General features: G+C 50.1%; 1 protein-coding gene across 1 annotated transcript; it reads left to right on the forward strand.

The window, feature by feature from the left end:
• The first annotated feature begins 5,876 nt into the window (after nt 1-5,876).
• On the forward strand, nt 5,877-51,406 carry MOB3C (MOB kinase activator 3C). The gene is made up of 4 exons (XM_054038689.1): nt 5,877-6,046; nt 21,863-22,372; nt 39,500-39,702; nt 51,281-51,406. Exons 2-4 carry the CDS (start codon nt 21,955-21,957, stop codon nt 51,308-51,310), a joined length of 651 nt encoding a protein of 216 aa, XP_053894664.1. The 5' UTR covers nt 5,877-6,046; nt 21,863-21,954; the 3' UTR covers nt 51,311-51,406.
• Nucleotides 51,407-71,117: the final 19,711 nt, after the last annotated feature.

Genomic DNA, 71,117 nt, shown 5'->3' on the forward strand with positions numbered 1-71,117 from the left:
AGTCCCAGGCAGACTGCAAAGGCTACAAAAGGATCTCACAAAATTGGGTGACAGGACAACAAAATGGCAGAGGAAATTCATTGTTGATAAATGCAAAGTAATGCACACTGGAAAACATAATCCCAACTATACATATACAATGATGGGGTCTAAATTAGCTGGTACCACTCAAGAAAGATCTTGGAGTCATTATGGATAATTTTCTGAAAACATCCGCTCAATGTGCAGCGGCAGTCAAAAAAGCAAACAGAATGTTGGGAATCCTTAACAAAGGGATAGATAATAAGACAGAAAATATCATATGGCCTCTATATAAATCCATGGTACGCCCACACCTTGAATACTGCATGCAGATGTGGTCGCCCCATCTCAAAAAAGATATATTGGACTTGGAAAAGGTTCTAACAAAAATGAGTAGGTGTATGGAGTGGCTGCTGTATGAGGAGAGATGAATAAGACTGGGACTTTTCAGCTTGGAAAAGAGACGACTAAGGGGGGATATGATAGAGGTCTATACAATCACGACTGGTGTGGAAAAAGTAAATAAGGAAGTGTTATTTACTCCTTCTCATAACACAAGAACTAGGGGTCACCAAATGAAATTAATAGGCAGCAGGTTTAAAACAAACAAAAGGAAGGATCTTTTCACACAACACACAGTCAGTCTGTGGAACTCCTTGCCAGAGGATGTTGTGAAGGCCAAAACTATAACAGGGTTCAAAAAAGAACTAGATGAATTCCTGAAGGATAGGTCCATCAATGGCTATTAGCCAGGATGGGCAGGGATGGTGTCTATTTGCCAGAAGCTGGGAATGGGTGACAGGGGATGGATCACTGGATGATGACCTGTTCTGTTCATTCCCTCTGGGGCACCTGGCATTGGCCACTTCAGTAGACAGGATACTGGGCTAGATGGACCTTTGGTCTGACCCAGAATGGCCATTTTTATATTCCTCTCTTTTTTTCCCTCTCCTCTGAAAGGTTTTTACTGGTGCTGCTGGATCCAGACAAACCCTCTGGGTCTCTCTAGCTCCCACACGAAACCTACCCTCTGCTGCCAGCCTATGGTGTTACAGGGGTGTTTGGATCAGAATATTTTCCTCTGCCTTGCTTAGCTACCAGAGCGATGTGAAATTTTTGTATTGTTAGAGGTGGAGACCCATTTCAGTCTGATTTGAGCATCCCTGAACTTAGGGGAGGATAGTCCTTCTTGTATCAGAAACAAGGGCACAATCCCAATTTAAAAAAAAAAAAAAATCTGTTGCAGGCCCCTTTAAGAGTTAAAGGGACCAGGATTCTGGATCTCTGTCTCTCTGCTGGCTGTTTGCTTTGGGAGGCTGTGAGTGAAACAAACCTGAGCTGATTAGAGCTGGTTAGAAGAATCTTGCCACCCCTGGGTTACAGTATTATTACTGTTGTCAGTAGGGTGACCAGACAGCAAGTATGAAAAATCGGGACAGAGTATGGGGGGGTAATAGGTGCCCATATAAGAAAAAACCTCAAATATCGGGACTGTCCCTATAAAATCAGGACATCTGGTCACCTGAGTTGTCAGTGACTGTCCCTGTAATTGGTAGCAAAAGGAACAAGATTCAACATCATCTGAAGTGGAGTCCATACTTGGGGGACTAGGGCCCGGTCGTGCTAAGACTTATGGAGGTGACTCGCAGAACTTTAGTGTGTACGGCTCTGCAGGGTTGGGTCCTCTGTGTGGAAGGTGAAATGTACATCAGACACGCTTAGGTCAGACATTTGCTGTCCTGGTGCCACATGTAAACGTCAAGCCATCTGCAAAGGACCAAAGCAAAATGTGAAAAACATCTGTGCCTCCAAACCTCCCAGCTAATGCGAAAAATTAACCGCCCCCGCCCCCGGCCTTGTGGCTGACAGCAGCAGAAGGGAAATCCCAGAGAGGTTGGAGACGGAGACTCACGATTTAATGTAAGTACAAAATGACTGTGGACTGAGGTCCAGATGCTCAGCGAGTGGGAATTGACGTGGCTGCGTTGATTTCAGTGGCGCTAAGCTGACTTGCACTTGTTTAGGATCTGGCCTAGAGGCCGATGGCCCGGAAAGGGAACAGATTGGGGGGAGCTTGTCTTCTTGTTTCCCATTTGTTTCCTTTTCTTGAGGCACAGTTTAGAATTCAGAGCTGCAGGGGGAGGGAGGGAGGGTGGGTCTGTGATTTTTGCAAGCTGATGGGTCTGTGGCTTCCTGCCTCCTGGATGACTCATGTTCACTCAACTCGATTCTGAAGTGTGATAAAAAGGGAAAGGCAGATCTAACCGTTCCTCCTGTCTTGCTCAGCCAGTGGCTAAGATGGCAGGTGAGGAGCACTCTGCACCAGGAATGGAATGTGACATGGACGGGGCAATGACACGGCCGCACCTGCTGTTGCAATTACTAGCCATAAGCTCTGATCCACAGCCCGTTGATGTCAGTGGAGGGTCTATTAACTTCAATGGGCATCGGACCAGGCCCACAGTGCTGAGAAGGGGCAACACTTGTGATGCAGGCAGGCTGGGGAGTAGTGGGAGGCAGTGTCCCCGACTAAGCAAAATCTTTGGCGGCTGATCTGAATCTCTCACAGTGGTGTCACTCCGGAGACTTCAGCGGAGTTACTCCTGGTGTGAACCAGTGGAAGTAAGATCAGAGTTTCCTCTGTCTTGCTTTACTGCCGGAGCTGTGTGAAATTTTAATATTGTTAGGGGTGGATTTAAAGCAAGACCCCACCCAGATCCGAGCATCCCTGAATTTTGGGGAGGAGCCAGATTTCAGTGAGTGTAACTATACATTTTCTTGCAGTGTATTATTCAGCGGCTAGGTCACCCTGTGTGCTGTACAGAGTTCCAGGCAGAGTGCGACTATGCTAGTAAACCAAGGAGACAAAGTTGGGAGTCAAGCTACATGGAAGCCTGTTTGTTTTTGTCTTTAGCTGTGGTTTCTTGAATAAATGCCTCCTGTTCAAGAATGACTATGCTTCTATAAACCATGATAGCAAGGAGGTGACCTGACAGAGGTATATAAAATAATGAACGGTCTTGAGAAGGCCAGTTGGCAACATCTTCCGCACAAGGGGCATCTGATGAGATGAAAAGTTACTATCCTAAAATTGGTGAAAGGAAGTACATTGGGAACAATTAACCTGTGGAACTCACTGCTACAGGATATCATTTTAGAGAAAAAGATGGATCTAAAGTAAAGTTTGGGCAATTATATGGGTAATAACTAGTGTCTGGATGTATACTAACCAGGATAAAAGCATATGAACTATACCTACCATCATGCTGCATGATAAAGGGCTGCCACTGGGAGATGCATATATAAGCCGGTTGTTGCAAAACTCTAACTCTGAAGCATCTTTGGTGCTGATCCCTGTCAGAGGAAAGTTATTGGCACTGTGGACCTTTGGTCTAAGCCTGCATGGTCCTAAACATTAAACTGGCCAGTCTAGCTTCATTGCCCAAGCAGAGGGAGAGAAAAGTAAAGTAACTTAGGATGCACTCTGGCTGAATTCCCATTGACTCTATCTAAGAAGGCATGTGTCCCCTGACTGCTCAACGAGGCCCATAAATAGTGGGAAATAAATGAGACCTTTCATATGCTTTAATTTGAGTAACTGAAGCTGCCATTAGTAGCAGAGGGATTTGATTACATATATGTTGATGGTCCCCTTTAAGAAAATCAGGGTATTGTTAGTAGCTACAAGCCAATCTTGGGGGGCCGGGGGAGGATCGTTATGTAGCTTATGTAGCCAATAGTTAATGGACAATGTGGGCAGACTTGGCCCTAAATCTCCCTTATATAGAATGAGGGTTTACCGAAGCTAAGAACAATAGAAATGTTGCCATGGTGTTTCTCCCCCCCGCCCAATATAAACCCCTTTTGCAAACATTCTCCAGCAATGTTTGCTACCCAAACGCTGTAGCTTTGTGCCAATACAAGGCAATCTGATGGCGAAACTGATTATAAGCAAAGGCTAAGCTGCTGAGCTGAGAGAGAGAGGCAGAAAGCAAACCTACAGGGCAAACAGTGAAGGAAATTGGATGTGCAAAAGCCTTTGTCATAGAAATTGAAGGTGTTGTTAATTACACAAGTACAGAAACTTGCTGTGTAGAACTCGCGGGGGGCTTGATTCTCGATTCCTCACACCCCTAAAATGTCCATAGGATTTAGAGGCAGCTTTGGGGGCCACCAGGATTGCAGGTTTATACCGGGAGTTTTGGTCCCCTTAAGGAACTTTATCATATACAAATGTAAAGACCCAATCTTGCTCATAGAAACAGGCTCAGTTACACCAAACTGCAGGATCAGAGCTCTGTTTTGAATGTGACATTTAAAGGAAGCAACTTTAAAGCCAATTCGCTCAAGAGAACCTCTCTTTTTCTGAACACTGGTGAGGGTTATGCTAGCACTGAAGGCTAAATCCACCAGCTGATTTTCAGTGGCAGAGGGAAAGCGAATAGTAAATGTTTCTCTCCCCCTTCTCTCTCCTCCGGTCCCACCCCTCAATTAACTTTTTCATTTGGAGAGCTACTGCCACATGTAACATTCCTTTGTAAATCTGTGGGCTGGAGCCAACTAGGAGAAGCCCAATGAAAGACCCACAGCCAAAGGAGATATTGCAGCATCAAAGCATGATGTGTGCTTTACACTTTCCCAGGGAACATGCTACACAGCAAAAACCTCCACAGAGTGGAGAGACAAGGAGGGTGAGGTAATCTCCTTTATTGGACCAACTTCTGTTGGTGAGAGAGACAAGCTTTCGAGCTACACAGAGCTCTTCTTCAGGGCTGGGAAAAGGACTCCCAGCATCACAGCTAAATACAAGGTAGAACAGATTGTTTAGCACAGGTAGTTAGCCGCACATATTCTAAGGGATCATTCAGGCCTATTAACACCCCTCCAGTCATTGTGGGTGGGGGTTTAAAGGGTTACAGATTGTTGTAAAAAGCAATAAATCCAGTGTGTCTATTTGGTCCATGATTTTTAGCATCTAACAGTCTCATTTTTTGAAGGAATTGTGCAGGTCTCCTTGAGGACGAGGACTGAGAGGTCAACTGTAGAGCGATCGCTTGGTGACAAGTGCTCACCCACAGGTGAGATGAGGTTTTTTGTTTATCATTTTTCTGTGTGAGTTCATTCAAGAGCGTGGTGATTGTCTGTCTGTTTTACCCACATGGTTGTTATAGGGGCATTTAGCGCACTGGATAAGATACGCCACACGTTGTGATAGGCATGTGTGGGACCTATGGATCATGAAAGGTGTGTTGTGGGGGGTGTTGATCATCATAACAGACCCGCACATGACATAGCTAGGAGCTTAAATTCATAACTCTGCTAGATGCTAGAACCCATGGACTGAATACAGACACTGGATTTATGGCTTATTACAACAACCTGTAACACACTAAATTCCCCCCTCCACAGCTTTCCTGCCCCCCAGGACTGGAGGGGTGATAACAGACAACTTCACCTGAAATGATCCCTTGAAATATATGTTAACTACTAATGCGAAACAACCTGTTCCACCTTGTATTTAGCTGTGACTCACTGAGTGATTTCCCACACCTGAAGGAGAGCTCTGGGTAAACTCCAAAGCTTCTCTCTCTCCCCAACAGAAATTGGTCCAATAAAAGTTACTCCCTCACCCTGTTTGTCTGTCTAATATCCTGAGACCCACATGACTACAACTACGCTGCATACCACAGAGTGGAAGCAGGAGACAGAGAGATTGAGGCGTAGGGGGCAGGGCAAGCGACGGGTTCTTTCTTTCTTTTTTGTCAGTTATTGCTAAGGCAGCTGTACTCTGGACACACTCAGGATATGACATCACTGGGAGGGGGGGTGGGAAAGATCAGGCAGAGTTTCTTTAATGAAAACCCCAGCAAGGGTTGGTGTGTGTGTGTGTGAGGTTTTTCCCTGACCCCGGGATCTCACAGCTAAACCGAGGGAGCCCAGAAGGAATCCGGAGGATCTAGCTAGTTGACCTTTCCATACACTCGGGAGGGATTCGGTCTCTAATTCAGATCAGTTCTGGAGTTAGGTGAGTGTTTGTTTTTTGTTTTGTTTTAAACTTTCCTTAAGAAGTTTCTGGCTTGCTCTGAGAATAACTGTCTCCCAGCAAAGCCCCTTCCAGCTACAACCTCCCACTTTCCCTGCTAGCCTATTGTGTGTCACAGTCCCACTGGGAACAAGAGCAAACGCAGCCAAGAGGATTGATTTCCCCCAACTTCAGAGCCCCGCCATGAAGTTGCAGATGGTACATTTTAGGGGGAGGGGGCATTTCAGGAGTTGGATGCTGCAAACTAGGGTCCGCTCAGCTGGTGCGCTTGTAAATATTTAGTGACCCCGTGTTTTGTGACATCCGGGGCGAGCGTGAGGGGCTAGCCACAGCAGAGGGGGAATGAATGTGGCTTTCAGAGCCGATGAGTGGAGTAAATGCCACTTCCTGGAGTAGAAGAGGATCGAAAACAGCCGAAGTTTGGAAGCAGTATTCTGTGCTTAGCAGAGTTTGGACAGGGGCCAGTTGCCACTGGAAGGCTACGCTGGGGTCTGGGAGCAGAAATGTACTTTGTATGGTTATAGTGTTTTGCAGTTAAATGGCCCATAGCTAGTGGCTTGAGTGAGGCAATTGCATGTCCTGGAAGCTGGTCCATACATGTTGGCGTGAGCGCATGGAGTTCGGGAGGAGCTTGGGTTTGCCCAGAAGATGAGTTGTAGAGGGTTGGTGCGTCGTGTTTTTTGGTATCATGTCTGACCCTCACATGGGGGCTGCGCGGCTCACGTGCTCCGAACAGGCAGCAGGAGCCCCTGAGCCCAGGCCTTTTGGGGTTGTGCCTCTGTAGCAACTGTTACTAAGGACTGGACCTGGTCCCTCCAGTGCTAGGAGCATGAGCCTTTACTGATTTACATGGCTGTTAGATCAGACCCCAAATCCCTTAGCTGGCAGCGGTGGAAGATCCATGTCCTCTGCGGATCAGGCCCAGAGTGGGACGTGTAACACACACTGGCCAGGGAGCTACACCTCCCTTCTGCTTTCCAAGTAAGAGGATCGGTCTAGTGAGAGGAAGGTTGGCCCGGTGGTGAAGACATTCGACTCTGACCTGGGGTCAATTCCCCCTCTGCCACAGACTCGCCATGTGACCTTGGGCCAGTCACTTAGCCTCCCTGTGCCTCCGTTCCCGGATAACAGCACCACCCTACCTCACAGAGGTGTGGGGAGGAAAAAGACATGGTGGGAGCAGGTGATGGGGGCCAGATAGACCGAAGCTGTGTCCTGGTCCCTTGGGGAACAAACACTACAAGGAGGCGTGATCAGAGGCGAATTCTAAGAGGGTGTTGGAGGAGCAGCAGCCGAGGTGCGTGATGCCAAGCACTCAGTGGGCTAGCACTGGGCAGAGTGATGGGCCAGCCGGTAACACCAGCTTGGGGCAGGGAAATCGTGGGGCAGGCGGAGGTGACAGTGGAGGGAGCCGCAGGCAGGCTGGGTGATACCAGGCAGTGGGCGTGGAGGCAGCAGATGGGGACTGCCTGGCAGTGGGCGGGGTGAAGAAGGAGTGAACAAAACCAGGCAGGGGGCAAGGGTCTGGAAGCAGACATCTGCTTGGCACAGTTGTAGTGTTTCGCACTTGGGGACAGAAGGGGGTTTCCAAGTCCTGAGCGATCTGGTGGGAAATCGCCACAGGGGTAACCTGGGCTCCGCTCTCCTGGCTGCAACTTCTCAGGCTGTCCCCTGATTGCAGCAACCAGAAGGGTGATGCCCTACGTGGGTCTTGGTGCCTAGTTTCTGTGGTGGTTGGTGCTGCCTCTGAACAGTGAGACTGTGCGGGAAGTTCCCTTCCTGGGACCCACAGACAGATTCCCATGACATCTAGCAGGTAAATGTTGTTCTGCGCTTCTTGGAGATCATCATCTCTCGACTGGGGCTCCTCTTCCGATCTTCCTCTCCCAGGCTAGTTCGCTTTGGCCTCTCCCCCAGCCCTTCACGCCCCAGCCAGCAAGCCCCCCCAGTAATTTCCTTGGAACGTCTCCTGGAATTTTCCATCCTTTGTGACGGCATTTGGGATCTGCGGCCAATAACCCCGTTCCTCCAAGGCAGTGCAGCCCGGGGTCTGGCTTCAGCAGGAAGCCAAGAGAAACCAGCCCTGTTTGGGGAACATTGAGGTCAAGTGATCATTTAAAAAACATAATCCTGTCATGTCCCCTTCGATTAGTTAAACTCAAAGGCTGTACAAGGACAGGGCGCAGATGGTTGACTTGGGCATAACGCTGCTGGTCTGTTTCCAAACATACGGCTCTTTGTATCAGGGTTTCATGACAACAATAACGAGACTCCAAACCTATAAATGCTTATGCGCATGCTTAACTGTGTCAAGTGTCAGAGGGGTAGCCGTGTTAGTCTGAATCTGTAAAAAGCAGCAGAGGGTCCTGTGGCACCTTTAAGACTAACAGAAGTACTGGGAGCATAAGCTTTCGTGGGTAAGAACCTCACTTCTTCAGATGCAAGAAGTGAGGCCTAGCGTCTGAAGAAGTGAGGTTCTTACCCACAGAAGCTTATGCTCCCAATACTTCTGTTAGTCTTAAAGGTGCCACAGGACCCTCTGTTGATGCTTAACTGTGAGCATCCTTGTCCCATTGACTGCAGAGGCATGTGTGTACCTGAATGCAGGATCAGAGCCCAGCTAAGACTAGTTAAGTATCAGAGGGGTAGCCGTGTTAGTCTGGATCTATAAAAAGCGACAAGGAGTCCTGTGGCACCTTCTAGACTAACAGGTTAGTCTATAAGGTGCTGTTAGTCTAGAAGGTGCCACAGGACTCCTTGTCGCTTCTTAAGACTAGTTAATACAGTTGCAGGTGCCTGATGGGACAGCTGGCTGGAGAGGTTAATTAGGGTTACCATTCGTCCGGATTTACCCGGACATGTCCTCCTTTTGTGTGCTAAAAATAGCGTCCGGGGGGAATTTGTAAAGCACTCACAATGTCCAGGATTTCCCCCTCCCCCGGCAGAGCGAGCGGCTGGGAGGGCTGCAGGAAAGTCCCGGGCTGGACTCCTGAGCAGCTTCCTCCTCCCACCCCTCCCTGCATTCTGAGCCGGCCGGCAGCTCCTCCTCCTGCAGCCCGCTCCGGCAGCCCTGTGCAGGGCCAGGGACCGGGTTTTGTGTTGTGCAGGGGAGCTCAGCCATGTGTCCGGCTGGCACAGAGCCCAACACCCTGTTCTGAGCAGCAGGGTAAGGGGGCCAGGGAGGTTCTGGAGGGGGCAGTCAAGAAACGGGGGGGGCTTTTTGGGGGGAGTGGAGAAAGTTTTGGGCAGTCAGGGTACAGGTAGGGGGTAGGGTCCTGGGGGGCAGTTGGGGGGGGTCTTAGGAGGGGGCAGTTAGGGGACAAGGAACAGGGAGTCTTAGGTAGGGGGTGGGGTTCTGGAGGGCAGTTAGGAGCAGGGGTCCCAGGAGGGGGCAGTCAGGGACAAGGAGCGGGGGGCTGGGGGTTTGGGAGTTCTGGGGGGGAGCTGTCAGGGGGCAGGAGTGGGGAGAGGGATCGGAGCAGTCAGGGGACAGGGAGCAGAGGGGTTTAGATGGGTTGGGAGTTCTGGGGGGGGCTGTCGGGGTGGGGAGTGGTTGGATGGGGCGTGGGAGTCCCAGGGGTCTGTCTGGGGGTGGGGGTGTGGATAAGGGTTGGGGCAGTCAGGGGACAAGAGGCAAGGAGGCTTAGATAGGGAGTGGAGTCCCGGGGGGCAGTTAGGGGCAGGGGTCCCAGGTGGGGGCAGTCAGGGGACAAGGAACGGGGGGAGGGTTGGAGGTTCTGGGGGGGCGGGAAGTGGGAGGGGCAGGGGCGGGGCTAGGGCGGGGTTCCTCCCGTCCTCTTTTTTGCTTGTTGAAATATGGTAACCCTAGGTTAATATCCAATCGAAATATCTCGCTATTATCCTTTTAAAACTTCAGCTAGCAGCTTCCTCGCTGACTTCTCCAATGCTCGTCTGCTATCGAAGTAATGTGTCAGCAGGGGACTTTCCTCTTTTGCTGTTGAGAGCAGAGAGGAATTCCCTCAAACTTCAGAGGCGCCGAAGTCGGCCACTGAGATGGCTAGGAGTAGGACTACAGGCCTCTTTATTTTGTCACGCAGAGTCTGCCTAGCTGGAGTCCGCAGCGCACGGCCACTTCGGGTATGCCCGCATGGCAGAAAAACCAAAACCCACCGCAGTGAGTCTCAGAGCCCAGGTCAACTGACTCAGGCTCGCAGGTCTCGTGCTACGGGGCTCCAAATAGCAGTGTAGATGTTCTTGCTTGGGCTGGAGTCACAGGCACTGACCTTTCTTATTCCCTCTGGGTGCTCCACCCTCGCTCTGCCCCGAGGCCCTGCTCTCGCTCCCCCCCCGCCCCGAAGCCCTTCCCGCCCGCCCACTGCTTGCTCCTCTCCATCCCCCATCATCCAAATGCCTCCCGTCAGCCGCTCGCTGATGGGTGGCTAGTCCCGGGGCCCCGCCAAACAGCTGTGGATGGTGAGTGTTGAGGACCCCCTATCTTTTTTCCATGGGTGCTTGAGCTGTGGAGCACCCATGGAGTCGGCGCCTAGGGCTGGAGCCTGGGCTCTGAAACTCGAGTGGGAGTGTCTGCATTGCTATTTCTAGCCCCGTCGGACGAGCTGCAAACCCAAGTCAGTTGACTCAGGCTCTGAGGCATTGCCATGTTTGGGTGTTTTTGCAGATACACAGGCCCCCAGGTCACCCACAAACCACATGCATGTGGCATGAGAGAGGAAATTTGTAACTGTCAACTCCCAAAACCCAAGAGTCAGTGAACTAAAAGGGTAACTCTTAACTAGGCTGGTAGAGAGATCTGGTACACTCACGAGCAGGGCAGGGGTGTAGAGTTGGGAAAGGGGTAGGACCAAGTCTGTCCACTAGAGAGCAGCGTTGCAGGGGCATGCAGACCAGTTTGTTGTAGATTCAGGCTCTGCGCAGATTCAGGCAGCCTCCAACAGACAGGTTGATCCACGCCTGGATGTTTCGAGGGACACTCACATTTTACAGAGAGGCCCCCAAAAGTTGGTTGCTTGCCTTCCCACCTCCGGGTTCAAAAATGCAAGAGGGCATGGGGCCCTTTGCTTCAAACTGGGGCCTTGCGTTTCCTAAAGATGGATTTTTACCCCCACCGGAAATTCACGCATGGATTTGAGAGCCTGCGATCTGTGACCCGCCCCTGGCTGAGCATCTCCTTAGGAGCTGGTGGCATGTCAGATGGTGTTAGGGTGTTAAATGCCTCGCTCCGTCCCAGCATGAGAGCAGCTGTTCCGCTGCTTTAAAATTTGGATCGTGCTGCTCAGTGGCTGTTTGAGGTTATCGGAGCCAGATGCTTGTGTGAGTCTTTGACCACCGGCATGTGAGAAGGGATTTAATTCATTAAAGGTTTCAAACAGCCTCCCAGCACTGCATTTAATTGTAGATCAAGTACCAAGCTGTGTTCTCAGCCGATGAGCAGATGGATACATTTTCCTGGCTGATCTTTTAGTTTTGGTCACCCAGTGCTGCTCAGTTTGCTTTCTCATGGTTTATTAATAATACTTACTTATTCATTCTTTCTGGTAGCAGCCACAATGCAGGAAGGCCCAGATCTTAAACGAGATTTACGTGGCTAGCTTCCAGGCACCTGGGCAAGTCACAACCTCCCTGCCTCAGTGTCCCCATTTCTAGAACTACAGTATATTTGAGGATCTGGGCCTAAACGCTTTTTAACGGACAAGGAAGCCCAGTCCTTGCCTTGAGGAGCTTTCAAGCTAAACACAGCAAAACTGAGCAAGGAGAGGGGTGCACCATATATACCCTCGTTCTAAAAATAGGGAAACTGAGGCAGGGAGTGACTTGCCCAGATGCCTGAGAAAATCAGAATCAGCGCTGGGATTCTGTTCTGTTCTCATACTGTGCCCATCACCTTGGTATCTGGGCACTTGGATTAGAACTCAGGAGCTCCCCGCTGCCCAGTCTATCTCTTGCCACAGCCCTCAGTTTATCACTTTCCCCATTCGTGCAACTTTCCTTTCCTCTTTTGTGTGTACCTGTGTAACAAAGTGGAGATGACGCTCGAGAACCTGTTTGATTACCCCTGTGCCCTGCATCTTACACCCTACGCTGGCTGAACTTCTCATGTTTAAAGGTTGCTGTGCATATTGGGAGGTCTCTGAAGCTGGACTGATGACTAGGGGAACTGAAACTTAGCCAAATGTGCTGTGGGTGCCGTTTTAGTTTGTGGCTTCCTTCTGCATCTGACCCTGTTAGTCTCTAAGGTGCCACAAGGACTCCACGTTGTTTTTGCTGCTACAGACTAACACGGCTACTGCTCTGAAACCTATCACCCTGGATGAATATTCATTTTGTATTTGGCTGTGGCAGTGTGGTCTAGTGAGTAGTGGGAGTCAGGAGAGAGCTGGGTTTTATTCCGAGGTAAATCAGTCAGGACCCCATTGTGTTGGGTGCTGTACATACACCTAGTAAGAGAGAGTCTGTGCCTCAGAGTTTACAATCTAAATAAACAAGACAGACAAAGAATGGGAGAGGAAACTGGCATCAAGAGGTTCAGTGACTGCTCTGGGTCACACAAAAACACAGCCAGGAACACCCATCCAGGCCCTCCTGACTCCCAGTGCCGCCGCTGAGCTGCTGTGTGACTTTGGACAACTCACGGAACTCCACCCGTGCTTCAGTTTCCCCATCTGTGCAATGGAGCTGACGGGACTGGCCCAGAGCTTTGGCATTCTGCGTCTGAAAAACGCTAACCCTTGCACCAGTAACGCCTGTCCTTTTGAGGCACAGAGGAACCTGTTCTTGGAAAACTATTAAGAGAAGCCTTGCGTTTCTTCAGTGTTGTATGCATATAACTATATTGGACAGGGGCATGATTATTTTAACCGAGATAGTTATTCCAGTACAACCCCTAGTGTGGACACCGTTATACCGCTATAAAGGTGCTTCTGCTAGCGTGGCTTATTCCCCTTTCCGAACAGGCAGGGCTATACCAGTGTAAACCACTTTTTTCCCAGTATAATTCCCTCTTTAACTTGCTAATGGAGACAGGCTGTAAGTTACAGCTCTGCATATGGACACCTATTTTGGCTTAGCCGTGGCTTGAGCATTGGCTTAGGTGGTAAATTTACAGGCACAGACTAGACCAATTAAACCAGTTTTAAACCGATCTGGATTTTCCCTGATTGAATTAAACCAGTTTAAGCTAAACTGGTGCCTCCTCTCAGTGTAGACAAGGCCATGTGCCTAGAGGAAGGAGCACAGTGCAGCTGGCGCTGAAATTGGCAGCCAAGTCAATGCTGGAGCTTATATTCGTGCCTGACCCAGCAGATACAGGAACAGGGCTTCCCCTTCCTTCCTTCGTCTACACTACTGAGGCCTTTCTCCTGCAGCTCCCTGGCAAAGGAATCTGGGACCCTGGCTGGTGAATGGAGCACTGTGGGGAGGGGGAGGGAGCCATCGCTCTCCAACTTCCTGCCTCCCCGGGCAATTGTGAGATGCGGCTGCTGGGACAGGAAGGGCCCCGCTCACAATGGGGGCAGCGCAGCAGGAAAGGTAGCCGGGGCTCCGGCCGGGACAGCCACCTGTCGGCATTCCACATCTGCTTCCGTCCATCCTGACGCTGGAGCGAGGATGCTGCTCGCTGAGGGGCTGGGAAACTGGACGGAGCTGGTGCTATGAATGCCTGGGAGACTGCAGGACAGGCTGATTGGCTCAGGCACAGGGTTGGGAGTCAGTTCAATTCCTGGCTTTACCATGGGCCTGCTGGGTGACCTCAGACAAGTCACGTCCCTGCCTCGTGCCTCAGTTTCCCCTCCTGTCTGTTGGCTATATAGATTGTAAGCTTTCTGGAGGCAGGGACACTCTCTCTTACTATATGTCTGTACGGTGCCTGGTAAAATGGGGCCTCTAGATGCTATTGCAGTGTTAGTTCTAATTCACGAAATTCCCTGCAATCCAGTTAGCAACGGGCCCAAAACCGGGGGTGCGAGTGTCCCCGGTCTCTGCAGGAGGGAGGATGATGTTCTCCTGAAGTTTAGGTTCTCAGGGTTGATTTGAGGGGCTCTGTGGCTTTTTGGTGCCTCTAGTGGACTGATTTCCATGAAATGAAACAACCATTGGAACATGGAACCCGGCTAAGCCACTCAACAAAAAATGGGTGGTTTCTCCCAACCCCTCAGCAAGGAACTAATAGCAAATGCTGTAGTAAGGTCTCACCAGCGGAAGGAATACTCGGGGTGATCGAACCCTCTGAGTACCAGAAGCCACGAGTGGATCACTCCATAATTGCCCTTTCTGTACACTCCCCGTGAAGCGCCGGTAGAGGCCGCTGTCAGCGACTGGCTACTGGGCTAGATGGACCATGGTCTGACGCAGTACGACACTTCTTCTGTACGGAGGGGCAGGACTGTGCAGGGGCCAGTCTCCTGGTTGGCCACAGACTTCTTGGGCAACTCACTTAGACACGCTGTGCCTCAGTTTTCCATCCATAAAATGGGGATCATGCACTTACTTACTGCACCGGCGTGTGGCGAGGGTAAATGCATTACAGATCATGAGATGCTCCGATACTATGGTAACAGGGGCCACATAAGTACCTTAGATCGGACAAATCCCTATGTGGACTGGCTACATTGTATTTAGCACCGGTAGGAACCCGCTGCGGTTTCAAGCAAGGGGAAGCTTGTTTGGGACAAACAGCAGCTCTGTCCGTCCGCACTCTGGGTTGCATTGGTTCTGCGTTGCCGGTGGCTGTAACTAGGCCAAAGGTTGAAGGGTTATTGATCTACTCCAGCGCACGTCCTGGCATGCCCGGAAGTATCACCAGTGATTAAACAACAGCTGAGAAAGAACCGATGCGTGATTCAGCAGCTTTGTTTTGCAATGGGTCTCCTGGTCACTAGGACAACTTAGCGAAAGGCTGGGGTTTCTGATCAGGTCCCCGTTCGCTCCATGATTCAACCCCTGGGTGGCATCACAGAGATCCCATGTGCAATCGTCAGGGCTGACGTTGCTCAGCAGGGATGAGTTCTGGGCCTCCCAGAGAAATATTTAAGCAAATTCTTATCAAGAAAATAATACTTGTATAGTGCTTTTCACCTGCCGGTCTACAGATCTGTGACGGCGTGTGTTAGCCCTTTGCAGTTCCCTGCTGGGAGCCCCGAGGTCCTACTACATGATTCCCCAAGAAGCCGTGAGCTGAGAAGAAAAGAGCAGCAAAGGTGGGTCCTCCAGGCTTGCCTAGAGAGGACTCTCTGAAGCAGTCACTTTGGAAAACCACAGAGACCTGGTCCTTCCAGGGCTAGAGGGGCTGGCAACAGCCAATCAGGGCCCTGCTGACTCGGATAAAAGGAGCTGCCTGGTGGTTAGTGGAGCAGTCCCTGGCTAGGACTGGAGGAGAGAAGGAGGGAGTCTCTCTCTGGGCAATACACCGAGTTCATGGCTGGCTGAACCTGCACAACAGGGATTGCAGAGAGAGTAACCTGGGGATACCGGCCCTGAGCTAAGGCTGGAGATAAAGGGCCTGGTTGGAAGAAGCCCAAGGAAGCAGCAGTGACGGATTGGAGAGGGCAGTATGTGGCTACTGTGCATAGGGTCCCTGGACTGGAACCCAGAGCAGTGAGTGAGCCAGGTTCTGCCACCAGCCACTGGTGTAAACCCCACAAAGGGGATGGGGCTTATCTGGGACTCTGAACAAACGGCCAAATTTAAAGGGCCCAGAGCTGCAGCGGAAGATCCTAGCGAGGGCAAATAGACTGTTTATTTACTAGACTCTTTAATACCCTGGAAGGGTCATTCAGACTTCGTGATTCGGCTGGAGAGCCAAGCCACGGAAGGCCTTGAGGGTGGCCAGCAGGGTGCAGGCGGCACCAGGGGTGAGAAAAGGAAGGCAGTACTGCACCCTGCCACTTGGAGGCGCTCAAGAGGTGAGTGCCCCTATCCAGGATAGCAGATCAGTGGTGCCTCACAAAGCACCCTGGTCAGATAGAGAAGAATTAAACGAAGGCAGGCAGAGTGACGTCCCCAAAAGCAGCAGCAAATCGGGAATAGAAAGCAAGAGACTGACCCCAAGTCCCCTTCCCTGTAGGCCTGTGGTTTAGACGTCCAGAGGCTTGGATTTATTTCAGCTGTATCCTTGGTGGGGTTTGGAGGCGCCTGCTATAATGGAATAGACTGCAGCTGCTGCTTGTTTAAATCCCCCTGCGGATTTGATGCTTTGGGAAGGAGTTTGTTTTGTAATGTGAAAATTAAAAGCAAAAATGTGCTCTTCTAGGCCACTGTTACTCCAGGATGCATTCAGTGAAGAGGTGGGCGAGATCGGGGCAGTGTGTCTAATGGTGTGAGGCGGCTGGCTGAGAAGCAGCCGCTGCAGTATATACTGATACTTGGAGGACAGACTCTTCCTCCCTGAGCCCTCCTAGAATGGCCCGAGACTTGGCCATCTTCCTACTGTTTATATGGAGCACATGGGCACGGCTGGAACATCAGCAGCCCCACTGTGTGTGTTTGCTCTCTGTAAATAAGGTTGGGTGCCCAAAACCAGAGACTACTATGGGGTCGGGGGGGAGGGATTTGGTCCTGCACTTTTAACTGCAGGTTTCCTTCCCTCAGAGTCTGTCGAAGTCAATGCAATCGATTTCTAGGCCTTTGGGCGAAACCATCGCTGAGAGCAATGAATAATACTTTGTACTTGTATAGCAGCGTCCACTACAAGCGCGCCTAACGCCCCTGTGAGGTAGAAAAGGATGATCGTCTCCATTCTGCAACCGGGGAAACTGAGGCACAGCGGGGCAAAGTGACTTGCCCAAGGTCATGCAAGGAGTCTGTGTCAGAGCCAGGAATTAAAGTCCCATTTCAGTGCCTTAACCACAAAAACCAAAGCGGCGATTAGACTGCAAGGCTGCAATCCCTGGCCTCGTTACTGTGGAGGGCAAAACTCCCTGGGCTCTGAGCTTTTGCTTTACCCTCCCCATCCAAGATTCGTGCTGATACTAAACCGGCCCCTCTTGAGGGAGATCGAGAAGTGACCTGGCTTCTTTGTAGGTTTGTGGCTCTACAATCTGACTTTGCTTTGAAGGGAAACGTTCTGCTTCTACTTTTTCTGAAGGTCTGTTTTCTTCCAAATTCCTGTAAGGATTTACAAGGCCTGTGCAGCTTGGCAGCAGTGCTGACAGCGGGTCACTAAGCAAAACCACGGCAAACAGCTCCAATGCCGTGGTGACGTGTGTGACAGGATAAAACTCTAAGGGCACGTCTTCACTACCTGCCGGATTGGCAGGTAGCAATCGACCTATTGGGGATCAACTTATCGCATCTAGTGAAGACGCGATAAATCGATCCCCGATGGCTCTGCCGTCGACTCCGGAAATCCACCGCGGCAAGAGGCGGAAGCGGAGTCGACAGCAGCGGTCGACTCGCTGCCGTCCTCACAGCCAGGTAAGTCGACCTAAAATACGCAACTTCAGCTACACTATTCACGTAGCTGAAGTTGCGTATCTTAAGTCAACCCTTCCCCCGCCCCCCGTAGTGTAGACCTAGCCTAAGACAGATAAAATAGGTCCGTGGGTGACATTTTCTGGGCTGTGTTCTACAAGAAGTCAGGCTAGAGCAGTAGTTTTCAACCTGTGGTCCACAGCCTATGCCTAAGATTTCCAAAGGGGTCTGCACCTCCACTTGAAATTTTTCAGGAGTCCGCAAATGAAAAAAGGTGGAAAACCGCTGGACTAGCTGATCTTCACGATCCCTTCTGGCCTTAAACTCTGAGTATCCTACTTTAGTGGAGAGATGCTAATTTAGCCAAGCTGAGGCTCTGACCCAAGGTGATATGCAATGGTGACTGAGCTCCACATATGGATGCATGTTTAGGGTTACCATACGTCCGGATTTTCCCGGACATGTCCGGCTTTTGGGGGCTCAAATCCCCGTCCGGGGGGAAATCCCCAAAAGCCGGGCATGTCCGGGAAAATTGGGAGGGCTGGGTGGTGCTGGGCCGGCGGTGCGGGGCCGGTGGCATGGTGCCGGGCCGGGAACTAGGGGCGCAGTGCCGGGCGCGGGGCCGGACGGGGAGCCGGGAGCGCGGTGCCGGGCCGGGGTCCGGGCGGGGAGCCGGGGAGCCGGGCCGGCGGGGAGCCGGGGAGCCGGGCCGGCGGGGAGCCGGTCAGCCGGGCCGGCGGGGAGCCGGGCCGGCGGGGAGCCGGTCAGCCGGGCCGGCGGGGAGCCGGGCCGGCGGGGAGCCGGTCAGCCGGGCCGGCGGGGAGCCGGGCCGGCGGGGAGCCGGTCAGCCGGGCCGGCGGGGAGCCGGTCAGCCGGGCCGGCGGGGAGCCGGGCCGGCGGGGAGCCGGTCAGCCGGGCCGGCGGGGAGCCGGCAGTGCTGGGCGGGCCGGGGGTGGTTGGCCGGGGCCGGCACCCCAGGGCCCGAGCCGACCCAGGCTGGAGCCGCCGGGGGGCCAGCCTGGGCCGCGCCTCCTCCCCCCCACACCCCCCTTACCTGCTTCAGGCTTCCCGCGAATCAAATGTTCGCGGGAAGCAGGGGAGGGGGCGGAGACTTTGGGGAGGGGGCGGGGTTGGGGCGGGGGGTATGGGCGGGGCTGGGGGCGGGGCCGTGGGCCGTGGAGTGTCCTCCATTTGGAGGCACAGAATATGGTAACCCTATGCATGTTCTATAGCATGAGGGACTTTTAGTCCTATTTTAAGTGCAAATCTCAATGTGACCTTAACTACAGAGTCACTACTAATGCCCGAATGTTATGTGTGTATCAATTATATTTATGGCACTGATCTAGTGAAAGTATTAACTTTAAGCATGTGACTAGCTCTGAAGTCAATAGGAGTCCAGTAGGCCTCAAGTTAAGTGCTTGCTTCAGCACTTTGCTGGATTGGGGGGGGGGCACCCAGGAAGTCTATTTTAGAAGTAGATGTAACCTCAACATCCAGAAAACTTGCAGTCATGGAAAGCTTATCGGTATCAGCAGGGTGCGCCTTGAAAATGTGACAGCCATGCAGGAAAGTACAAGATAACGCTCATTCTTTATCCGGCACTAGTTTCAGGCTCAGTAACTGGGTGGATGCTTTGGGTTACAAACCACCAGCCTCCCTCTCAGGCCATTCTGTGCTGCTAGGCAGGAAGCCGCGATGCTGCTGGAGTGTTTTGGAGCTGTAGCCAACAAGAGGGCCTGCTACCAGTCCCAGATGCCCCCGCTTCCCCCCCCCCCCAGCACTGCCATAGAGTGGCACTGAATACTGCCTCAGAGGGCTTGAACCCTGTTTCCAAAGCAGTCCAAGTTAGGGTTACCATATTCTGTGCCTCCAAATAGAGGACACTCCACGGCCCCCGGCCCCGCCCCCAGCCCCGCCCATACCCCCGCCCCAACCCCGCCCCCTCCCCAAAGTCTCCGCCCCCTCCCCTGCTTCCCGCGAACATTTGATTCGCGGGAAGCCTGAAGCAGGTAAGGGGGGTGTGGGGGGGAGGAGGCGCGGCCCAGGCTGGCCCCCCGGCGGCTCCAGCCTGGGTCGGCTCGGGCCCTGGGGTGCCGGCCCCGGCCGACCACCCCCGGCCCGCCCAGCACTGCCGGCCCCCGGCGGCCCGGCGCACCCCCGGGCTCCCCGCGGGCCCGCCGGCCCGGCTGACCGGCTCCCCGCCGGCCCGGCTCCCCGCGGGCCCGGCTGACCGGCTCCCCGCCGGCCCGGCTCCCCGCCGGCCCGGCTCCCCGCGGGCCCGGCTGACCGGCTCCCCGCCGGCCCGGCTCCCCGCGGGCCCGGCTGACCGGCTCCCCGCGGGCCCGGCTGACCGGCTCCCAGCCCGGACCCCGGCCCGGCACCGCGCTCCCGGCTCCCCGTCTGGCCCCGCGCCCGGCACTGCGCCCCTAGTTCCCGGCCCGGCACCATGCCACCGGCCCCGCACCGCCGGCCCAGCACCACCCAGCCCTCCCGATTTTCCCGGACATGCCCGGCTTTTGGGGATTTCCCCCCGGACGGGGATTTGAGCCCCCAAAAGCCGGACATGTCCGGGAAAATCCGGACGTATGGTAACCCTAGTCCAAGTGTTTACCCCTTTCTCCAGATCATTTATGAATAAGTTGAATAGGATCGGTCCCTCCCCCTCCCCTGTCCAAGCATCGCTAAATGGCTCAGTGTTGATTTCCTTTTTGGTCACACGGGAAGTTCCCCCCCAGGAGTTTCCCAGCTCATAAAAGTGCTCCTCGTGACCTGCCCCTGCAGCCAGCCTGGTAATTCCCCCAGGGCTCTGAAGTGAGTACGGCTAGCCGGCCAGGCACGCCGCTCTATTATTTAGCGGAAATGGAGTTTGTCTTCTGTTTCTTTAAAGCCCCTTAGGCCCAAATCCCATGTACAATTGTGTCCCAAGGGAAGTACCGTTAGAGTGTAACAATGTGATATAAAAGGAGAGACTCCCCTACCCATACAGCCGTAACACAATGCAAACTAGTCACACACAGTCTACCTCCTCCTGCCACGTTGCTGGATTGCATCGGCCGCCATCTGCACCTTGCTTTAAAATAACAAAGCTGTGTCAGGTCGGTCACTGGCTTTGGCAGCTAGTTCTGCACCTTTGCATCAGTAGAAGCAGGTACTCCCAGATGGGATGGCCAGGGGGTTAGCTGGAGGTCACCCTGAACACTACCTGAATTGTGGGACTACTTGCCATTTAATCAGCTGCCCCTAGGTGCCTTCCTGAATTTACTACCATGGAAGCAGAGGGTCTGTGTTTCTCCTGGACTCGGACTATGAACTGAAATCTGTGCGTCGTTTTCAAAGGGCTCGCCAAAGATCACCGAGCAGCTAAAATACATTTTGCATCGTCCTACAGTTCCCAGCATTAATACTATTAAGCACATGAGATCGAAGCTCCATTGTGCCAGGCGCTGCACGTCCTTACCCTGAAAAGCTTGCCAACTACTTTGATAAGTCACAGCAAGGGTGGGAGAGGAACAAGGGGCACAGAAAGGGGAAGGAACTTGCCCAAGGTCTCAAGCAGAAGGGACGAGAGCCCAGGCCACCTGAGCTCCAACCCAGGACTCGGTTCACCTGTCACAATAATAACGGTCACAGATATACACACGGGTCCTTCCATCCCAAAGGATCCTATAAGGTGCTTTGCAGACTCAATTACAACATATACTGGAATCACTTCAGCCACTAGAGAAGAGCAAATGCCTCTTGGGTGGAACGCCGCAGGTACTTAAGAGCACACTGCAGCAACAGACAGAGGACTGACCCTTGGGGAACACCACTAGTTACCCCTCTCCATTCTGAGAATTTACCATTAATTCCTACCCTTTGTTCCCTGTCTTTTAACCAGTTCTCAATCCATGAAAGGACCTTCCCTTTTATCCCATGGCAGCTTAATTTACATAAGAGCCTTCCCCCCCCCGAAGCCCCGCCCTCGCACCGCCTCTTCCCCCAACATAAGGTGCCCCGATCTTTCGCCCGCAAGGCTTCCCACCAGGCCAGCCGTGGTAGCACCAGCAAAAGATTTATTGCCATTTGCATTATGGCAGCATCGAGATGCCTCAGGGTCCCCCGTTGCCCTAGGTGCTATAAATACATCCCTGCCTCCAAGACTGCACCATCTAAATAGACAAGACAATAATCCTTCCTTTATCTCGGTTTTGCAGATAGAGAAACTGAGGTCATGGACACACAAGGAGTCTAGGTAGAGCCAGGAATCGAACCCAGATTCCCTCAGTTGACCTCTAGTACCTTAGTTACAAGACCATCTTAGTCTCTTGAATGTGCCAACAATTCGTCATGAGCAGCTTCAGTAAGGGAGAGCCAGTTACAGTTGGCTTCATAAATAATGGGTTCACTATTTCTCTATTTTCCTTTCAGAAACCCACGATGTCCACCCTGAAGCTCCCCGGCTAGGAATCTGCCTTGGGACACACCGCTGCCCCTTTTAAACCTGGCTGCCCCAGCCCAGAATGGCTTTGTGCCTCAGCCAAGTTTTCAACAAAGACAAAACCTTTCGCCCCCGTAAGAAATTCGAGCCCGGCACCCAGCGGTTTGAGCTGTACAAGAAAGCCCAGGCCTCTCTCAAATCTGGGCTGGATCTGAAGACTGTGGTCCAGTTGCCACCTGGGGAGAATATCAATGACTGGATAGCGGTGCACGTGGTTGACTTCTTCAACAGGATAAACCTTATCTATGGGACGATGTCGGAGTTCTGCACCGAGAAGAGCTGCCCCATCATGTCCGGTGGGCTCAAATATGAATATAGGTGGCAGGATGATCATAAGTACAAGAGGCCGACCAAACTATCGGCACCCCAGTACATGTGTATGCTGATGGAATGGATTGAGATGCTCATTAACAATGAAGACATCTTTCCTACCAGGATCGGTAAGTGGGCTGTAGTTCTTACATTCAGATAACTATTGTGATCATCTCGTCTGGCCTCCTGCATAACACAGGCCATAGAACTTCACCCAGGGGTTCCCACATCCAGCCCTGATGGCTTGTGGTTACTCATAGACTTTAAGGCCAGAAGGGACCATCATGATCATCTAGTCTGACCTCCTGCACATCACAGGCCACAGAACCTCACCCGCCCACTCCTGTAGTAGACCCCTAAGCTCTGGCTGAGTTACTGACGTCCTCAAATCATGATTTAAAGACTTCAAGCTACAGAGAATCCACCATTGACACTAGTTTAAACCTGCAAGTGACCCCATGCCCCCTGCTGCAGAGAAAGGCGAACCCCCCCACCCTCACCCCCCCCGAGTCTCTGCCAATCAGACCTGGGAGCAAATTCCTTCCTGGTCCCAAATTTGGCGATCAGTTAGACCCTGAGCATGTGGGCAAGACCCACCAGTGAGATACCTGGGAAAGAATTCTCCCCATCTCGTGTCCCATCATTGGCCATTGGAGATATCGGCTGCTAGCCGTCACAGATCGGCTACATGCCCTTGTAGGCAACCTCATACCATCCCCTCCATAAATGTATCAAGCTCAGTCTTGAAGCGCAGTATATCTCTTAGCTAATTGTCCTGTCGTGATGTAAAGACTCCAAGGGATGGAGAATCCAGCACATCACCAGTAACATGTTTCCATGGATAATTACTTTCTCTGTTAAAGAAGTTTTCCATCTTCTTTTTCACATTCATTGGAAAGGCAAAGGAAAATATGCCAGCTCTATCCTGCAACCAGCTTAATGAAGTGACACTATGAACTCAGTGTGTTGAATCCTTTCCCCCTACATTTGGGGCTTTGTGGACGTGGGGGACTCCTAGCACTCGTTAGAGCCAGGCAGGGTGTGTGGAGTGGTGCTACTCAAGCATCCTGTACATAGCTGTGGCAGTGCACTCCACCCCGACCTATGACATGCCTTGCTATTCCATTCCTAGGCTACCTGTGGCCTACAAGGACATGTGGCTTTTTCAATGAGGACAAATCTCCACCAGGAGAATAGGAGGTGGCCCACCACAAACAGTTGTTCTTATAACCTAACCCAGTTTCCAGAGGGAAAAAGTTTGTGAACTAACCCTCTTTATTGCCCATCCTGCAGATTTAATCCTCGTTACCCCTGTGGGTAACTATGGTGATAACATCACACATGCTAATCAGGTTCATCTGCCTTCTTTGGGGAGATCAGGGATTGGAGTGTACTGGGTTCGCTGATCGGTGTTGGTGATTCATTATTCGGTCTGATGGACACATACCAGCAATCCTGTTTCCATACAGATGGCTCTTGCTGTTTTCAGCGTCTTCATGGAGCACCCGGATTCCATAAATAAACTTCCCCCTAGATAGCAGTCGGTCCTCTCTGTGGTTCAGTTGTATTGAACCCAGCTGCCAAGCCCACATGGCGCTCTTGGAAGCGGTTCCTTTTCCGATGAAGTGAGCAACGCTTGTGTGATTTTTAATTTTTCCTCCTCCTCCAAAGGGAAGCTTTAAGAATCTTAAAACGTAGTGATCATCCTTCCAGTGAAACACAGCCCTTGGCGCGTCTTCCTCGCGATTACTGCTTTCCAGAGGGGCATGGGCTTGTGAATCTGAATCCAGTCACGGCAGTTGAGGGTTCCTATTTTAGTTTCCCTGGTGGGAAAGCCGTAGGAATCTGGGATGGAAAAGACCAGTGCAGGATTATTGAGCGAAATCCTCAACTGGTGTTGAGTGGCACGGCTCCAGTGACGTGCTCATATTCTCCAGTCCAGTTCCTGATGACTTAACTGATGGGGCTTCCATTTCTTCCCTTGGGAGACTGTTCCACACTTTAGGGGCACGACTGGCAGACGCTTAAATTGATGGAGCCTGTCTCGGTAACTTACCGCAATGCACGCTAATGCAACGCGGTGCATCCAGACTCCATGCATATGTGTGGACAGTGGCTGTGCCTCTCAGCTGGCCTTGCACTCCATTGTGTTGGGCACTTTGGTTTCTGAGCATGCATCCGATGAGCTCCAGTCATTATGGGAGCCTGAATTAAGGAAGAAATCTAATTTTTGCTCCCACTTAGTGGCAGTATTAGAGTGTCATTGATCCCGATAGGCATCAATCTATAACGAGCCCTCTCTTCAACATCTCCTTGCTCGCAGAGCCTGCCCTTTCCTGCAGGCATGCGGCCTCTGGGTTTAGAAGCTGTAGATCTGATATCTTGAAATTAGAAGTGGAAACAGCCAAGCGAAGAATGGAAATTGTCCTGGAGCAAAAAGATCAAATCAAAGCTGTTAGGTGCGAGTGCTTTGGCCAAAGCCTGCCGAAGAAATCATCATTCCCAGCCTCATCCCATAAATATCTCCCCAAGGGGAGGGAACCCAAAATGAACCCAAACCCAACAGGCAAAGCAAGACCTTGGCAGGCCTGAGCCCACGCTGGCATGAAGGCTGTGGACAGAGACTATGTTCCCAGGGGCTGGAAGTGAAGTACCATGACCGAGAACGCCTCTGCCAAGGTTCCTGCAGGAGATATGGGAGGGCTCCTGGAAAGCAGCCACTGGCATCACTGGATACAGACCCTCGCCACGTGGCAAAGCTGCTGTTAACCAAAGCTGTAATGCCACCCTGTGTGAGCTTGCAGCGGGTGAGGTCAGGCCTTCCAAAAGCCGGGGTTTACAGTTCAGCTCTGAAATGGTCAGGAATTAGGGTTTGCAGCTGAGCCTGGGACCAGCAACCTCCACCTCCCTAGTGAACAATGTAGGGCTGGTAGCTGAAGCATAGTTGGCTTGCAGCTCGACCGCCTGATTGGCTGGAGGAACCAACAGGCATGGGTGGAGCATGAAACCTCCTCAGGGAGGCTAGTCACGGGGCTTCGCTTCTTCCACCCGAGGCCCCACCCCCAACCCCCCACTGTGGCCCAGGACGAGTCCCAGCCGAACTGCCCCGAGCACTGGCCGGCCCAACCCTCGGGCCGCCAGCTAGGCTTGCCAACTGTCTAAGCACACAAACCAAACACCCTTGCCCGTCCCTTCCCCGAGGCCCCGCCCCACTCACTCCATTTTCCCCCTCCCTCCATCACTCCTTCTCTCCCACCCTCACTCACTTTCACCAGGCTGGGGCAGGGGGTTGGGGTGCAGGAGGGAGTGTGGGGTGCAAGCTCTGGGAGGGAGTTAGGGTGTGGGAGGAGGTGAGGGGGGCAGGGGCCAGCCAGGCAGGGCTTACCTTGGGTGACTCCTGGTCAGCGGCGCAGTGGGGCTAAGGCAGGCTCCCTGCCTGCCCTGAGCCCGCACTGCTCCCGGAAGTGGCCAGCACATCCCTGCCACGTGTGCTCCCCAAATGCTGACTCCGCAGCTCCCATTGGCTGGGAACTGCAGCCAATGGGAGCTCTGAGGGCGGAGCCGGCCTTAGCCCCACTGTACCGCTGACCGAGGAGCCACCTGAGGTTAGTGGGGCTAGGGGGCTCCGCGCACTGCTCCCGGAAGCAGCCAGCATGTCCCTGAGGTCCCTGGGAGGGGGGCTACAGGGCTCTGTGCACTGCCCCTGCCTGCAGGCACTGCATAGACCCCCTGCCCTCCCCTGCAGGGATGTCCCACAAGTAGCACAGGGCCAGGGCAGGCAGGGAACCTGCCTTAGTCCCGCTGCACCGCCAGTGTTAGTGGCGTAAAATCTCCTGGTTTGGCTGCAGTAGCCTCTGGGAGATAGGGCCTGATTCCGGGAGACTCCTGGAGAAACCAGGAGGGTTGGCAACCCTACTGCCAGCGAGGCCATCAGCTGGCCTGAGCAGCAGCACGACCCCCAAGTCGTCCCAGAACCACTCTGTACTGGGCCGTTCCTGGGTTTTTTCAGTGGTCCAGTTGCCAGCTATTTTCCACCCGCACCACGTGTCCTAGTCAGTGCCATAGAAGCACCTGCCGTTCTGCAGAAACCCGGTGGGGTTCAGAGCGTTATTGACAGACCTCCAGGAACAGGCAGAATGTTCTCACGTTCAGAACCCCGCTCCGGAGTCTCACAGACAGACATGGAACTGGCTGTGGTGGTTTGTGGACGTTCTTTCTGGTTGAGAGTAAGAGACTATGGGTCTGTATCCACTGAGCCCTGCGAGGTGGATCTACACCGCACTTAAACAGCCCCTTAGCTCACGCCTGAGTCAGCTGGCATGGGCCAGTCACAGGCGTCTAATTGCAGAATAGACACACGCTGAAAGGTTGGAGCCTTCCACAGTCACACGCCATTGTCAATACTTCCCCAGTTAATTACTCTGACAAGCTGAGGTTAATTACTTTGTAGCTTTGGCATTTCAGAAGATGGAGCTGCCTGGGCGAAAGGGAAATGCCACGTTTATTTGTTTCTGATGAGGGTGCTTCCTTTCTATGAACTCAACAATAGAACGAGTTTGGGTGAGAGCGACAAGGCCGGGGCCGTGGAGCCACTTGGGGGAATGAAAGTGCATAAACAAAAGAAGGTGCTTGATGTGTTCTACAAAGAACCAGACCTTGTAGGGCTGGGGGATACACTGGGAATGGATCAAGGTGGTGTGGAGGGAAGGCTGAGACTACAGCTTGTCAAAAAATGGGGCAGGGGGAATCTGCAGAATTCAGAGATGTTAAAGCCAGGAGGGACAATTCTCATCTAGCTTGACCTCCTCTATCACACAGGCCATAAAATCTGCAAAAACGTCTGCATCGAGCCCATCACTTCTTTTGGAGCATATCAGGGCCAGGGGATTGGCTTTAGGGTTAGCATTAGGAGCGGGCCGAGGGTCCAGGAGCCAACTACCAGACATCAGGCCTGGTTGGAACACCAGGAGCTCAGATCTGAGAGACAAGCCAGAGGGCCGGGATCATGAGTCAGTTACCAAGCCTCCAGACACCAGGAGGTCAGGATCAGAAGGCAGGACCAGGCAAACACCAGACCAGTGGTCCATGGCAAAGTGAAGCCCAATTGTACAGACAACTACCTAGTTCCTCCTCTGGCTTAAATAGGGGCTGCAGCCCAATCAGGAGCTTGCCCAATCAGAGCAGAGGGGTGGGGCTTGTGCCCTGGTTGCGCTTCATGGGCCCTAGTCCCTGCTGCTGAGTGAGCCGCCAATCGAGGATTGCAGTGCGATGAAATCCAGGTCCATGTTGGGAGTTGAGACCCCTGGGGCCTGACAGAGCTATAGCAGAGTGTCCAGAAAGAAATCCAGTTTTGATTTAAAGAATTCAAGTGAGGGAGAACCCACCACAGCCCTACGAGAGCTGTTACAATGGTTAATTTCCCCCACGCTTAAATATTTGCACCTGACTCCTAGTCTGAATTCGTCTAGCATCTGCTCTCCACCAGTGGGTCTGGTTACAGGATTTTTCCCTGCTGCGTTAATGAGCTGTCTATTGTTGGCGGCCTGTTCCCTGGGGAGGTTCTTGAAGACTGTGATCAAGTCACCTCTTCGCCATCTCCTGGTTATAGTAACTAGGGGTTGCGTCCTTTGTCGTTTGTGTCGGCTGAGCTCCTCGCACAGCTCGGGGCTCTTTGCATCCCTCCATTTCTGCTCCCTGTGGCCACCCCCTCTATTTCAGGGACTCCTTGCAATTCCCCCCATCTCCCCTCGGCCAGGGGGTCTGTGTACCCCCTCTTTGCATACCAAGGTCCCCCATTCTCCCCCACCCCCCCATACCAGCGGCTGTGTATGCACACCCATGCTGTCCATTCCCTTTCCCAGCAGGGGCGCTGCGTGAACCCTTATTACCCTCTTCCCTCCATTGAGAGGGGCTGTTTGGGCCTACCTTCCTCCCTCTCTGCATACCAGGGGTTCCCCACCATTCCCCAATACCAGGGTCCCCCATTCGCCACTCACCTTCCCAGAGCTGGGTGCACTCCCCCCCCATTCCCCTTTCCTCCCTCCCCCTTTCTTCTTCTTGCTTCTTAACACACAGAGTGACTAGTTTGCAAACAGCCCCCGGAGTATAAAATGTTCCTGCGGTTCAGGACAACGAAGGAGTTAGCACTGTAGCAGATAGGACAGGTCGTTGGGGAGCTCACACTCTGAGTCTGTATGGCAGCCCCATAGTTTCAGATTTTGATATCCTTGGGCCCTTGCTCTGTGAGCCGTCCCACTGGCTCCCATGGAGGAAAGGCTCTGTTCGGCGTCAGTGAGTGCAGCCGAATCTGGCCCTGGATTTGCGGGTGCAGTTACATTGGGTTAGACTGTCACAGCCCTGCTGTGGCCAGGCAGGGAACTAAGGTTCCCCTTCCCGCCCCAGCTTGGCCCTGCTGAGAGGGAGACTCCAGCCTGGAGAGGGGAGAGCAGGAGTTATGTATCTGATACAGCTCCCAGTGAGTGACTGCTGTGTGTGTGTGTGGGGGGGGGGGGGCACGGATTGTGACAGGCCTGAGCTCCACCACTCGTCCTTAGTCCCTGGCCAGTTTAACTGGCGGGGTGCATGGCAGGGGGATGAGCTACTAAAGGGAGGAAGTAACTTACTCGCTCTCCAGAGCAAGGGGGAGCAGGGGAGGAATTGTGACCTGGGCTCCCAACTCCTTCTCTGCTCTGCAGCGCCGGCCCCGTGCTCGGGACGGGATGGTACCGTTACAGCCCAGCCCTCTGAGTGCCAAGGGGCAGCTCCCTTCAGGCCAAGCTTGATGAGGGGGATAAGGGGGCACCTTGCCGTGGGTTGACCAGCAGCTGTGCCATGGGCCAGCGCTTCCACCTAAAAAGAATACAGGATGGTTGGTGCCACCATGCTGGGGGAAGGGAGGGGCTCTGCAATGGGGGATGCAGGAACCACACTGATTGGAGTCCCTGGGGGATGGGGGGAGACACCGGGACAGCCTAGCCTCCAGGGGCTATAGTGATCGGGTGGGGCGAATGTGTAGAATGAATCAGGGAAATAGCCTCTCCCCCTCCCCCCCACCAAGACAGGAGCAGCTCCACAGACACTACCTCCACTACCTCCACTGACCACTTGGTGAGGGGCAGAGAGGAAAATCCACATAGCAGTGGGTCCCCTGGCTTTGCCCCCTGCTTGTTGGTGGGTGGGGAGCACCCACCGGAGCTGAGATCCACTAGGGCAGGGGCCCCACACCCTTCCTGCTGCCGGGGTACCCTCAGGGGCTGCAGAAGCACAGGCAGGGTTTGCCCCTCAGCAGCAATGGCAAAGGAGCGAGGCTGCTGAGGGGCGGTTATCAGTGCATGTGACCCTGCTGTTATCTGCTGCGAGGAGGCCTTGCGCATCTGGTAGCCGGGAAGAACTTTACCGCCCCTGCTCAGCTCTTATCTTATCCCAGTGGAGGAGCTTTTCGGTGGGCTTGAGGGGAATGCTGAGCAAGGCTGGGGCGTTGCTAGACTGAGGCCTGGCTTATCTGCTGGGCCCGCTCGTGGGATGGCTTCCTTTCCCAGAGATGGCTGCTGTCACACAGTGCTAGGAGACATGCACACACAGGAATTATTATAATTTGCATTGTGGCAGCACCTATGAACACAGTTCATGGACCAGGATCTAATTGTGCTAGGGCCTGTACAAACTGAACAAAAAGACAAGCCCCCACCCCCAAGAGTTTATAATCCAAGAGTAAGGCAAGAGGCAACAGATGGATGCAGACAAACAGGAACAATGAGACAGTATGGGCTGGGGTATCCGCGTGCCAGCTGCTGCCTAACCCTTGTTGAGGTTTGTAGGCCTCACGGAATTACGTTATGTAGAAGCTTGGGTATAGGATTACTAAGGACAGTGGTGGTGTCAGTCAACAATGGAAGATCAGTTTAAAGGCTCAAGACTTGGCTACACACTCACCTTGTACTGATGTACAACTAACCCAATGTGGAGGCGATTATACCAGTTATATTATATAGATTATATAAAGATCCTCATGCTGGAATGACTTGTTCCTTTATGGGAAGAGGAATAAATTATACTGGTAGAAGGACCTTTACATTGGTCTAACTATGGCCAGACTAGGGTTGTACTGATACAACTATATCCATAGAAAATCAGACCCTTAACCGACCTAGTGATGCCAGTACAAAACCTGCGTAGATCAAGCCTAAAGATTGTAAAAGAGCCCTGAGCAAATTCTGTCGGTGAAATTAACAAGCTTTGTTCATAGCTAAGCATCTACGTGAAGTGCTTTCTTTCTAAACACAATCTGGGCCTTCCATGCCCTTTCCCAAAGAACACAATTAACAAAACAAAACAAAACTATCGGATACTTTCCCAGTAATAAAGGGGAAAAAAAACATTTGGACGCAGTGTGATGCGATTGTAAAACCAGCCAGCTGAGAAAACAAGGAGGTTTTTTTTTTTTTTTTTTTTTTTGTCTTGTCCCATCTCCTTCCAAAATTAACACCATGTATAGTTTGCAGCTGCTGTCCTGCCATTAATTTTAAGTGGTGTTTAAAAAAAAAAAAGACTTAAAGAGGAAGGGGCCGTTCTGTTAACAATAAGCTGCCAAAACGGGATTTAATAATAATAATAATTAATTCATTGTATGAATACTGTTGACTTGAATTATTCCTTTCCACAATTTCATGGGACTGATTAATAATGAAAGAACGCAATTAGTTGGCACTAGTGGTACATAGGCAGAATCCTGGCAGGGAAGATGCGTAGAATTCTGTTCCCATAATTGTGTATACTTTTGGATTTCTCTCATTTTAATGTCTTTCCCCACATTGTCCCACATGGTTTCCATGTTTTGAAGCAATCAGGGCTGTGTGTGGAAAACATATCTCCTTGAGCGTTTAAAGCACAACCCTAGGTAGGTTTCAAGTAAAACGTCCCAGTAAAGTTAAAATTAAGGTGCTAAACCCAGGGCTGGCTCCAGGTTTTCTGCCGCCCCAAGCGGCAAAAAAAAAAAAAAAAAAAAAAAAAAAAAAACCGCGGCAGCGCCATCATGCCGCTCCACTCTTCGGTGGCAATTCGGTGGCAGGTCCTTCACTCTGAGAGGGACTGAGGGACCCGCCGCCGAATTGCTGCCAAAGACCCGGATGTGCCACCCCAATAGCGGACGGAGTGCCGCCCCTTGGTATTGGTCGCTCCAAGCACCTGCTTCTTTAACTGGTGCCTGGAGCCGGCCCTGGCTAAACCATTGTATTTGCTGCAAGTCGCCCCTAACACCAGGGCCCTGGCCACATATCAATTAAGGGAATTCAATTCTGAGTACTTGTATCCTTCCCAGGGTTTCAGATGGATACAGTTCTCTTCACTCCATGGCCTCACTTATTGTTGTAGTGTTCCTGAGCGCTGTTAAGCCGTTGCTATGCTCCACCTCAGATATGGCTGCATTTCTGTAGAGGGGAACATGATTCTTCTAGGTGTAGGTTGTCCAGTCAGGTTGTGAAGTTTGGAAAGTGTTTTGGAATCAAAGTCACTATGTATGAGGGCTTGTCCTCCAAAGTGAATTAAACTCAACTGAATTAAGGCCACCTTAATTCTGTATCAGTGTCCACCAGGGATTTATTGTGGTTTAACAAATCCCTTTTAAAAGTTAACTTGGATTCATTTTCTTGGGTAGACTAGCCCTGAGTCGCTCACTCTAGTCAAAACAAATCCTATAACGTAGGTTATGGCAGCACCATCGTGTATCATTTTAACTGTGATAGGGCAACCGTTCCGAAGGTTTTGTTCTGTATCAGGACATCGGTTAACACAGTGATAAAAGCAGCAGGCCTGGATTTTAGAATTAGTCACCGTCTTTGTGGCTGGAATTATAATAATGGATTATTGTTATTTACATTTGCACCTAGAGGTCACAACCAAGATTGGGGCCTCACGGGGCTAGATAAGAGGGGGCCCATTACCGCTCTGCTCCATAACGTGATGCCTCTCCAATAAGCAACCCCGTTCCATATTGATAACCAACCTCATTCCCCCCTCGAGTGTCCTCAGTCATGATTTAAAGCTGAGTGTCTGGAAGTGGAGGGTCGGTGCTGCTGGGAATCTTTGGAAGTCAGGTTAGCTCTTTTTCAGAAGGGTCTGATTGGGGTTGGGGAAGGAGTTTAATATCTCAGCGCTGGCTAATGAGCTGTCAGTGAGGCAATTTTATCCGTGCAGCGAAGATCAGCTGAAGGGAAAGCCTGTTAAGCATCACGCCTGACACCAGATTCGTTATAGCTGAATGGCCCTGTGTGCCTCTGGCTCAAGAAATCTTCCCCTTGTCTTCTACCAGGAAAGCTCCTCTTTCTTCTAATGAGGATGGAGAGAGAGGGAAGCTCATTTAGCTCCAGATGTCCCTGCCCCTGTGGCAAACGACGCTCCATCATTCTAGGGAGCAGCTCGGTGAAGAGCCGAGATGCGACGGCTTGAGGAGCAGACGGGCGAGTTATTTATGCAGCTCCATAAGGGGCAGAGGAGATGTGGCTCAGTGTGGAACATGCCTGGTGTTGGTGTTTTGGTCTCGCCGGGGTGCAGTGGCTGCCAGGGCAATGGCTCGGTACCCGAAAGAACAGCCATCGAATTTAGATTCAGGGCAAGGGGAAGTTCAGTTTCCCCAGCAACTTGCTGATGTGAGAAAAGAGGCGAGGCTGGCCCCCGTTGCTTTTGAACTTGCCGCTTTCCGATGCTGAGCTGCGGGTAGGAGCAGCAGGATGGTAAGAAGCCTTCAGGCCTTTGAAAATTCACAGCAACGCATAAAGAGAGGAGGGTGGATGCTTATCAGATTTCCACCCCACTTCCTGCCCAGGGGAAGGCTTTTTAATCATCTTGCAGGCCACCATGCTGAGTGGCTCCTGTGTATCACAAACAGACAGTTGCACCTCTTTCTTTTTAAATACTTTGGCACGGTCTGTGTTAAGACTTGCTTCTGAGCGTGATGGGGATATACTTTCTCCTGCATCTGGTGCAATTGCCGGTAGAAGCTAAGATTCTAGAATGACATATCCATGCTTCAGGTCATTTCCTGGCCATCTTGGGGGTCAGGAAGGAATTACTACCTCCCAGTCACAGGTGTGTTGCGCGTATTTTCCCTTTCATCCAAAGCAGGGTGGCAGCAGGAATCCGGACTCGATGGGCTGGGATAGCAAATTTTGTATGATGATGATGAGCCCTCTCCCTAGGACGGGGCATCGTTCTTCAGATCTTATAAAGGCTGATGTGGCAGCTTATGCAGCCATGTAGCAGTGGATGAGAAGGGACAACATACTGACATGTCAGAGGAGAGCGTGACGTGGAGATTCACGGTCCGTTAGCTGAAGACTGCTCAGGGGTCTCTGGCAAATCCGGTTTGTCCGATCTGCCTGGTGTCACCGTGTCTGATCACTTGGAAACCTTTCTGCCTTATTTACCCACTGCTGCCTGTCAACATCCCCTGCACACTCCAAATCAAAGGCAATACCCACTCCAGTGCCACATGGGCATGTGTGGGCTTGTGTGTGTGTGTTCATGGGGAATCATAACAGTAGTGGACTCCTCCCTCTCCTGGTCTGAACAGGGAACTTCCATTCCCTACCCATCGCTGGTTTGGTGTCACAAAGCACTTGAGACTCTGCCCTCTCTAAATTGCCCCTTGCCCAGAGAGAATTATTCAGTGACGTAGCTCGGTGGCACCTCCCTTGCCCCGGTGCATGGGGTATTCTCATGAAGAAAGGGGTGCGGTCAGAGTGTCTTTACACCCCAGTGGTCCCCGGCTGCTGGAATGTCCCTTCAGAGCTGTTGGCAGCCAGATGTAAGTTAGAGCAGCCCTGAGGCTGCTCTAAAGCACTCATAAGTCTGGATTGGTTCCTGGCCAGCCCTGGAACCCAGAGTGGTGTAAAGCAACCTTTCCCACTCCCTTTGGTCCTGCCCCAAGTGTAAACTCAGCCAGAGCAAAGACTCTAGTCCTCTGACAATGCTAGCTCTGGGAAACAGAGTTTATTTCCCACCCCAGCCCCCCGACCTGCTTTTACCATGTGCTCCCATTTTATAAGCACTGCCTCACTGGTTATTTGCAGCATAGACTAAAACTGGCCAGTTGGATCAAGTTTCTTCCTTTGGTCGGAAAAGGGATCTGGGAAGCAGGATGCATAACCAGCACTAGGTCACAAACACAGAGCGGTAGCATTCGCTGCTTCCTTCACCACAGCCCCTTGCTGAGTCCCTGGCGGTGTTCTGAACACCTTGCGTCTCTGGAGCAGAGGGTATTTCCCAGTGGTAATGTTGAAAACACACACTCGTTAAAAAATCACTGGCCGTGACGGATTCTCTTTATTAAGGGGAGTGAGGCTGGCTGCTGCTTTGTTCTTTTCCAGTCTGATCTTAGTCTGCTGGGGCCATGATGTTCTTCCTTCCCTCTGTTCGCAGGAACAGCAGCTCTGCCTCCAGGTGAGCCGCTGATCTCAACCATTTAGGGCTTTTACTTGATCAAATGCGGACGTCAGTGGAAGACTCCAACAGCCTGCAGTGGGCTTCGGCTCAGGCCCAAAGAGAGCCCTAGTTCACCAAGACCCTCCAGGCTGCGGGGAAACCGAACAAGCTGCTTGCTTGCTTTGCTATTATAGAGGGCAAAACTGCTTACCTCATGGAATCACCTCACGGCCTTGTCCCCCAGCAGACAGGCAGGGGGGCCCTGTCTTGATAGTTAAAGGTTCAGGACAAAGGGAACAGATTCCTAGCCACACATACAGATTGCTAGCCTGGGGCAGGCCCTGGCCCTAGCCACATCTTCCCTTTAAAGCACTAAAGATGGAAACTAATGCCTTTGATCTGACTCTTTAACCACCAAATGAATAATGGGCCAGGTCCTGATACCTTGACTGAGTTTTTTTACTCTGACCAGATCCCGTTGTCCCCAATGCAAGGTTTGTATTACTGTGAAATAGACCTCGGGGTGTGGTTTGGTTTCCTCAAAGGCAGAATTTCATATGTCTCAGCTACATTATTAGCGTCCTCAGTCTCCAGGCAAAATCGGGGCCTCACTGTGCTAGGGGCTGTACAAACACATAGTGAGGGACAGTCCCTGCCCCAAGATCTTACACTCTTGGTAAAGCAGGCTTCTTAGCCCTGTTTTACAGGTGGGGGGGAGATGAAGGGACTTGCTGCTGGTTATACATAGTCTGTGACAGAGCCAGGCACAGAACCCAAAGCTCTGGAGTTCCCATCCATTACCTTAACCACAAGCCAGTCCTATAATCCTCTCCAGTCAATTTAATCCTTTACTGTCCACACGATAGTTTAGTTTTCTCAGTTAGATATTCACTGTTCACCCACCTTCTATGAAAGCAATAAAAGACTTGATGCAAAATCCCAACCGCGCCTTTTCTTATTGATAATCTGCCATGGAAATCCTGTCTCATATTCTAGCAAAAGGGTAAAAAACAAACAACAAACCTGAGGGCTGAGTGTGTTTTAGTTAAAGAAAACAGAGCAGAATTTTGCCCGGTATCTGTGAAAATCAGGTGTAATTCCATTAAACCCAGCGGAGTCTCTCCTGATCTACACTAGCATAAGTGAGATCAGAATCTGGTCCGTTGGATCTATAAATGACATGAATACTATGCAGCTTTTAAAATCAGTGTATGGGAAGGGGACCCCCTGTGGTGGTGTGCTTAGTCGTTATGTTTCCGATAGTTTGCAGAGCTTAGGGGTAACTATGCTTTTGGAAACAGACTGTAGTCTGTCTCTCTCCTCTTAAGTACATCTCGGATTTAGCCCAGCGGTGGCATTGGCTGCACTCTGAGTTTTGGCCTCTGAAGTGCTGACTTTTGTGAATGGAGGATTATGGAAAAATCTTTTATCTTTTTTTTTTTTTTTTTAAATCTCTCTTGCTGAAGAACCCAGCAGTTTCCCAGGAGGAGAGCAAGCAGTCAGTGGTGCTTGAAAACAAAGCTTAAGAATTCCTTTCTGAAGAAGTTGCCTAATTCTCTGTCAAGTCTTAGCTAGGAAACTGCTTTAAAAGCAAAGAACAGTGATTTTAGTGTGGAAAGAGATGGACAAGTATCTGTCACAGAACACTGCGCCGGTAGTAGCTACTGTCAAGCAGAGGTTATTGTGAATAGACCTGGTCAAAACTCAGGATTTCCATTTCATGGGACATTTTGCCATTTCAAAATTTGTTTTCATTCCAAACCAATATTTTCAAAACTTCCCAGCAAACAGAATTTTTGAAAAATTCAGTTGTGGGAAATTTTCGTCTATCTATGTCCTCCTCTTCCGAGACTTGCGATGGTATCTTTGAGTGAGGCAGACGCTTTTCAGGTGGGAACAAGGCTGAGATCAGCCAACCTGTTTTACCACCGACTGGTAAACATTTAGTAACTACCAAGCTAGGCTGGATTTGACCCGGAATCCTGTAGGTGAAATTCACTACATCCCCTGAGCTTCTGAGAGGAGGTTGAGTTGTGGGTCAGGGAGAAAGGGTAGATCTGGATTTTCAAAACAGGTCCTCTAATCTTCAGATGGAGCCAAATTTTTCAACTGGTCCCTATTTAACACCGCCTAGTCCCATTTCCTCTATCTAGCATGCTTTGGCTGCGAGAGCTGGTCAAAACGAAACTCAAACCGTATCACCTTGACCTCTGCATCCAGGTCCAAACTTCATGACGTGGGCCTGCCGTGGTCACTGGACTCACCAAGATCCAACCAGGACACTTTTCCCATGGTTAAATAGTAGAGCTTGATGCACTAATACACAGAGCACTGCTGGACAGCGGTGAACGTGGCTGTAACTAACACGTGCTCATTCATCTCCAGTGACGCACCGGGGATTCATCGAAAAATCATCGGAAGAAGCTGCGTTGTGCAGATGCAACTCTGCTGAGATGTCTTTAAACGCCAATCTGTGCTTCATTAGGCTGGGCGGCTTTATTGATTAAACAGCTTTTGCTACTTTTCCAGGCAGGGGTGACTTCAAAGGGGGGGGGGGGGGACGACACCCAGCATAGCCCACTTGAAAGCATAGTGCAGAAAACCAATGCCTGGCTGCTGGCACTTCCTCAGCGAGTCGTTGAAAGTAGTGCCTAAGAGTGAGCGGAGGTGAAAGAGCACCGTTAATGGAGCTCTTATGTTTATATCTTATAAAGCCTGGTTATACAGATCAATCTTTGGCGTGGAGCTTGTTTTCTGACATGGTTAAATGTGTATAATAGGGGGGGGGGCGGGGCTGGAATTGGAATGGGTTTAGTTGCACCGCCCGTCGGCCAACCTGCCACGCCGAGATTTCCGTTCTGCGAAGCGGCTGCCGCTCCAGAGCCTCTTCTCCATGTTCCCATGTAACTTCCATTGCAACTGCTGGGCAAAGGCCTGGCACAATCTGACGGATTAAATGTAGCACTAGAATCCAGGAACTTCTGTGGCATAAACCCATGACAGCCACTGACTTGCTGGGTCGCCTCGGACAAGTTTAGCTGAACCTTCTGAGTTTGAGTCTAGCTGTGTCTCTGCAGGCTTGTATGGTGGGGGGAGTGGGATCCTTTCTCCCAGCCCGCAGTGCATGGGCAGCCAGACTCCTGGAGTTAGCACCCCTTCCGGCCAAGGTGCATTTGAGCGGAATAGCTGGATAGGGCACCTGCTGGCATTAGGAGATAAATAAATAAATAAATAAATGGAGATATCCTATCTCCTAGAACTGGAAGGGACCTTGAAAGGTCATCGAGTCCAGCCCCCTGCCTTCACTAGCAGGACCAAGTACAGATTTTGCCCTAGATCCCTAAGTGGCCCCCTCAAGGATTGAACTCACAACCCTGGGTTTAGCAGGCCAATGCTCAAACCACTGAGCTATCCCTCCCCCCCATCTCCATCAAGGAGACATAAGAACTGTGGCGGTGTGCCCCCTGGAGGCATTATTATTTGTATTCCCCTAGCACCTAGAAGCCCCAACTGAGATCAGGGCCCCATTGTGCTGCACATACTTCTACACTGCAACTGGGAGCGTGCTGCTCAGCGCAGGTAGACAGACATCCGCTAGCTCGGCTCAAGCTAGTACGCTAAAAAGAGCCATGTAGCCACCTGAGCACAAACCTGCCTGGAACCTCTGCGGGCGTATTCGGGTGGCTAGTCTGAACCACTGCCTGTGCTACCCCGGACGACATTGCTATTTTATTGTGCTAGTTTGAGCAGCTGCAGCGGAGACGTACTCCGGCTGAGACACAGCCCCTGACCTAAAGAACTAATAATGTAAATAGTCAAAAGACAGACGTGTTTTCAATTTTGGATGAAAAGGTGGCGGCACAACAAAATATTGTCATTTTAAAGCCTGCAACCAGCTTTAATACTGCACGCCTGTCATAGGAATTTGGGAGGATTCATTAGCTAATGTCTATTAAGAGCTTTGATGGTTGTTATTGTTACTGATAATTATTTATATTACAGTAGCACCTATGGGGTCCAATCAGGGCTCAAGGCTCCATTGTGCTAGGCATTATGCACGCCTTCCGTGAAAAGACAGCCACTGGGCTAAAGAAATTACAGTCTCAGACCCCGAGCCGGCAAACACTTACGCACGGGCTTAACTTTATGTAGGTGGAGCTGACGGAATTTTTTTTTACTGAAAAATTTTCCCGTTGGAAAACGTGGCTTTGCCAAGATTGGAATTTTCTGCCGGAAAAATGTTGATTGGATGAAATTTCCCAGTTGGGGGAATCAAAACAAAGACCTGCATTTTGAATGGCCACTTGAAAACGAAGCCAAAACATTTCATGTTGACATTTTGTAAAATTTTTGTTTGCGTCTAAAATGTGGTAATTTGCCATGTTGATCTTTCCAATTAAAAACCCTTTTTGGGGTCTTTTTTCACGTAGCAAAATGTTTTAATTCCGATTCAGAATGGAAAGTCATTTCAAAACTTCTCACAAAAGAAATATTCTGTTTCTTGAACAGCTCTTAACTGTGGTCCTGATCCAAAACCCACAGCGGCTCTTCCCAGGGACTTTAGTGGAGCTACTCACAGTGCATAAAATTAGACCCTGTTCTTGTAAAGACTCACAAGCGTGCTTAAGGGTAGGATGAGAGACAACAGTTGGACACTACAAGCAGATGGGAGAAGTGCCAGGAAATGGTAAAATGACGATCGTCAGTGTAATAAATAGTGAGGTGGAATGGTCCATATTGTTACTGTGATGATGATGTACCAAGCCTTTTAAATGTTACTTGTTTGGAAATTGTCAAATGCTTAAACGCTGAAAATGGCTTTTGCTTCTGCCTTGCAGGAGTCCCCTTCCCCAAGAACTTCCAGCAGGTGTGTACCAAGATCCTCACCCGCCTCTTCCGAGTCTTCGTCCACGTCTACATCCATCACTTCGATAGTATCATCAGCATGGGCGCCGAGGCCCATGTCAACACCTGCTACAAGCACTTTTACTACTTCATCAAAGAGTTCAGCCTCATTGACCACCGGGAGCTGGAGCCTTTGGTAAGAAGTTGCCTACTTCACGTGGGGGTGAAATTCACCTCTCTGCAGAAAGAGAGCATGAGGCCTATTCCCCCACTGAAGTCCTTGTCCTCACCTTAATGGCCGTTCGCCATTGAACCCTGCTCTTCGTTTCCATTGTATTATTTTCACACTGACGTACTGCCAGCCGTACCTGACTTGATCACCTCTTCTCCACTTTTTCCCATGAGCACCTCCATGTTTTCTCTCTTATGCTTAGGAAGAACTCACCAAACCACCACCTGATCCTCTTTTTAAGTCATTCCTTAAACCCTGCCTCTGCCACATCACCCAAAAAATACCTCCTGGTATTGGTTGGGCTGGTGACCACGTGGCCACTGAGACCACCCTGGCTCCTAACCTGTGCAAACACACCTCTCTGTACCGTTGCCTTGCCCTCGCCCATGCTTGCATGTCTGTTTATTCACCTGTTGTCTATATCCAAGCTTGTGAGCCCTCCTGGGACAGGGTTTCTGATTGTACAACACCTCGTTTAACAGGGCCCTGATCCCTGGCTGGGGGCCTTACGTGCTACCACAATCACAACAATAACATAGGTCAGCCCACCTGGTAGGACGCCAGCCATGGTGACGGGAAGATGAGTGCAAAGCACTTATGAAGGAAAAATCCAAGGCACAGCTACAAAACGGGGAATAATTGGTTAGGTAGTAGTACTGTCGAAAAGGATCTGGGGGTTACAGTGGATCACAAATTGAATATGAATCAACAGTGTGATGCAGTTGCAAAAAATGACTGATATGTATCATTCTGGAGTATATTAGCAGGCGTGTTCCATGTATGACGCTGGAGGTAATTGCCCTGCTCTACTCAGCACTGGTGGAATACTGGGTCCAATTCTGGGCGCCATACTCCAGGAAAGATGCGGACAAATTGGAGAGAGTCCACAGGAGAGCAAAATGATCAAAGGGTTAGAAAACCTGAGCTCTATGAGGAAACATTAAAAAAATCTGGGCATGTTGCTTCTTGTGGGAAGAAGACTGATGGGGGACCTGATGAAAGTCTTCAAATATGTTAAGGGCCGATATAAGGAGGTCAATTGTTTTCTATGTTCACTAAAGGTAGGACAAGAAGTAATGGGCTTAATCTGCAGCAAGAGAGATTTAGATTAGATATTAGGAAAAATTGGCTAATTCTAAGGGGAGTTAAGCTGTGGAACAGGCTTCCAAAGGAGGTGGTGGAAGCCCCATCACTGGAGATTTTTAAGTACAGGTTGGACAAACACCTGTCAGGAATGGTCTAGTTTTATTTGGTCCTGCCGCAGTGCAGGGCGCTAGACTTGATGACCTCTCGAAGTCCCTTCCAGCCCGACGTGTCTATGATTTTGTGGATGCAGAGAATTGTGATGACGTGAAGGGTCATTTGAATGGAGCACATGAGCACAGAGTTCCTCCTTCGCAGATCTGATTGCAGGCTCGGGGCCTATATCCATGCCTTTAACTCCACTGTCCTCCCCCACTGCCCAGCTGTGAGAGACATCATCTCCTGACCCGATTGGGTTCTGCCTGCCTTTGAGCACTGCACACTGTCTGCGTAGTGCCACATGGCTGATGCAGGGGAGTTATGGAAAATCTAGGTCTGCTGGAAGTTTGGGGAGAGGGGGGGAAGAAACCTATCCAGGTCCCTAATTAATTATCCTGCCTCATCAATTTGATTCTGACTCAGGTAGCTCAGCGGGCCAAAGAGCACTCCGGTTCATATGACGTCCCTAGCAATAGTTTAAGATGAACTAATTCTGATCTAACGGCCTGAAGCCCTGGCAAGTAGCACCTCAGCCTGATTAGCTCCTCTTCCTAACGACCCTAATCATGACGAGCTTGTTCGGTATTGATGAGCTGCATCTCAGTAACTATTCCGTCCCATTGTGGTTCATGCTGGATTGATTCCCGGCTACTCGAACATGTGACTGTCACGTGGCTGGAATCGGGGCCTGAAAATGCTAAAAGGTTTTCAAAGCTTATTTGCCAGAAGGGGTGACTGAGGGGTCCACTGAGGCCATGAGGAGCTGAGCTGCTTGGTACGATGATGCCTGTGTTCATCTGAAGGGGAACAGGCTGGATTCATCCTTGGTGTAACTTCATCTTCCTTGGCTCTTAGTGCATCTCTTAATTGGCATCCAACAGACCCAACCAGGGCCGGCTCCAGCATTTCTGCTGCCCCAAGCAAAAAAAATAAGCCGCGGCAGGACCTTCGCTCCTAGAGGGAGTCAGGGACCTGCCGCCCCAGAATTGCCGCAGGTGCCGCCCCTCTCCCTTGGCCGCCCCCAGCACCTGCTTGTTAAGCTGGTGCCGGGAGCCAGCCCTGGACCCAACCATCCATGATAGCTCGCGTGCTCAGCAGATGGGCTTGCTCTGTGGGTGACCACCTGGGGGCCAAGGCAATGGCTCAGTCTTAGGTCAAATACTCTGACTCAGTGAGTCAAACCCCAGCAAGGTAAGTCCTTCTTCTGAGTCAGAGAAAGTGAGTCCTGGGGTCGTGGGGTGCATAGACGCCAGGCTGCCATGACCACGCAGAGGTTAACGGGTAGGCCAGCTCTCTCGGCTAAGGAGAGACTCCTTCAGCGGAAGAGCGGCCGCAAGTCGGACTTTCAGAGAAAGAGAATCAGAAACTGAGAGTCTGGAAGAGGGTTACAGGAGCGGTGGACTGGGAAGCAGTAAAGGATTGTGAGGAGCCAGTCCCTGCTGCTTAATGCAGGGTCCCTGGGAACCCAGAGGAGTGAGCAGGCCTGGCTGGGGTCTCCTACCATCCGCCAGCCAAGGGGATAGTAAAACCTCTTGGAGCCAAGGGGTCTGGAGTCTATAGGGGCTGGGATTATTGCCTCTTTGCTAGGGTGACTGGGCTCCTGGTCCATCAGACTTTTTATTGCCCCTCAAGGGGAAAGGCTATAGACAACTCCGCTGGAGTCCTAAGAGGAAGCCACCCTGCCCAGGGCCAGATGACTGACGGTGGGAGGAGAGAAACTGAGGCAGTTGCCGTGGCATCACGCACAGCTTTGAGAGGGCACTGACTGCCAAAGGCACCCCGGACCCCTGTGCAATTTGCTCACTTTCAGAAGTGATGGAAAATCAAGGTCCCATCTGCTTTGTGCAGTCCATAAATAGCTCAGGGCACTTCTCCTATGAGCAGGGGGATCTGCCCTGAGTTCCTTCTCCAAAACTGCCCTCCCCTGGACCATGTGCTGGCTGGCCACTACTCTAGTCTGCCCCAGAGATGGCTGCATTTTGCCAGAGTGGTGTGTAGAAGGCCAAATCACTCAGTGAGATCTAGCTAGTCATTTTTGTAAAGTGCTTTTCTCTGCTATACACGTGAAAAATATGGCTTGTTAGTGCAGCCAAGACGCCAACCGGAATCCCATGGGCTGGAGGCAGCAGCTGAGTCCCCCTGTCCCCCCAAACAGCCCCCCTCTGGCTGAGACAGCGGGAGCCGTGCTAAGCTTGTCTCATCTGGGAGCTGCTCTTTTCCGCCTCTGGCCCCAAACACTATTAAAGACCAGGAAGCTGAAGAGGATGAGAGGGAAAAAAAATGTTGCCATAATAAACCACTTCCCCCTCCCTAATGCTCTTTCCTTTAAGACACAATAAGTGGAAGTTTCAGGGCTAACATCCTTGCACCGTTTCAATAAGTCACGGGTCTTTGTTTATTTGATTGGGGAGGGGGGGGGTTGCTGGCCGTGTCCTGGTGTGAATTGTAAGAATGAGAAAATAATATTTTGCACCTAAATCGCCCCTTTCCGCAAAGGACCTCAATGCACTTTAGCAAGATGAATGAAGTTATCTTGCTTTTCGGAAGGGGGAAACGAGGCAGGGGTAGACTAAGTGACTTGCTTGAGGTCAAACTGCAAGTCAGTAGCAGGGCCTGGAACAGAATGTTCAGGGTCCCGCTCTAACCACTAGTCTGCAATGCCCCTGCTCCACACAGGAGACGGTTAGTCATCTGGTCTGACCCGTATAACACAGGGCAGATTCTTACCCCTAGCCATGGTGGTATGGATTTCTTTCATGCACCCTTTCATGAAGCTCCTATCTAGATATTTCTTGTTGTTGTTCATTTGGAATATACACCTATAACACCTTCCTCCAATCCAGGCTGGCTGCTGCTTCCCAAATCCAGCTTCCATGTTTGTGCGAGGCCAGTGGGAGCCCATTGGCAGTTAGACTAATGCCCGTTTTCTCACCCGCCACTGAATTTAGCCTGGAGAATATCACACTGAAAATCGATGTAGAAGCAGCTGGAATGGCTCTAAGGCAACGGGGCCAATTTGTGTGCAGCCTTGACAGCTGCTGACTGTGTATTGGGTCATAGACTCAGTCCTTTTAAATGGCAAATTGGGGAATGTAAGATCTGCAGAGAGCGGCTGCATCAGAGACTTTGTAGCGCTAATCCTGCTCCCTCAGCCAAACTCCCTTTTTGCTCCTCTCACCGGGTGGTGAAGTGGCTATAACAGAGCCTGAGAATCAGGAGATGTGGCTGTTTATTCTGGGCTCTGCCGCTCACTCGCTTGTGTGACTCACACGACCGCCCCAGAGTTCACTTTCTGTAGCTATGAAGCGGGGAGGGTCTATCTAGTTCTCGTTGCTTATCTCATCCCCTCCCCCCCACACACATTTGTTATAGTATCTGAGTGCCTGGCAGTCCTTAATGTGTTTGTTCTCACCGCATGCCTGTGAGTCAGGGCAGTGTTATTCCCATTGCACAGAAGGGGAATTGAGGCCCAGAGTTGGCCAAGGTCACCCAGGCACTCTGGAGGAGCAAGGAATTGAACCTGGGGCTCTGAAATTGCAGGCGAGCACCTTCACCACTGGAGCATCCTTCTCTGCAATAGTGTAGTGAATTGGCATCAATACTCTCCAGTGGATGAAATCGGAATGACTCAGCTGTGTGTCATTGGCCCTATATGGCGAACCGCTCCTGTACTTTGGCGGAGTAGGAGGGTGCAAGTTCTGTTCCTGCTGTTGAAGTTTTGAATGGCCCCAGCGTGCCACATAATGACAAACCGGGGCATTCACAGATGACCCGGGATTGGTTTCAACACTTCCCTACCTCCATAGAGTGCACTGAAAGCCTCAAATACCCTCCTACCAGAGAAGTGCCGAGTATGATCTTATTACTGGCCAGCAGGTCCCTTGGCTAAGCATTGCTACAGTGATCTGGAGAACACACTAACTAAGCCCAGCCACCAGAGAGAGGACTTGGCTAATTCTGAGCGGCAGGGGGCCTAGCACAGGGCTTCTCCAACTTTTCCCTAGTGTGAACCAACTCGTCATAGAGTCTGTCTCCTGGGTACCTCCTTCCCCAGTCTGGGCTCTGCCTCCCCTCCTGCTCACAATCCTATAACGTCCCTGGGCAAGGGCCTGTCTTTGTTATAGTCATAGATCCCAAGGCCAGAAGGGACATTTAGCTGCTCTGTGTTAGTTTATACAGTGCCTAGCACAACAGGAGAGAAAGGATCGTCCAGTGATTAGGGGACGAGCTTAGATTTGGGGAAATCTGGGTTTCCACCACCAATGTGGCCTTTGGCAAGTCACCTAGCCTTTCTGTGCCTCTCTACAGGGGGGATAACAGCACTGCCCTGCCTCCCAGGGGGGTCGTGAGGATAAATGGGGTACAAACTGCGACGTGCTTTGAGATCCACTGATGAAAAGCACTATATAAGATCTAGGCATTAGTATTATACAGGGGCCTGGACCTCTAGATGCTATTGTAAGGCAAATAAACCTGTCAGTCTAAGGTACTTATCTGCTCCCCATCACTGCAGCATCTGAGTGCTTCATAACCTTGAACGTACCTGTCGGCACCACACCGCTGTGCGGGAGGAAGTGCTGTTATCTCATCATACAGAGGAGATGGGGAGGGAGGGCAGGGCCATGCCCTGGGATAGGGGAGACTTCGCCTCCCCCGGCCTTCGATACCCACTGCCCAGAGCCGAGTGATATTTGGAAAGTGCCGAGTGCCATTTAGCTGCCTTCTTATGGGGAGTAGCAGCTGGAAATGAGAAGGAGGAGTCCGCATCATGGGAGGAGCCACCAGCAAATGTCCTGCAGGCAACCAGTCGGGAACCTCTGCTTTAGAAAAATGATCACCAGCTGTAGCGGGGTGAACACCCGCTCCAGCCCTGAAGGGATTGGAAAAGCCCTGCAGAGGGCTGGGGCTGCGGAAGGGAGCAAAACCCCGGCTGATTGGGGAAGTGGCTGCAGCAGGGGCCACGCCCCAAACTGAGCAACTAGGCCTTATAAGAAGGCCAGGGCAGCCAGATGCTGAGAAGTCTCCCTCTGACAGGAGAGGGAGACAGGCCTGGCTGCAGGGAACTCACCTGGGGACCTAGAGTGAGGCAGGGCTGGGGAAAGGCCTTGGGGGCTGGGAAGCCCTAGGCCAGCAATGCCCCAGGCTGCAGGGCCTGGTCCTAGGCCCATATAGGTATTGGGGTTGCAGAGGGGCAGCCTGAGGGTGGGTAAAGACAGCCAGTCCAACCCCCTTGTTGCCTGTGATGATTGGCTGATAGACTGCAGTCCGCCCCACGACTGAGGCAATGTGGGGATAGCGGGTAGGGGTTCCCCTAGGTGGGGAGACCCAGAGAGAGGGGGATACTGCCAGGGCAGCACCCAAGACAAGGGCACCGGGGCCCGGGAGGGACACGGGGGGCCAACGACAGGTGGGACACCTGGCCTGCAGAGGGCGCTCTGACGGCTGGTGAGCTAATTCCCGAGACGACCAGCAGGAGGCGCCGCCGGGGGAGCCTACGCGCTGATTACACTGGCATTCGGGAATAAGGAGCCTGTGATTTCTAATCCTGACTCACTGAGTGGCCTTGGGGAAAATGAGTTGGGGGGAGGGTCCTAATAGAAAGGGGGTCCAGTCTCTAGATACTTTCTTCCTGAAGCTAAGTGAAAAGACACATTCACTGTATCCATCCCTTCTGTAAGCGAGACTTCTGACTTCACTGGGGTTGCACCGGCTTACACTAGGCCTTAACTTTGCCCCATGCAGCCCCCCGCAGCTGTAACTTGCATCTGGCCTACCAGTCTTGGGAGGGAGCCCTCATCCTTGAAGGGCTACATGGGCCTTCTGGACATTCTGCACGGCCCATACAAGAGGGCTAGTGGCTTAATGACCACAACTTTTGCCACGTAGCATCGTAGTCGCTCTGTACCAGCTACTTCTGTAGTGTCACCTTCCTGCCACCCATACCCATCCAACTCGCTGCAGATAACCGTAGAGGACTCCTTAGATCTCTAGTAGTCCATGGAGCATAGTCAGAGAGCCACTGACCTCAACTCCAAAAATCCAGGGTGGGCAATTCCCCTGTTGCCCTTTCTCCCTTCAGAGCCCCAGAGATCTCCAGTTGACAAACTTTCCCAGAGCGTGCAGGGTCTCCAGTCTCCCAAGGGAGATCTTTGGGGCTGTATCTCTTGGGGACAAGCACGAGCAGAATGCATTATGATTCTGTACCGATAACGAGGCATCAAACCCGAGGCTGTATTTAGGAGCGGACTGAGTTTTGTTGAAATGGGAAGTTGGGATCCCCACCCCCCACCCCCGCTACACCGTTTGTGTGGAAAACTATAACTTTCATTCGACAACGTTAATCACCTAGCTGATATCTGATGTGTTTTTACATATCAACTCCGTCCTCTCCGCTGATACTTTTTCTGCTACATTTTTTTTTTAAAGCACTTTGGGGCTGAAATTAGATTTTACAGCACAAGCCTTTATGGATTCTAGCGCCTTGTGACCTCCTTGGCAGTATCACCAAGGCAACTCTTAAAGGGGCACTAAGAAGCGGTCCTGTTTTGCTGCTCATGTCTTGCTTCAGCGCTATCCTCCTTTCATTTCTGAAAATTTCAGCGTGTCTTAAATTAGATCCAGTTTAGAAATGAAATAAAACACTCCCACTAACCTTTCTCTGGAAGTTTTACAAATTCCTCTCAAATACACCCCCAGCTGATTGTGAACCAGGGAAAAACCAGAAACTTGCTTTCCTGCAGCAAAATGATTGAGCCGAACTATTTGGCCAGATCCTAAGCTGGTATGAACCTGCGATCGGCTTTGCTCCTGTGAAGTCAACAGGTGATGCTGATTTCCACCAGCCAAGAATCTCGCCCAGCTAATGTAGCTGACGTTGAAAGACAGATGCATGGCAAGGAAAACATTCCATTTGCCTAAACAGAGCTTGCTTTCTATAGGGGCCTCTGTCTTGTCTTTTCCTGTGTACAACTGCTGTGGCTAAGGGCCAGTATATATATATATATATATGAAGGCTATGAAAAAAGCATACACTGCTCGCTGTGTGAGAGGAGCTGGCATATAGGGCAGTCAGGCTACTGGTCTGGGGGACTAAGCTGGTGCTAGGAGTGTGGATGTGTGGCTCTCTTCTCCCTGCCTAGTGGTTATACCACGTAAAGACGTTGAGTTTGCAACGGCCTCTGAGCTAACTGCCTGGGTGTTTAGCTTAAGCTGTAAAGACTCTTATGTTTAAACCTAGAGGTTCTGTGTCGGCCCTGCAAAGAATCCTTAATTTCTGTTGTGTGCATTTAGAGATGTGATATAAGGGGGCATTCACAACACAGAGGCAGCGTCTTCCTGTGCCCTCCAAACACTGCAGCGTTTACCCTTTTAGGGAAAAGTTCCCACTTGTGCTTTTCTGAAGCTGGCCCTTTAAATTTGGCACCAACCTTAACCTAACCCTTGTGCAACTGGCTGCCTCTTTGCCTTGCGGCTGGTAAGCATCTGGTGTGTCTTCCCTTTCTGCGAGGAGATGGCACCGTCTCCCACAGGTGTTATTTTTTTAAACATTTTTTATTTCTTTAAACAACTGCCGGGGGCGAGGGGTTGTTTCCAAGCTCTCCACAGGATGCCTATTCTGCCTACCATGGAAATAGCCATTTAATTATAAATATCTAGATTAGCCCGCTGCCTCCCCCCCCCCACCAAGCATTAGCTAGTCATGGTACTTTTTATTTTTTCTTAAAGCCCCAGCTCCTGGAATCATGTGATTATGTGAGAATCTCTCCTCTTTTTTTTAAGGTAGGTTTCTAGCCCTCACAGTTGTGAAGAAAAACTTGAAAACATGACTCCTAAAGGTTCAAAAGGCAAATAAAAAAATCCAGAAATACTTTTTAAAAATCTCATGACTTGTAAGACAATCTCATCATTTGGGGGTGGAGGAGGCTGGCTCATGACTTTTGAACCAGGGGGGTTGGCCGCCCTGAGGCACTGCAGCACAGACGGTGTGTAAATCATGCACTGATCTTCCTGCTGTGATATTTAGCAGCAGCAGGGAGTGACACTGTTCCTGTGGAATTGAGTCAGTTTCAAAAAGTAGTTTCAGGTTCCACACCTGCCCCTCAGTCCCGCTCTCAGTCCTTGTGATTTTTACAATCACGCTTTCTTTTCTTTTCCCTTTTAAACGTATTTCCCCTCCCCTCTTGTTGTACGATTGCCAGTTTCTTTTGTTGGAGGCCTATCTGACTGTACAGCAGAAACTGAAACTGATTTATTGGGAAAATGGATGAAATAAAGTATCTTTTTCTCTAATCTTTCAATTATACTCATTTTAGGCTTTCTCTATAATTTAGCGGATTTTTTTTTACGTTGACACTGCCCCTTTAAGGATGAATTGAGAGCCTTAAATCTGAGAAGGTGTTCACTTCTGTGATTATTAAATAACATCCTTAAATGATAATGTAATGTCTTTGTGTGTGCCCACCATATAAATAACATTTCTTCTTCTAGCTTAGTAATGACCCTATTTTAATGACAATAGACCTCTAGCAAGTAATTAGCTCTCCATGCTCAGCATTTATTTCCTAAAAGAGGCATCTCTGCATACTGATTTTTCTTTTCCCCCCAGGTGATTTATTTTGCAGAGCTAATTAGCAGCCCAGCTAGGAGTTCTGTGTTAGCAATCGTAAGCTCTTGGGCTTCTTCTTAAAGAAGGCAGATCATTAGCTTGATAAATATGTGTTTTATGATCATTTTTAATGACTTGATTTGGTCATGAGACAAAGCAACTCATTCCCTCCTTAGGTATCTAGTTGTGTCCAGTCCTGTGCCCAGCTGTCAAACCCTTTTCCTCCCCCCAGGGAGTTGGGACCAGAACTACCCCCCAGCTACAGGAAATTCTCCCACCAAATCCGAAGGAGCAGCCCTGTGCTATCTGCTCCTCAATCCTCCATTCACAGGTGTCATCCTGGTGGAAACTACGGAGCACTCCAAGGGTTAGAAGATCAATGCCCAGTTGATTATAAAAGTTCACCAATCCATCACTGAGATTAAATGAAAGTGCATGTAGGACCTAGACAAAAACAATGCATCACAGTGCAACAATGCTTTGGAAGCAGCAGCCCAGGTTAACAGTAATGCACATTTATAACCGTGCCTTCCATCCCAAAGGTACCTCCACACCACAGCAGTCCAGTTGCTTCTGAGGTGGAGTACAGTAGCCAATCAGTGCACAGGGCCCATCCAGTTCTGAAAGAAACACTCTTGTTGACTTCAGCTGGAGTTGGATCACGCTCTTCATGAGCTACTCCGAAGTGGAGGGAAAGGAAAGTTTTGGATATGGACAGCAGGGCAAATTCCTTCTCTTATAGAAAAGTGTTATGGGATCTTCAGTGCCCGCTGATCCAGACAGTGTTTGAGGTATCATCCAAGAGACTCGCCGTGTGAACTGCATGTTCCTGTCTAAACATTTCCACTCCAGCTCGTCTGGAAGGCGTCCGCCCTCTTGCAAGAGGGACTTAACACTGGATACAACTGGGCTAGAAGGTCCTAATCCAAAGCCCATTGATGTCCATGAAAAGACTCTCATTGGAACAGGGATTACGCTGTTTGGAGCAGGGGCTTGGTTATTGGTTCAGCATATTCTGCGCATCATGAACAACTGCAAGGCTAGAGAGATCCTAAACATGAAAGCCGGGATTCAGTGACGCAATTAAGCTTCCCCCAGCTAAGCCATGCTTAGTTAGAGGACTTAAGTCTTTGCTAACTATGTTAAGGTGGTAATCAGAAATTCTTAGTACACTGCCGTGGGTGTACAAGAAATTAGGGGTCACTGTTCTCTTTTTAGGGCCAGATTCTGACAGTCTTTCTCAGGCCGAGAAGCACTGTACTGCACAGGTAATAAAGGTGAGGCGTAAGGGGTTATTTAAAGGGCGGAAGGGTATGAGAATATAGAAAGAACAACCAGAACTGTGCAGACTGAGATTTTTTTCCTCCTCAGAACTCTCTTATTTCAAAACCAAGTAAGGTGATTCAGTGAATAAATAAATCAGAAATAGGAGCAGGAGAGGCCCGAATGAACTCATCTGAATGGGGTTTGTTTCACAAACTGTGTTATAGTTGTTGTCTCCTTCAAACACAGTCCCACTGGCTAGCCAGAGGGACCCGGTCCAGTATGAGCCTCTGGTGAAAAATACCCGTGAGACAGCCTGGGAGAGGGATGTCAGTTTCCCCATGGCGCTTTCTCATTGCGGAACTGCCAAGCTGGCTGAAATTCCACCTTGATAAGACACATTGTTTTGTCTGTTCTTTTTTTTCCACGCAGAAAGAAATGACAGAGAGAATTTGCCACTGAGACGATTTCTGCCGAGAAGTCCGTCTGTCTCCCCCGGAGCCCACTTGCAACGCGGAATGCTGGACAATCTGACTCTGAGGTCTTGCTGTGGAGATTTGAAATGCACGGAAATATGAGTACTGCTTAAGAGCCTTATTGTGCCAGGGAACAGTGTTTATATTATCCCAGTCTCCGTTACGTGGATACTTTATTTTTAGAAACCATTGGCCAGAATGGGGATAGGACAAGTGTGTGTGTGTGTGTGTGTGCATGTGTGGGGTTAAATACATACCCACAGATTTCATTCTCATCCCCGCGAGCCCTGATCACCTGCTTCTTTATTCCCCCTCAAGCCCATCCCCTACACACCTGGTGTGTCCTAAATTATGTGGCTCTCCTTTAATTATGACACTGATGGCTGGAGGGTGAAATCCCTAGCTAAATGCTCCAGTGATTACATCTGCTCACTGGATTGTGACCCTATTTTACTGACAATAGACCTCTAGCGAGTATTTGTTTTGGGGGCGGGGGCAAGGAAGGGGTTTGGATAAGGGTTCAGCTAGATAGGGTTTGGGATAACCAGGAGTTCACTATACCAGGATTCTGGCTGCCCTGTGTGCAGGTATGTGAAGAAAGCTCCTCTTGCACCATTGCACGCCTGTGCACTAGCAGACAGGACTGGGACACTGGGAAGGAGTCGACTGGCTCACTTTAGAAATGTTCCTAAAGGGGTAGAGAAGCACATGGAAAAAAGCACCAAGAATCACATTCGCCTTGCACTGCCGCCCCCCTTCCTCCCCCCCCCCCTCCCCGCACGTCAGCCAGGCAAAGGGGAGTGGGGGCGCGCATAACAACTAGCACCAAGAGAACTGATTTCCTCTCTGATCTCCAAAGGTCAAATGGAGGTGCTCATTATCTGAATACAGAGCTGGGGGTCTAATCCCAGTTCTTGTGGATTCCTTTAGTTCGGCTGTGGAGTTTGGGCTTAATTAAAACTCCTGGGATCCTGTTTGACATTCCAGTGAAGTCAGTAGTGTTACACCAGGGATGAATTTCACCCACGCACATTCTGGTACGTCCAGTGGTGGGTGATTGAGAGCTTTTCCTTCCAAACTCGGAAGGTTGGCTACAAAGACAACTATGTAACGGGGCTGGGTGAAGTTCAGATGACGTGGTTTGCGGTAGGGAAGACGAGGGGGATTGTGGGAACCAGAGTCAATCTGACTAGAGTTGGTCAAAACTGACAGTTGACACAATTTTTCACTGAACGATGGCTTGTTCCTCAAAATGGAAATTTCCATGGGAATGATTCCTCCCCTGTCCCCACCCCCAGTATCCAAAAACTGAAACACTTTGGCCAAATCCCCCCATATCTTCAGTTTTCAACTGAAGAGTTTTCAGTTTCTTGGTTCTTTAATCTAGCAGAGGTGTAACAAGATCCAGCGGCTGGAAGTTGACGCTGGACATGTTCAGACTGGAAAGAAAGCCTATATGTTTAACGGTGAGCGTCATTAGCCATTGGACCGGCTTACTAAGGGTTGCGGTTAGTTCTACATCACTGGCAATTCTAAATCAGGATCGGATGTCTTCCTAAAAGATCTGCCCTGGTTCAAACAAGAATTATTTCAGGGACGTTCCCTGGCCTGTGTGATACAGGAGGTCAGACTAGCTGATCACAGTGGTCCCCTCTGGCCTTGGAATCTGCCATTCTGTTTGGGGGGTTGTTTGTTTTTTTTGTTGTTTTGTTTTTTAACACCACCTCCCCCCCCAAAAAAAAATTTAAAAAAAAAATGGAGATGAAAACAGGATTTTTCATGGGAACAAAAACAAAACCCCACTAGTTCTGGCTCTGTGTTGGGGTTCAGAATCAGTGAGTCTGGAGGTTGAGCAGAGCCCCAAAACTGAAATCAAAACTCACTCAAAACTGCGGATTTTTTCATCCGATTTTGACAACATGTGAAGCTGCGAGTCCTCCTGTAACAGCACCTAAAGTGAGCCCCAGCTCCCTCAAAACCAGGCCTGGTTTCCCTGGAAAGCTTTTCAAGGGAGGCATTTCAAGGGCCTGATGCCGTGCGATGAGCATCCCCAGGCCAATCTGTGAGCATTGAGGGCTGACCCACCTCATGTTCAGGCTCCAAGTCTTTATCAAAACTCCAACAACCAGGCAGCTGCACGCGATGGCAAGATGTGCATGAAGTTTCACACCGCTCTCATCTAGGAGTTTACAATCTAGTAGCTTCTGGTTTCAGGGCCAAATTCACGGCAGGGGCAACTCCACTGAACTGGCTGAACGTGGCCCTTTTTGGGTAAAGGATCGTTAATGTGTTTACTGTTACAATAAAATATCACACCACCATCCCCATCCCTACGTTTCCAGTGCCACGCAATTCCCGTGGACTTCATGTGGTTAAAACCCCATGCAGCACTTTTAAACAAAGTCATTTCAGTCGTGCATATCCCTTCTTCCACACAAGCTGCTGCCTCCCTACACGGACCATTTTTTCAAGGAACAATATTTCCCCTCTTGTCCCTCAGTGAAGATAACTTCATCAGCCTGGGCTATTCTACATGGGTCTTGGAGCATCAGGTACAGGCGGCCTTGGTGACAGATGCATTCCAATCAGGCCAGTGTCATTTTTGCAGGTATTATCATGGTTCCTTCCTTCCTTTGAAATGCTCTATGGAGGACTTAGGGCAAAAATGAAGGACAAAGGATTTACAGAAAGGAACCAAGCGGTGTGACACCGAATGATGATTCATCTTCCCGTTACTGCTTCTAGAAGACTAACAGCAAGCAGCACATAGGTTTCCCCATGTTGCGGGGCCAGGGGAATATTTCACCAGAGAAATATGGGTTCTGTGTTGTTTCTAACTCTCTGGGCATGTCCCATCAGAGGAACGTTCTTCGCTTTGGAGACGCACTTTGCATGACAAACACCGCATGCCGTGATATAAAGTGAAGGCAGGAAATCATAATGGGAGAAACCATCAATATTTTTGGACAAGCTCTCTCGGCTTTGAATGCCTCAGACACTGCTACCGGATGTTGTCTCCTTACCGGAATGAAATCTTGCACCTTGGAGGATCTTATCATTTAAACTCTGACGGGCTGTTAAGATCACATGTTAGAAATTCCCCATATCATGCTTGTAATACCTACTAACTAGTGCTGTTACACTGGCCTTCGGGGAAGAGGTGAAGTGATTTCTTAGTTTTTTTGTTTGTTATATATCAAATGATCTGAGCCACAGTAGAGTTAAGTTTGTGTCTTCTGGCCTTTCTCTGTAGAGGTTTTGTACGTTACATGGCGTCAATATTTATATCATGTGCTGTACTGTTTTTTTGCTTATGAAACTGAAATGTTAAAGCCAGTATTCAAGTGCTGTGCTCAAAGCACTTATTTTATTTTTTAAATCTTGTATTCCAGATGTGTAATTTTTTTACAGAGAAATGAGAAAAAAAACAAAAGGAGCAAAAAAGGGGGGAAAGAGCCACTCCAATATTTCATGTATCAAATAACTGATAAAATTCCAGATGTTCTCATTTTGTTACTGATTAAAGAAACATGAACAAACTGGTGTTTTTCAATTTTCACTGGTTAACGTGTGGTAGTAGAGTTATCAGAAACTGGGATAATTCTAATGGACCTGATCCAGAGGTCCTGACTCCAATTGATTTCAGTGAACCCGGCAACTCTCTGGGTCAGAAAAGCGGTATGGTAAAAAAAGACTCCCAAACCACTGCTGATAATCAGCTTGGAGTATTAACTCCACTGATGGAAAATTAGCGTGTGATGCAAACAAATCACATGAGGGATCGGCTGAGAAAGGGAAGACTAAGGCTCCAGTCCTGCAAATGCTTAGGAACATGCTCAACTTTAAGCATGTGAGTAATCCCGTTGTCCTCAGTGGAATTACACATGTGCTTAGTTACTCATGGGCGTAAACTTTTACAGGATTGTGGATTGAGAGCCTCACCTGTTTTGATCTTGATGTGAGTTTAACAGGGGTAAGCGTTTCTGGCCCTGTCTATTATTTAAAATGAATGTACGAGACAAGGCTGGATCTGGATTTCTGTTACCTCAGTGTATATCCAGAGCAACTCAGTTGCATTTATACAGGGGTAGCAGACCAGAGTCGAGCCTATTTTGTGTCTCCTGGAATTATCCGGACTTTTACTTACCTATCTTTTGTAAAGTACTTTGAGATCTGTGGATGCCGTCGGAAGTTAGCTCTTGGATTATGTCTGGTGGTGAATTTTTTTTTACATTACTTGTTAGCTGTATTTTTGACCATTGCTCTACTTGACGGGAGAATGTGTTAGGTGCCTCACAATAGATCCACCCCTTGTCCCAGTGAGCTCAAGAATGCATCAGAACACTGGGGGGTGGGGGAGGGGAATGTCCTTTTAAAAGAAAAAGCTGGAAAGAATTGGTGCTACTTTTTCCAACGTACCAAAATGTAGGCCCTGATTGGGCTTAGCATTGCAGCCTGTGCATCGCGCCATGGAGTTCTGTGAGACGCCGCCCATTTGTAACACTCAGCCAGGCCGTAAAGCTTTGCAGGATCGGGGGGCAAACGCTGCGTTAGCCTGACTTGCAAAGGGGCACCGAGCCTCTGCAGCGCCTGGTGACTTGTGCGGATTTCAAAGACGCTCCAAATTTCGGGAAATTGGGCCCTATGCAAATCTTGGGGAGCAGTTTTTCTAGGTATGGAGAATAGTTTTGTTATTATTTTATTTAGCCACCAAAACCCGTTGGACAAATTCTCCTCTCAGTGACACTGGGGTCAATCTGGAGTATCGGCACTGACATCAAGAGAGCACAGTTTATCCTGGAGTAACACAGGAGAAGCTGCGTTGTTGGCTCCCAGTGAAGAGCTGTGTATTCTGTAAATACACATAGGAGAGGGAGATCTGGTATTATAGGCACATAGCTATTTACCCGTCATTCTGGAGTTCTAATCCCTCTTGCGACCTGGATTCCCTCAACGGCACCTGGCCACTCGTAACCTCTCTCTCTTTTTATTTTTCCCATCCCCAAATAGGGATTTGATGTACCTCCCTGTGATGGGGTATACCCAACCCTGCACCAGTAAGGAACGGGTTAAGCAGGTGGGCCCAGGCAGCCCCACACCTGCAAAGCAAGCATGGCTTGGAGGAGGAATTCAAAAGGAGAACAGGCCAGCAGACAGTGGGGGTGAACTGTCCTGCATGCTGAGTTCCTGGGAAAGAGCATTGCAGGCACTCCTCCTGCCTGCCTGGCTATAGCGAGGGCCAAACCCAAAGGAAAGAGACTTGGGATTCTCAGAAAGTCTGAGATTTTGTCTTTGATTTCCAGGTATTTATGGGCTTTACTCTACCTGTGGGGGAGAGAGGGGATGTAGGAAGCGATCCAGGCAGGCAGGAGTATAGCATTTTGGAGGGGCAGGTCTTGGCTGCTTACTCTGGGCTCTGGTTCGGAACCCGGTGGAGAGGGTGGGCCCGGGTTCCCCTGCCAACTCCTGGGGGGGTGCTGAAGGCAGGATCAGACACTTAATATGGGGAATCTAGGGAAGAAAAGGCCCTGAGAACTGAAAGGCAAGACCCTGAGACCTCAACCCAGTGGGAGACTGGAGATACCCACCTAACCCAGAGAGTTACCCCATTGCTGGATTCTTTATGTACCTGGAAAGGGCCAGACATAAAACACATGACCTGGCTGGAGAGCTGAGTTGTGGAAGGGAAGAGCCTGGCAGGAACAGAGTGGCTGTCAACTGGGGTGCTAGGTAAGAAGAGGGCCTGCCATGCCTTGCCTGACCTGGGTGGCACCTACGGTGAGTGACCCCCTTCACACTCGCTCCCATGAGTGTTGTTTAATATACTCAAAAAGAACAGGAGTACTTGTGGCACTTTAGAGACTAACACGTTTAATATACTGTGATTGCTTGTGATTGTCTCGCTCCAATGGCAGCTCCCAGCGACTATACGTAGCCGACAGCTATCGCATAGCTAAGGCTAGAGACCTACGATTTTGCCGCTGAGGCTCCCAGGTTTGAGCGTGACTTCAGCGTGGAATTCACAGACTGCAGCATGGAATTGTCTGGCTCTTTATCGCCACTGACAAAGCTGCAACGCTTCCTGGAAGTACCTCCGCTGTATATAAATACCTTCTATCTGAGGTACTTATATGTCTCCCATTCCCAGCGTATCTGAGCATCTCACCATCTTTAAGGCATTTAGTCATAAAAAGCCCTTCTGACAGAGGAGTGGTTTATGGAGCAGGAAGTATGGATGATATTTGTATCTTCTTTTACCCTTTGCAAAACAGTAAACAGGCCAAACATGCCCCGAGAGTATCTCCCCATCCCAGCACAATAGCGGTGAGGGTCTCAGAGCAGGTCCCCAGCACTACAATTTCACTTGCGACGTGGTTAGAAGAGACTCACAACCCTCTAGCCTCCGAGTGCGAGTCCTGATCCTCTGAATGATTCATCAGCTTGGTTTCCCTTGTTATTCGACCTCTGGGGCCTGCCCACAGGGATACCTTTCTGTCAAGAGTTTAGCATGTTCTCCTGCTGGAAACAAGAACTGGTGTTGTTTGGTTTGTGCCACTTACATTCTTTAGTATTATCCTAAGGCCCCAGCCGCTGCTCACATCAGTTGGCTATTTGGGGCAAATTCACAGGTGATATGGAAGTGGGGCTGAGTTACACATTGGTAAATAGACCTCACTTGTTCTCAGAAGGCCTGGAAAAAGGTGCAAATTACCTTATAAAGCAACTTTAGGAAGAGTAGATGTCTCCACCTTACAGAAAGGGGGAAGGGAGGCAGAGAAAGAGGTCATGACTGGCTTAAGGTCACACAACAGGTTATGACTAGAACTTAGCTCTCTAGGTCTGGTCCACACTGCCCTGCTTGGCTAGGGGATCTCAGACACCTGAGTGTGGTAATGCTGGGTGAATACCCGTGTGCTAATGGCAGCCACCATGATGCGTGGGGCAAGTTCTGCTTATTTTTGCACCCTCCTGCTCCTCACAGTGATGGGGGTCAGCCTCTCATCCACTCCTGTGGGAATCTGACTTTTTCCTGACGGATGAATTCTCAACAGGTTTGTATAAAACTGGTTCGGTTTTGGCTCCTGGGGAAGCAGGATTCCATGGAAGGGTGTTGGGTAAAGCCTGAGACCTGTTTGGTTGTTTGCTTCCTTCGCAGCCCTTCCTTGAGCTTTGCATGGAGTCAGGAATCCCGAAACGCAGTGCGGGTGGAAAAGCAGTGAAACGTCCGAGTAATCCAGGGCTTCCACCCAAAGCTAAAAATTGGCCTCGGTGAGCTTGGAATGCAGCCCAGGCTTGACATAAGGGTTCGTGAACCTTGGCCAACCTTTCTCTGAACCTGTCCCGAGTTTGGGGATTGATAGTGGAATCTGAAAACAGTCATGCGCTGGGGAGTGGCTGTGGGACAGGACTCCATATTAGCCGGGTGCTGCCCAAGGAAGTCATGTAGCGCGGAAGGGCTGTTAAGGGTGGGCCGAGGATGTGGCCGCTGGGTCTTCAGTTATGCTAGGGCGGGCGCTCATGTTGGGCGTGCACAGAAGTCAGGAGAAGCTGCGGGGGGATTGGAAAGTTACCATGTGCCCTGCCTGCAGATTAGGGACTGGAGTCCACCCTCCCCCCCAACCACTGCAGAACTCCCGACCCTCCAACCCCATTGACTCAGGTTTTGTGTTGGTGGGGCACGAACGTCACCCCTAGTGGTCAGCGTTAGGCCCAGGGGTCAGGAATGAGAGCCTGGGACTAGTTAGCCTGGTCTCCAGGCAGACTAATGAACACAGCTGAGCTACACCAGAACTGCCCAGACGGCCTGATGGCCGGCTGGCTCCCTTCAGCCAGCTTTTAAGCTCAACGGCAGGTGGCTAGCTGCTCCCTACGTATGCCCGCAGCTGTGACGGCTCCTGGGCCCGCCTTGCCTTCCAGCCTTGCTCCTGAGGCTGGCTCTGACCCTTGGCAACCTGCCTGGTTCCTGACTACTCCAACCACTAGGCCTCGCTGCCCACACCCCACTGACACCGGGAGAGCAATTGTTCAAGTGGCCAGACATTTATTCATCTGCTGGGGTGCTATCTGGCTTCAGCGGCATTGCGTTCACTAACTACTAGCCTAGGAAAGACCACAATATGTTACTCTAGGAGAGAGGCGGTCTTTGAGCATGCCCCACTTGTGGCATGGCATGCCACTGCCGTCTCCTGCCTCAGTTTCCCCTCTGAGTTTCAGGAGTACACCCCTCACCTCCAGAGACTTTAGAACAATACTGCCTCTCTCCTGGGGTCCAGCTTATTAAGTATCCCCGGCTCCCAAAAGAGCCCCCCTTTGCCCCCCCCCCTTACCCTGGGGGCCCCACAGTTGTCCTTCTCGGGGCTGTCTGTGGCCTCCCCAACCCAAAAACTCTCTCCTCTTAAGTTCAAAGTTTTCACAGGCCTCCTTCTGGGAACTGACCTGGCTAAGTCCTCCCTGTCACTCTCCTTGATTGGGCTTGGAGCCTCCTCTTTGATTCACCCTCCCAGTCACCTGACCACACCTTTACCCTCCCCAGGTGGGTATAATTACCCCAAACCCTGTCTGGGAGTGAGAGGAGCCTGCCCTCCACTTCCTGGTCCAGTGCTGACCCTGGTCCCTTACAGCACCATGACCTGGGTTTTCCTGTTCCTCCCCCTCTGAGATGCTCCCTGCGACCATCTTCCTCATTGTCTGTTTCAATTATTCCTTTGGCCTCCATTTGCCTTCCTGGGCCACCTGGAACAGGGTAACTGGCCTCCCTGATTGCCTCCTCTGGCCTTAAAAGGTCAGCACCCTGTTACAAGTTACTCTGCTAGGACCAGGATTTAAGACAATTGTAGAGATGCATTATTAAAATAGTCTTGGCGACCATTTATTTGTTTAACCTGTGGTTACCAAGAATTAAAATTCCAGCCCTGAAGTTTCTGGCATTCACTCCCTTCAGAGCAGAATGGAAAAACCAGGCTTATAAAGCCATAACATCTGCTGCAATCATTATAGGCTTTCTGCTCAGCTCCGCAGCCGGGGGGTGGGGGATTTCTGGTGATTGATTACCTTTACTTCTACCAATGAGCAAACCAGAAGTCACTGGGAATTTAGAAAGGGCTACCAGGGAAATGAAGTGCTAATTAAATTAGCAATAAAGAAAGAGAGAAACTGTTACAAGATAAAGTGCCTGTGTCTTCTTGGGGGATATTATGGTGCAAACTCCTGCCTGTAATTTTTAAGCTCTTTATTGGTGTGTTATTTCATTTGCGTGGTTGTCTTGTATTTTTCTTATTGCAGAATATGAAATTATGCGTAATTCTTGCTTTTCTGGTAGATGAAGAAGGTTTCTGCATACAAATGTGGTCTCCTCATCTCAAAAAAGATATACTGGCACTAGAAAAGGTTCAGAGAAGGTCAACTAAAATGATTAGGGGTTTGGAACTGGTCCCATATGAGGAGAGATTAAAGAGGCTAGGACTCTTCAGCTTGGAAAAGGAGACTAAGGGGGGATATGATAAAGGTCTATAAAATCATAAGTGGTGTGGAGAAAGTGAATAAGGAAAAGTTATTTACTTGTTCCCATAACATAAGAACTAGGGGTCACCAAATGAAATTAATAGGCAGCAGGTTTAAAACAAATAAAAGGAAGCTGTTCTTCACACAGTGCACAGTCAACTTGTGGAACTCCTTGCCAGAGGAGGTGGTGAAGGCTACGACTATAACAGGGTTTAAAAGAGAACTGGATAAATTCATGGAGGTTAAGTCCATTAATGGCTATTAGCCAGGCTGAGTAAGGAATGGTGTCCCTAGCCTCTGTTTGTCAGAGGGTAGAGATGGATGGCAGGAGAGAGATCACTTGATCATTGCCTGTTAGGTTCACTCCCTGTGGGACACCTGGCATTGGTCACTGTCAGTAGACAGGATGCTGGGCTGGATGGAGCTTTGGTTTGACCCAGTATGGCCGTTCTTATGTTCTTATTTTAGGTTTTAACCAAAAAAACCCAGATAAAATACCCCCAATAAAAATAATAGGTGTTTATTCAATAAACACTGGACAAACAGCAGAAATGGTTACTAAATTTATGTTAACTTCACCCCTTTTGCAGTGCAGTTTGTTTATATAAGTGATGTCACTGCTCCCTCGCTTGTATCTAAGGATTTGTTTACATGGAGCAATAATGCAGATTACTGGAGTATGCTTTCAAAAATGCACTAATGTGTTATGCATTAATTGGGCCATGTAGACCCTGCTGGTGTGCTCTAAAGGTTCCCTAGTGTGCTTTAATTAGTGTTGTTTGAAACAGTACTACATGTATATGTAAGCCCTGCCTGCTTGGTGTGGTGCTCTGTCCCCCTCTAGTGGCCTCTAGCTCAGTTACAGATTGATGAGTCTGCTACAGCTCTAGCTAAGAGCCATGTGGCTTTTAGATCCTGCAGTAGAGGCGGCTCATACACTAAGTTTCGGAGGTCCTAGGGTCAGTATTGCCCGGCAATGACTGGGGTCTGTTGGCATTACATAGATACAAAGAGAAGTCCAAAAATCAGGTGGTTTGGGGGCTAAGTACATAGAGCTCAAAAGTTGCTAAAAATAACCCCCGCAAAATGAACCGAATAATCTGTGAGAAACAGAAGCCCTATAGATGGACCAGGCAGTCTCTGTGCTGGATTCAACCCTGCCACAGGAGGGAGGGGCAAATTATACATCCCGGTATCCTTAAGGGGACAGACGCAGGATGGTGGCAATGCTGCCATCTTTCCTGGGGGGTTTCAATCTCATGGTGAAGAGTAGCTTTAAATTCTATCTGAGGTTTCATAGTAAGGTGCTGACTCCATGGGTACACCAGGGCTGGAGCATCCACAGAAAAAATTAGCAGGTGCTTGGCACCCATTGGTAGCAGGCTCCCCCCTCGCACCCTCCAGCGCCGCCTGCCTGCAGCGATCAGCTATTCCGTGGTGTGCAGGAGGCACTGAGGGGGATGGGGAGGAGCGGGGATGGGGCGTGTTCGGGGGAGGAATTGGGTGGGAAGAGGCAGCGCGGGGTGGAGAGGGAGAGGGAAGAAGTGCGGTGGGCCCTTGGGAGAAGGAGAGGAATGGGGGCAGGGCCTGGGGCAGAGCAGGGGTTGAGCACCTCCAGGGAAAGGAAAAAACCAGTGCCGGTGCCTTGGATATTTATAAGGTGGCTAGATGACTGAGCAGACACAAAACATAGCAACAGGTAGTGAGGTCTGGTCACCAGAAGAGAATCTTTATCAGTAGAGCTGGTTTGGGGGGAAATAAGTCTATTTTAGATACAATTTTTGAAAGAAACGAGAATTTTTCATTTCATTCAAAAACATTTTTTTGATGAAAAGTTTATTGGGGGGGGGGGGGTGAGGGGTTACATACACTTTTTTACTTTCCACTGGAAAAAAAAGGGGGGAGTGGAGGTAAAGGAGTGGGTTCTCACTGAAACAAAATCTTTAGAAAAATTCTAAAGGTGCTTGGAAGTTTTTCATTTTGAGTTTCTTTTCTAAAAACAAAACTTCTGACAAAGTGCATTTCTCATGGAGAACTTCCATGGGGTTCAGAAATGAAATTCTGTCAGCCTTTGGATGGGAAGGTTTTGACCGGCTCTAGTTAGAAACACAGCACAAAGAAGGAAGGCCCAGTGGTTAGGGCACTGAAGAAGTGCTCGGGGATAACTGGGTTCAATTCCTTGCTCTTCCACAGATTTCCTGTGTGACCGTGAGCAGGTCCCTGAATCTGTCTGTCTCTCCATTCTCCATCTGTACAATCAGGTTAATAGCACTTCCCAGGCCCTCAGATGCTATGGTAATGGTGGTCATAGATAGTTCCTTATGTCCCCTTTCTTGGTTCTATCCCAGCAAATTTTCCTAGCCTGGAGGTCACACCATCCCTTGGTATCTTGAATGGACTGGGAAACACACTTTACAGTGATAGACACAAAGTGCTCTGTCTATTCAGCTTAACAAAGACAAGGTCAAGTGGGGACTTGATCACAGCTTAAGTACCTACAAGGGGAACAAATATTTGATAATAGTCTCGTCAGTCTAGCAGAGAAAGGTCTAAAACAAGCCAGCGGCTGGAAGTGGAAACTAGACAAACTCAGACTGGAAATAAGGTGTACATTTTTAACATGGAGGGTCATGAACCATTGGGACAACTTGCCAAGGGTCGTGGTGGATTCTCCATCACAGGCAATTTTAAATCCAGCACGGACGTTTTTCTAAAAGATCTGCTCTGGTAAAGCAGGAATTATTTCCAGGAAGTTGCCTGGCCTGTGTTATATAGGCGGTCAGACCAGGTGGTCACAGTAGTCCCTTCTGGCTTGATAATCTACGAATTTGCAGCGGGAGCTGGGCTGAAAACACCCTACCCCAGCTATTCTGTTCTCTCTCTCTCCTCCACAGCCCTTCTTACAACCTTTCGGGTTGTAAAGGTGTTCAAGTGAGGGGCACGGAGAAGGTGGAGTTAACTCTTTGTGTACTGAGGACTAGGCACTGCTGAAGATGGTGCCCTGAATGATCACGTCTCCCTCAGACCTTCTAAGTAGCTGCTTATCAGACTCCCTACCTGCCAGCAGGCCCACCCGTGAAAAGGAGGTTGCAGCCCTTTTGTTCTTCCTCCCTTTCCCAGCAGGCCCCCAGTCAGCAGGGTCTACACCAGCAGAAGCCTGTGTACTATTATTATTATTATTTAATTTTATTTGCATTACAGTGAGATCTAGAGGCCCCCCACCAAGTTCAGCATCCCAGGACAGAGTCTGGCTTTATAACCGTAGGCACCAGTTTGACCATGTTTGCATGTCTGGAAAGGCACAGGTTTAACTTGGGGGAAATCTGTCCCATTAAGGACAGTCGCGTTGTCTTAACAAAGCAAGCTGTCTCCAGTCCTGTGGCTAATCAGAGGAGGGAGGAAATGGATGAAACTTCCTGGCACTTAAGACTCTGCAAGAAGGAACTGTTCCATCGAGAGGTGAAAAGCTCCCACTTGCTTTAGAGCTAGATCTTCCTGTTTGGGTTGGACTGAGATGGGCATGGACCGTGCTTTCTTTTCCGAGAGGAAGGATTGTCCAGTGGCTCGGGCAGTGCCCTGCGAGACGGAGGTTCAATTCCGTGCTCTTCTACGGACTTCCTGTGTGATCTAGGACTAGGGCTTAAAACGCTACAGCTACGCCGCTGTGCACGGGCGCCGACTTCTACTGGCGCCGGTGGGTGCTCAACCCCACTCTGCCCCTGGCCCTGCCCCGACTCCACCCACTAATTTTCTCCCCTGGGTGCTCCAGCCCCAGAGCACCCGCAGAGCCGGCGCCTATGCCGCGGTGGCGCTTCAATGCAGATGCTACCGACGCCGACAGGTGGGATTCTCCCATTGGCCACCTCCCCAAGAGGCGGTAGCCGAGCTGCTGGAAGAATTCTTCCATCGCCCTCGCGCTGTGGATTTTTTACACCCCTGACCGACGTCGTCAAACCAACCTCATTTTCTAGCGTTGACCAGGCCTTAGTTACCTAGCCTCACTTCCTGCTCTGTAAAATGGGGACCGTAGCCCTGCCCTACCTCACAGAGCTGTTGGGAGGGTAACGATGTTAAAGACTGTGAGGCGCTCAGATACTATGGGACTGGGGGAGCATATAATACCTTGGATCGACTTTATGATTGTGCACCATCTAGCACGTTGCAGGCACTCCCAGAAATACGGAATTGTAATCATTTGCGTTGCTTTTCCGAGCGAAAACAACCCAGGAGACTTGTCTGCCTCGGATGCTATTTCCAGTCACAATTCTATTCTAAAGGCCCCCTTTCGTTTCCCTCTGAGCTAGGAGATACATTGATAACAACTGTCGGTGTCATGCTCAGATAGCAGCCACACCGATGCGAAGAGCCTCTGTTGCTAGGGAAAAGGGGGCTAGACCTGAGTGGGTGGGTGTTCTGCTCATGGAGAAATGCAAGTAACGACGGTAGCATGATTCAATGAACAGGGCACAGTACTTGGAGCCAGGACGCCTGGGTTCTCTTCCTAACTCATATGCTGACTCCCTGTCTGACTAGAGTCTTTTGCGAACAGGGGCTGCTAACAGGGAGTTTCGCAAGGGAGTTCTCCAGGTGAAGGAGGAGCAATACAGCACCCTTTTGGGGTAAGTGACTGTCTGTAGTGTGTGTTTGTTTGTGTTTGAGGGTTACTTGCTGTGAGCTGAGCTTGTGTTTGTCAGTCTGTTTGTTTGTTTTGGTTGTTTGAAGGACCGTGTGCTGTGGCTGGCAGTTGGAAGGTTTGAAAGCTAGAAGTCTCTGGTAAGTGGCTGAGCCTTTATCAGTGGGCGGGGCATTCATACAGGCCAGGGCTTTATAAAGCAGCGCACAAGCGACCAGGGAGCTTTGCGAACAGGGGCTGCTAACAGGGAGTTTCGCAAGGGAGTTTGGAAGGGGGCGAGGGTCCCTTGCCGGTTCCATCTGTTTTCCCTTGATTCCCCTTAATACCTATAAAGCAACTACATTCATAACTTTTCGCTTAAACAACCCTTTCAGCTGACAGGGGGCTGCAGACGGGAGTTTGACAGAGGGAGCCTTACGATGGTTAGGAAGACCCGCAACACCTGTGCCAGCACTGCTACTGTCTCCTCCACCTGTGCCTGTAGCCAGACAGAGTGCCTAAGCATGGATGCCTCTACCCAGATCCTGGTGTGGTTTTGCAAAGACTGTAACTTGCAATTTCCACTTACTGATATCCAGGCTGTGGGGACCATCCAATGTGAGAGGTGCCTGCTGGTGGAATCTCTCAGGCAGCAGGTGGGAGAGCTACAGGAGGAGGTGGCTAGGTTGAGGAGCATCCGTATCCATGAGCAATTCCTCGACAGTGTCCATGTGGAGACAGCTGAGGTAGCTGTCCCAGTACGCAGGACTGCTGATACACCACTGGTGGAGGAGGAGATGGCTCAGGGTGGACACTGGCAGCTGGTTACTTCTGGCAGCAGGCAGTGCTCCACCCTTGCTCCGAACCCTCCTGCCATGGTTATAGGTAACCGTTATGCTGTTCTTGACACAGGAAAGAAGGAATCACTCCCTACAGTAAAGGAGGAGAAGCCTCGTACCCCTAAGGCTGGAGAGTCTGCTGCCACCACTGCGAATAGGAGACGTAGGGTAGTGGTGGTCGGAGACTCTCTGCTGAGGGGGACGGAGGCGCCCATCTGTCGCCCTGACATCTCATCTCGGGAGGTATGCTGCCTGCTGGGGGCCCGTATCCGAGACGTTACGGAGGCATTGTCGAGGATTATCCAGCCCTCTGACTACTACCCCATGCTACTCATCCATGTGGGCACAAATGATACTGCGCGGTGTGACATTGAGCGGATCAAGAGTGACTACAGGGCTCTGGGAGTACGGGTGAAGGAGTTTGGAGCGCAGGTGGTATTCTCTTCAATTCTTCCTGTCAAAGGTAGGGGCCCAGGCAGAGACAGATGCATCATGGAGGTGAATGCCTGGCTGCGAAGATGGTGTCGCCAGGAGGGCTTTGGCTTCCTAGACCACGGGATGCTATTCGAGGAAGGACTGCTAGGCAGAGATGGCATTCACCTTTCGAGGAGAGGAAAGACCCTATTCGGACACAGACTGGCTAACCTAGTGAGGAGGGCTTTAAACTAGGTTCGACGGGGACAGGTGAGCAAAGCCCACAGGTAAGTGGGGAACATGGAGACCGGGGAGATGGGTCGGAAACGAGAGGGAGTGTGGGCTATATTGGCAGAGAGAAAGGAGAGTCAGGACAAAACTGGGAGGAAAGATCAAACCAGTATCTTAGATGCCTATATACAAATGCGAGAAGTATGGGGAATAAGCAGGAAGAACTGGAAGTGCTAATAAATAAATACAACTATGACATTGTTGGCATCACTGAAACTTGGTGGGATAATACACATGATTGGAATGTTGGTGTGGATGGGTACAGCTTGCTCAGGAAGGATAGACAGGGGAAAAAGGGAGGAGGTGTTGCCTTATATATTAAAAATGTACACACTTGGACTCAGGTAGAGATGGACATAGGAGACGGAAGTGTTGAGAGTCTCTGGGTTAGGCTTAAAGGGGCAAAAAACAAGGGAGATGTCATGCTAGGAGTCTACTACAGGCCACCTAACCAGGTGGAAGAGGTGGATGAGGCTTTTTTCAAGCAACTAACAAAATCATCCAAAGCCCAAGATTTGGTGGTGATGGGGGACTTCAACTATCCGGATATATGTTGGGAAAATAACACAACCGGGCACAGACTATCCAACAAATTCTTGGACTGCATTGGAGACAACTTTTTATTTCAGAAGGTTGAAAAAGCTACTAGGGGGGAAGCTGTTCTAGACTTGATTTTAACAAATAGGGAGGAACTCGTTGAGAATGTGAAAGTAGAAGGCAGCCTGGGTGAAAGTGATCATGAAATCATAGAGTTTGCAATTCTAAGGAAGGGTAGAAGGGAGAACAGCAAAATAGAGACAATGGATTTCAGGAAGGCAGATTTTGGGAAGCTCAGAGAGCTGATGGGTAAGGTCCCATGGGAATCAAAACTGAGGGGAAAAACAACTGAGGAGAGTTGGCAGTTTTTCAAAGGGACGCTATTAAGGGCCCAAAAGCAAGCTATTCCGCTGGTTAGGAAAGATAGAAAATGTGGCAAAAGACCACCTTGGCTTAACCACGAGATCTTGCACGATCTAAAAAATAAAAAGGAGTCATATAAAAAATGGAAACTAGGACAGATTACAAAGGATGAATATAGGCAAACAACACAGGAATGCAGGGGCAAGATTAGAAAGGCAAAGGCACAAAATGAGCTCAAACTAGCTACGGGAATAAAAGGAAACAAGAAGACTTTTTATCAATACATTAGAAGCAAGAGGAAGACCAAAGACAGGGTAGGCCCACTGCTTAGTGAAGAGGGAGAAACAGTAACAGGAAACTTGGAAATGGCAGAGATGCTTAATGACTTCTTTGTTTCGGTCTTCACCGAGAAGTCTGAAGGAATGCCTAACATAGTGAATGCTAATGGGAAGGGGGTAGGTTTAGCGGATAAAATAAAAAAAGAACAAGTTAAAAATCACTTAGAAAAGTTAGATGCCTGCAAGTCACCCGGGCCTGATGAAATGCATCCTAGAATACTCAAGGAGCTAATAGAGGAGGTATCTGAGCCTCTAGCTATTATCTTTGGAAAGTCATGGGAGACAGGAGAGATTCCAGAAGACTGGAAAAGGGCAAATATAGTGCCCATCTATAAAAAGGGAAATAAAAACAACCCAGGTAACTACAGACCAGTTAGTTTAACTTCTGTGCCAGGGAAGATAATGGAGCAAGTAATTAAGGAAATCATCTGCAAACACTTGGAAGGTGGTAAGGTGATAGGGAACAGCCAGCATGGATTTGTGAAGAACAAATCATGTCAAACCAATCTGATAGCTTTCTTTGATAGGATAACGAGCCTTGTGGATAAGGGTGAAGCGGTGGATGTGGTATACCTAGACTTTAGTAAGGCATTTGATACGGTCTCGCATGATATTCTTATCGATAAACTAGGCAAATACAAATTAGATGGGGCTACTATAAGGTGGGTGCATAACTGGCTGGATAACCGTACTCAGAGAGTTGTTATTAATGGTTCCCAATCCTGCTGGAAAGGCGTAACGAGTGGGGTTCCGCAGGGGTCTGTTTTGGGACCGGCTCTGTTCAATATCTTCATCAACGACTTAGATATTGGCATAGAAAGTACGCTTATTAAGTTTGCGGATGATACCAAACTGGGAGGGATTGCAACTGCTTTGGAGGACAGGGTCATAATTCAAAATGATCTGGACAAATTGGAAAAATGGGCTGAGGTAAACAGGATGAAGTTTAACAAAGACAAATGCAAAGTGCTCCACTTAGGAAGGAAAAATCAATTTCACACATACAGAATGGGAAAAGACTGTCTAGGAAGGAGTACGGCAGAAAGGGATCTAGGGGTTATAGTGGACCACAAGCTAAATATGAGTCAACAGTGTGATGCTGTTGCAAAAAAAACAAACATGATTCTGGGATGCATTAACAGGTGTGTTGTGAGCAAGACACGAGAAGTCCTTCTTCCGCTCTACTCTGCTCTGGTTAGGCCTCAGCTGGAGTATTGTGTCCAGTTCTGGGCGCCGCATTTTAAAAAAGATGTGGAGAAATTGGAAAGGGTCCAAAGAAGAGCAACAAGAATGATTAAAGGTCTTGAGAACATGACCTATGAAGGAAGGCTGAAAGAACTGGGTTTGTTTAGTTTGGAAAAGAGAAGACTGAGAGGGGACATGATAGCAGTTTTCAGGTATCTAATAGGGTGTCATAAGGAGGAGGGAGAGAACTTGTTCACCTTAGCCTCTAAGGATAGAACCAGAAACAATGGGTTTAAACTGCAGCAAGGGAGGTCTAGGTTGGACATTAGGAAAAAGTTCCTAACTGTCAGGGTGGTTAAACACTGGAACAAATTGCCTAGGGAGGTTGTGGAATCTCCGTCTCTGGAGATATTTAAGAGTAGGTTAGATAAATGTCTATCAGGGATGGTCTAGACAGTATTTGGTCCTGCCATGCGGGCAGGGGACTGGACTCGATGACCTCTCGAGGTCCCTTCCAGTCCTATAATCTATGAATCTATAAATCACGTGACCTCTGGGCCTCAATTTTTCCCCTCTGTAAAACAGGGATGATTCTGTTTTGGTAGAGTGCTGTGCGATGGCGGGATGAAAAGCGTTCGTCTGCATGTCACTGGCATGTTTCCACTAACTCGAGCATCTTGAAGATTCCTGGCTCACACAGGCTGCGTGAGTTTCAGACTCAGTGGCAGGTTTTGATTCCCTCCGCACGGAAGCAGCTGACAGCTGCCGAGGGTGAAATGGCGAGAACGGAGCCAGCCCACGCCTTCGCTGGAGCCTGTTTCCCATTTCAGAGTCATTCTGGAAGGTTTGGGCACTAAAAATTAGCTTTCTCCAGTCTTCCGAAGCAGGGACCGGGTTCCCACGAGTGGGAGATTTAACTATTGAAAGCCACACGCGAAGAACAGTTCTTGCAATACCTGCGAAAACTGCTTTTCCTTTTCATGCCCCTTCCTCCAGAGAATCACAAAGCGCTTCACAAACCTCAGTGAATTAAGCTTCACAGAGCCCACTGGAGCTGAATGACTGACTTCTCTTGTGATAGCCCCTAGAGGCTCAACCAGGGTGAAGTTCCATTGCTGGGGCAGCACAGGTATTATAATAAAAGAGGACCCCCGTCCTAAGGAGCTGAGTATTGTTATCCCCATTTTACAGATGGGATGCAGAGAGGTTGTAAGACTTCCTTTGCTCAAACAGCAAGTCAGTAGCAGAGCTGGGAATAAAAAAACCTAGTTGTCCCTGACACCTCGTTCCTCTGCTCTGATTACGAGACAATATTTCCTCCCCTGTAAACAGTCTGCTCGGCTTCTCCAAACAAACTTCTTAGTGTTGCATGCGAGAAGGAAAAGTGTGAAATCTGAAACCCGAGGCAAACTGTTGCTCGTGCTTTTCCAGCTCGTACGCTGCGACAGAGAGCACAGCAAGCACAAGAACACTTGCCAAGATGGTTCAAAACCGTTACATGGTTTACTCCCCCCATCTTTAACATTCAGGCGTGAAGGATGCATGTCATTTTGCATAAGGGAAATAAGATCATTTGATGCCCAGCCCCAATCTAAGAACAATAAAGAAGCTTTTGGAAGGGCTGATCCGGTGCTGTTGTGACTCATCTGTGTTCTTGCTGTCAAACTGGGGATTTGGCCTGATGTCAAATGCCTAATTAGTGTGTGTTTGCAG

The sequence above is a fragment of the Malaclemys terrapin genome, chromosome 8 (genome assembly GCF_027887155.1).
Source record: "Malaclemys terrapin pileata isolate rMalTer1 chromosome 8, rMalTer1.hap1, whole genome shotgun sequence".
In the NCBI taxonomy this organism is placed as follows: Eukaryota; Metazoa; Chordata; order Testudines; family Emydidae; genus Malaclemys; species Malaclemys terrapin.

Bases quoted from the DNA above. Each gene is read 5' to 3' on its own strand.
- MOB3C (XM_054038689.1), top strand. From the start codon at position 21,955: ATGGCTTTGTGCCTCAGCCAAGTTTTCAACAAAGACAAAACCTTTCGC. The intron at 22,373-39,499 runs GTAAGTGGGCTG...TCTGCCTTGCAG, and splicing joins CATCTTTCCTACCAGGATCG to GAGTCCCCTTCCCCAAGAAC. The intron at 39,703-51,280 runs GTAAGAAGTTGC...TTTTCCACGCAG, and splicing joins ACCGGGAGCTGGAGCCTTTG to AAAGAAATGACAGAGAGAAT.